At 43.4% G+C, this 51,333-nt stretch overlaps 3 long non-coding RNA genes across 3 annotated transcripts; all 3 read left to right on the top strand.

Annotated features, from left to right (window-relative positions):
• The first annotated feature begins 32,174 nt into the window (after positions 1-32,174).
• LOC140589036 (uncharacterized) lies at positions 32,175-33,393 on the top strand. The gene is made up of 3 exons (XR_011990224.1): positions 32,175-32,284; positions 32,385-32,480; positions 32,923-33,393. It is a non-coding gene; the product is annotated as an uncharacterized lncRNA (long non-coding RNA).
• Positions 33,394-36,106: 2,713 nt separating this feature from the next.
• On the top strand, positions 36,107-37,622 carry LOC140589035 (uncharacterized). Its single transcript, XR_011990223.1, has 2 exons — positions 36,107-36,412; positions 37,241-37,622. It is a non-coding gene; the product is annotated as an uncharacterized lncRNA (long non-coding RNA).
• A 1,766-nt stretch (positions 37,623-39,388) lies between these two features.
• LOC140589034 (uncharacterized) lies at positions 39,389-40,030 on the top strand. The gene is made up of 3 exons (XR_011990222.1): positions 39,389-39,591; positions 39,719-39,808; positions 40,004-40,030. It is a non-coding gene; the product is annotated as an uncharacterized lncRNA (long non-coding RNA).
• Positions 40,031-51,333: the final 11,303 nt, after the last annotated feature.

Raw genomic sequence — 51,333 nt, 5'->3', positions numbered from 1 at the left:
CTAGCGCCACCCGGTGGCGACTTGGAGACCGGGCACTTGCAGATTCTGAACCGGCACTGCCTGGGAGACGCGTGTACCAAATTCCAAGTCTCTGGAGCGGACGGTGCCTCAGAAATTAAACTGAGAATTAAAGTTGAGAACCAGAGATGCAGCAACATATGTGTGTCTGGGACTCTGATATGGGGAAAAAGGAGCTCGGCCTTGTCAAATGCTCATAACTTTTAACTGGAATGACTGACAAGCATGAAACTTGGCATACTCCCTCATACATACATCTAGTTGACGCATGCCAAATTTCAGACCCCTGGCTCGTAGGCTTCAGCCGTGACGGACCCCCCAAATCATTATGAGGCCATTAGCTCCCTTACATTAGACATTTAAAATTACACCAGACAAGTTCTCTAAGGCGTGGGCTCATGAAATTTTGCATACTCCCTCATACATACATCTAGTTGACGCATGCCAAATTTCAGACCCCTGGCTCGTAGGCTTCAGCCGTGATGGACCCCCCAAATCATTATGAGGCCATTAGCTCCCTTACATTAGACATTTAAAATTACACCAGACAAGTTCTCTAAGGTGTGGGCTCATGAAATTTTGCATACTCCCTCATACATACATCTACTTGACGCAAGCCAAATTTCAGACCCCTGGCTCGTAGGCTTCAGCCGTGACGGACCCCCCAAATCATTATGAGGCCATTAGCTCCCTTACATTAGACATTTAAAATTACACCAGACAAGTTCTCTAAGGTGTGGGCTCATGAAATTTTGCATACTCCCTAATACATACATCTAGTTGACGCATGCCAAATTTCAGACCCCTGGCTCGTAGGCTTCAGCCGTGACGGACCACCCAATTAATTAATGAGGCCTTTAGCTCCCTTACATTAGACATTTAAAATTACACCAAACAAGTTCTCTAAGGCGTGGGCTCATGAAATTTTGCATACTCCCTCATACATACATCTAGTTGACGCATGCCAAATTTCAGACCCCTGGCTCGTAGGCTTCAGCCGTGACGGACCCCCCAAATCATTATGAGGCCATTAGCTCCCTTACATTAGACATTTAAAATTACACCAGACAAGTTCTCTAAGGCGTGGGCTCATGAAATTTTGCATACTCCCTCATACATACATCTACTTGACGCATGCCAAATTTCAGACCCCTGGCTCGTAGGCTTCAGCCGTGACGGACCCCCCAAATCATTATGAGGCCATTAGCTCCCTTACATTAGACATTTAAAATTACACCAGACAAGTTCTCTAAGGCGTGGGCTCATGAAATTTTGCATACTCCCTCATACATACATCTAGTTGACGCATGCCAAATTTCAGACCCCTGGCTCGTAGGCTTCAGCCGTGACGGACCCCCCAAATCATTATGAGGCCATTAGCTCCCTTACATTAGACATTTAAAATTACACCAGACAAGTTCTCTAAGGCGTGGGCTCATGAAATTTTGCATACTCCCTCATACATACATCTACTTGACGCATGCCAAATTTCAGACCCCTGGCTCGTAGGCTTCAGCCGTGACGGACCCCCCAAATCATTATGAGGCCATTAGCTCCCTTACATTAGACATTTAAAATTACACCAGACAAGTTCTCTAAGGTGTGGGCTCATGAAATTTTGCATACTCCCTAATACATACATCTAGTTGACGCATGCCAAATTTCAGACCCCTGGCTCGTAGGCTTCAGCCGTGACGGACCCCCCAAATCATTTATGAGGCCATTAGCTCCCTTACATTAGACATTTAAAATTACACCAGACAAGTTCTCTAAGGCGTGGGCTCATGAAATTCTGCATACTCCCTCATACATACATCTAGTTGACGCATGCCAAATTTCAGACCCCTGGCTCGTAGGCTTCAGCCGTGACGGACCCCCCAAATCATTTATGAGGCCATTAGCTCCCTTACATTAGACATTTAAAATTACACCAGACAAGTTCTCTAAGGCGTGGGCTCATGAAATTTTGCATACTCCCTCATACATACATCTAGTTGACGCATGCCAAATTTCAGACCCCTGGCTCGTAGGCTTCAGCCGTGACGGACCCCCCAAGTCCTTTATGAGGCCTTTAGCTCCCTTAAACTAGACATTTAAAATTACACCAGACAAGTTCTCTAAGGCGTGGGCTCATGAAATTTTGCAGACTCCCTCATACATAGATCTAGTTGACGCATGCCAAGTTTCAGACCCCTGGCTCGTAGGCTTCAGCCGTGACGGACCCCCCAAGTCCTTTATGAGGCCTTTAGCTCCCTTAAATTAGACATTAAAAATTACACCAGACAAGTTCTCTAAGGCGTGGGCTCATGAAATTTTGCATACTCCCTCATACATAGATCTAGTTGACGCATGCCAAATTTCAGACCCCTGGCTCATAGGCTTCAGCCGTGACGGACCCCCCAATTCCTTTATGAGGCCTTTAGCTCCCTTAAACTAGACATTTAAAATTACACCAGACAAGTTCTCTAAGGCGTGGGCTCATGAAATTTTGCATACTCCCTCATACATACATCTAGTTGACGCATGCCAAATTTCAGACCCCTGGCTCGTAGGCTTCAGCCGTGACGGACCCCCCAATTCATTTATGAGGCCTTTAGCTCCCTTCGACATTTAACATTACACCAGACAAGTTCTCTAAGGCGTGGGCTCATGAAATTTTGCATACTCCCTCATACATACATCTAGTTGACGCATGCCAAATTTCAGACCCCTGGCTCGTAGGCTTCAGCCGTGACGGACCCCCCAATTCATTTATGAGGCCTTTAGCTCCCTTAGACATTTAAAATTACACCAGACAAGTTCTCTAAGGCGTGGGCTCATGAAATTTTGCATACTCCCTCATACATACATCTAGTTGACGCATGCCAAATTTCAGACCCCTGGCTCATAGGCTTCAGCCGTGACGGACCCCCCAATTCCTTTATGAGGCCTTTAGCTCCCTTAAACTAGACATTTAAAATTACACCAGACAAGTTCTCTAAGGCGTGGGCTCATGAAATTTTGCATACTCCCTCATACATACATCTAGTTGACGCATGCCAAATTTCAGACCCCTGGCTCGTAGGCTTCAGCCGTGACGGACCCCCCAATTCATTTATGAGGCCTTTAGCTCCCTTAGACATTTAACATTACACCAGACAAGTTCTCTAAGGCGTGGGCTCATGAAATTTTGCATACTCCCTCATACATACATCTAGTTGACGCATGCCAAATTTCAAACCCCTGGCTCGTAGGCTTCAGCCGTGACGGACCCCCCAATTTTTATGAGGCCTTTAGCTCCCTTAGACATTTAAAATTACACCAGACAAGTTCTCTAAGGCGTGGGCTCATGAAATTTTGCATACTCCCTCATACATACATCTAGTTGACGCATGCCAAATTTCAGACCCCTGGCTCGTAGGCTTCAGCCGTGACGGACCCCCCAATTCATTTATGAGGCCTTTAGCTCCCTTAAATTAGACATTTAACATTACACCAGACAAGTTCTCTAAGGCGTGGGCTCATGAAATTTTGCATACTCCCTCATACATACATCTAGTTGACGCATGCCAAATTTCAGACCCCTGGCTCGTAGGCTTCAGCCGTGACGGACCCCCCAAGTCATTTATGAGGCCTTTAGCTCCCTTAAATTAGACATTTAACATTACACCAGACAAGTTATCTAAGGCGTGGGCTCATGAAATTTTGCATACTCCCTCATACATAGATCTAGTTGACGCATGCCAAATTTCAGACCCCTGGCTCGTAGGCTTCAGCCGTGACGGACCCCCCAAGTCATTTATGAGGCCTTTAGCTCCCTTAAATTAGACATTTCAAATTACACCAGACAAGTTCTCTAAGGCGTGGGCTCATGAAATTTTGCATACTGCCTCATACATACATCTAGTTGACGCATGCCAAATTTCAGACCCCTGGCTCGTAGGCTTCAGCAGTGATGGACCCCCCAATTCATTTATGAAGCCTTTAGCTCCCTTAGACATTTAACATTACACCAGACAAGTTCTCTAAGGCGTGGGCTCATGAAATTTTGCATACTCCCTCATACATACATCTAGTTGACGCATGCCAAATTTCAGACCACTGGCTCGTAGGCTTCAGCCGTGACGGACCCCCCAAGTCCTTTATGAGGCATTTAGCTCCCTTAAATTAGACATTTAAAATTACACCAGACAAGTTCTCTAAGGCGTGGGCTCATGAAATTTTGCATACTCCCTCATACATACATCTCGTTGACGCATGCCAAATTTCAGACCCCTGGCTCGTAGGCTTCAGCCGTGATGGACCCCCCAATTCATTTATGAGGCCTTTAGCTCCCTTAAATTAGACATTTAAAATTACACCAGACAAGTTCTCTAAGGCGTGGGCTCATGAAATTTTGCATACTCCCTCATACATAGATCTAGTTGACGCATGCCAAATTTCAGACCCCTGGCTCGTAGGCTTCAGCCGTCACGGACCCCCCAAGTCATTTATGAGGCCTTTAGCTCACTTAGACATTTAAAATTACACCAGACAAGTTCTCTAAGGCGTGGGCTCATGAAATTTTGCACACTCCCTCATACATAGATCTAGTTGACGCATGCCAAGTTTCAGACCCCTGGCTCGTAGGCTTCAGCCGTGATGGACCCCCCAAGTCCTTTATGAGGCCTTTAGCTCCCTTAAATTAGACATTTAAAATTACACCAGACAAGTTCTCTAAGGCGTAGGCTCATGAAATTTTGCATATTTCCTCATACATACATCTAGTTGACGCATGCCAAATTTCAGACCCCTGGCTCGTAGGCTTCAGCCGTGATGGACCCCCCAAGTCATTTATGAGGCCTTTAGCTCCCTTAAATTAGACATTTAAAATTACACCAGACAAGTTCTCTAAGGCGTGGGCTCATGAAATTTTGCACACTCCCTCATACATAGATCTAGTTGACGCATGCCAAATTTCAGACCCCTGGCTCGTAGGCTTCAGCCGTGACGGACCCCCCAAGTCATTTATGAGGCCTTTAGCTCCCTTAAATTAGACATTTAAAATTACACCAGACAAGTTCTCTAAGGCGTGGGCTCATGAAATTTTGCACCCTCCCTCATACATAGATCTAGTTGACGCATGCCAAATTTCAGACCCCTGGCTCGTAGGCTTCAGCCGTGACGGACCCCCCAAGTCCTTTATGAGGCATTTAGCTCCCTTAAATTAGACATTTAAAATTACACCAGACAAGTTCTCTAAGGCGTGGGCTCATGAAATTTTGCACACTCCCTCATACATAGATCTAGTTGACGCATGCCAAGTTTCAGACCCCTGGCTCGTAGGCTTCAGCCGTGATGGACCCCCCAAGTCCTTTATGAGGCCTTTAGCTCCCTTAAATTAGACATTTAAAATTACACCAGACAAGTTCTCTAAGGCGTAGGCTCATGAAATTTTGCATATTCCCTCATACATACATCTAGTTGACGCATGCCAAATTTCAGACCCCTGGCTCGTAGGCTTCAGCCGTGATGGACCCCCCAAGTCATTTATGAGGCCTTTAGCTCCCTTAAATTAGACATTTAAAATTACACCAGACAAGTTCTCTAAGGCGTGGGCTCATGAAATTTTGCACACTCCCTCATACATACATCTAGTTGACGCATGCCAAATTTCAGACCCCTGGCTCGTAGGCTTCAGCAGTGATGGACCCCCCAATTCATTTATGAAGCCTTTAGCTCCCTTAGACATTTAACATTACACCAGACAAGTTCTCTAAGGCGTGGGCTCATGAAATTTTGCATACTCCCTCATACATACATCTAGTTGACGCATGCCAAATTTCAGACCACTGGCTCGTAGGCTTCAGCCGTGACGGACCCCCCAAGTCCTTTATGAGGCATTTAGCTCCCTTAAATTAGACATTTAAAATTACACCAGACAAGTTCTCTAAGGCGTGGGCTCATGAAATTTTGCATACTCCCTCATACATACATCTCGTTGACGCATGCCAAATTTCAGACCCCTGGCTCGTAGGCTTCAGCCGTGATGGACCCCCCAATTCATTTATGAGGCCTTTAGCTCCCTTAAATTAGACATTTAAAATTACACCAGACAAGTTCTCTAAGGCGTGGGCTCATGAAATTTTGCATACTCCCTCATACATAGATCTAGTTGACGCATGCCAAATTTCAGACCCCTGGCTCGTAGGCTTCAGCCGTGACGGACCCCCCAAGTCATTTATGAGGCCTTTAGCTCCCTTAGACATTTAAAATTACACCAGACAAGTTCTCTAAGGCGTGGGCTCATGAAATTTTGCACCCTCCCTCATACATAGATCTAGTTGACGCATGCCAAATTTCAGACCCCTGGCTCGTAGGCTTCAGCCGTGACGGACCCCCCAAGTCCTTTATGAGGCATTTAGCTCCCTTAAATTAGACATTTAAAATTACACCAGACAAGTTCTCTAAGGCGTGGGCTCATGAAATTTTGCACACTCCCTCATACATAGATCTAGTTGACGCATGCCAAGTTTCAGACCCCTGGCTCGTAGGCTTCAGCCGTGATGGACCCCCCAAGTCCTTTATGAGGCCTTTAGCTCCCTTAAATTAGACATTTAAAATTACACCAGACAAGTTCTCTAAGGCGTAGGCTCATGAAATTTTGCATATTCCCTCATACATACATCTAGTTGACGCATGCCAAATTTCAGACCCCTGGCTCGTAGGCTTCAGCCGTGATGGACCCCCCAATTCATTTATGAGGCCTTTAGCTCCCTTAAATTAGACATTTAAAATTACACCAGACAAGTTCTCTAAGGCGTGGGCTCATGAAATTTTGCATACTCCCTCATACATAGATCTAGTTGACGCATGCCAAATTTCAGACCCCTGGCTCGTAGGCTTCAGCCGTCACGGACCCCCCAAGTCATTAATGAGGCATTTAGCTCCCTTAAATTAGACATTTCAAATTACACCAGACAAGTTCTCTAAGGCGTGGGCTCATGAAATTTTGCACACTCCCTCATACATAGATCTAGTTGACGCATGCCAAGTTTCAGACCCCTGGCTCGTAGGCTTCAGCCGTGACGGACCCCCCAAGTCCTTTATGAGGCATTTAGCTCCCTTAAATTAGACATTTCAAATTACACCAGACAAGTTCTCTAAGGCGTGGGCTCATGAAATTTTGCATACTCCCTCATACATACATCTAGTTGACGCATGCCAAATTTCAGACCCCTGGCTCGTAGGCTTCAGCCGTGACGGACCCCCCAATTCATTTATGAGGCCTTTAGCTCCCTTAGACATTTAAAATTACACCAGACAAGTTCTCTAAGGCGTGGGCTCATGAAATTTTGCATACTCCCTCATACATACATCTAGTTGACGCATGCCAAATTTCAGACCCCTGGCTCGTAGGCTTCAGCCGTCACGGACCCCCCAAGTCCTTTATGAGGCCTTTAGCTCCCTTAAATTAGACATTTAAAATTACACCAGACAAGTTCTCTAAGGCGTGGGCTCATGAAATTTTGCATACTCCCTCATACATACATCTAGTTGACGCATGCCAAATTTCAGACCCCTGGCTCGTAGGCTTCAGCCGCCACGGACCCCCCAAGTCATTTATGAGGCCTTTAGCTCCCTTAAATTAGACATTTAAAATTACACCAGACAAGTTCTCTAAGGCGTGGGCTCATGAAATTTTGCACCCTCCCTCATACATAGATCTAGTTGACGCATGCCAAATTTCAGACCCCTGGCTCGTAGGCTTCAGCCGTGACGGACCCCCCAAGTCCTTTATGAGGCCTTTAGCTCCCTTAAATTAGACATTTAAAATTACACCAGACAAGTTCTCTAAGGCGTGGGCTCATGAAATTTTGCACCCTCCCTCATACATAGATCTAGTTGACGCATGCCAAATTTCAGACCCCTGGCTCGTAGGCTTCAGCCGTGATGGACCCCCCAATTCATTTATGAGGCCTTTAGCTCCCTTAAATTAGACATTTAAAATTACACCAGACAAGTTCTCTAAGGCGTGGGCTCATGAAATTTTGCATACTCCCTCATACATAGATCTAGTTGACGCATGCCAAATTTCAGACCCCTGGCTCGTAGGCTTCAGCCGTCACGGACCCCCCAAGTCATTTATGAGGCCTTTAGCTCCCTTAGACATTTCAAATTACACCAGACAAGTTCTCTAAGGCGTGGGCTCATGAAATTTTGCACACTCCCTCATACATAGATCTAGTTGACGCATGCCAAGTTTCAGACCCCTGGCTCGTAGGCTTCAGCCGTGATGGACCCCCCAAGTCCTTTATGAGGCCTTTAGCTCCCTTAAATTAGACATTTAAAATTACACCAGACAAGTTCTCTAAGGCGTAGGCTCATGAAATTTTGCATATTCCCTCATACATACATCTAGTTGACGCATGCCAAATTTCAGACCCCTGGCTCGTAGGCTTCAGCCGTGATGGACCCCCCAAGTCATTTATGAGGCCTTTAGCTCCCTTAAATTAGACATTTAAAATTACACCAGACAAGTTCTCTAAGGCGTGGGCTCATGAAATTTTGCACACTCCCTCATACATAGATCTAGTTGACGCATGCCAAATTTCAGACCCCTGGCTCGTAGGCTTCAGCCGTGACGGACCCCCCAAGTCATTTATGAGGCCTTTAGCTCCCTTAAATTAGACATTTAAAATTACACCAGACAAGTTCTCTAAGGCGTGGGCTCATGAAATTTTGCACACTCCCTCATACATAGATCTAGTTGACGCATGCCAAATTTCAGACCCCTGGCTCGTAGGCTTCAGCCGTGATGGACCCCCCAATTCATTTATGAGGCCTTTAGCTCCCTTAAATTAGACATTTAAAATTACACCAGACAAGTTCTCTAAGGCGTGGGCTCATGAAATTTTGCATACTCCCTCATACATAGATCTAGTTGACGCATGCCAAATTTCAGACCCCTGGCTCGTAGGCTTCAGCCGTCACGGACCCCCCAAGTCATTTATGAGGCCTTTAGCTCCCTTAGACATTTCAAATTACACCAGACAAGTTCTCTAAGGCGTGGGCTCATGAAATTTTGCACACTCCCTCATACATAGATCTAGTTGACGCATGCCAAGTTTCAGACCCCTGGCTCGTAGGCTTCAGCCGTGATGGACCCCCCAAGTCCTTTATGAGGCCTTTAGCTCCCTTAAATTAGACATTTAAAATTACACCAGACAAGTTCTCTAAGGCGTAGGCTCATGAAATTTTGCATATTCCCTCATACATACATCTAGTTGACGCATGCCAAATTTCAGACCCCTGGCTCGTAGGCTTCAGCCGTGATGGACCCCCCAAGTCATTTATGAGGCCTTTAGCTCCCTTAAATTAGACATTTAAAATTACACCAGACAAGTTCTCTAAGGCGTGGGCTCATGAAATTTTGCACACTCCCTCATACATAGATCTAGTTGACGCATGCCAAATTTCAGACCCCTGGCTCGTAGGCTTCAGCCGTGACGGACCCCCCAAGTCATTTATGAGGCCTTTAGCTCCCTTAAATTAGACATTTAACATTGCACCAGACAAGTTCTCTAAGGCGTGGGCTCATGAAATTTTGCATACTCCCTCATACATACATCTAGTTGACGCATGCCAAATTTCAGACCCCTGGCTCGTAGGCTTCAGCCGTGACGGACCCCCCAAGTCCTTTATGAGGCCTTTAGCTCCCTTAGACATTTAACATTACACCAGACAAGTTCTCTAAGGCGTGGGCTCATGAAATATTCCATACTCCCTCATACATACATCTAGTTGACGCATGCCAAATTTCAGACCCCTGGCTCGTAGGCTTCAGCCGTGACGGACCCCCCAATTCATTTATGAGGCCTTTAGCTCCCTTAGACATTTAAAATTACACCAGACAAGTTCTCTAAGGCATGGGCTCATGAAATTCTGCATACTCCCTCATACATACATCTAGTTGACGCATGCCAAATTTCAGACCCCTGGCTCGTAGGCTTCAGCCGTGATGGACCCCCCAAGTCATTTATGAGGCCTTTAGCTCCCTTAAATTAGACATTTAAAATTACACCAGACAAGTTCTCTAAGGCGTGGGCTCATGAAATTTTGCTTACTCCCTCATACATAGATCTAGTTGACGCATGCCAAGTTTCAGACCCCTGGCTCGTAGGCTTCAGCCGTGATGGACCCCCCAAGTCCTTTATGAGGCCTTTAGCTCCCTTAAATTAGACATTTAAAATTACACCAGACAAGTTCTCTAAGGCGTGGGCTCATGAAATTTTGCATACTGCCTCATACATACATCTAGTTGACGCATGCCAAATTTCAGACCCCTGGCTCGTAGGCTTCAGCCGTGATGGACCCCCCAATTCATTTATGAGGCCTTTAGCTCCCTTAAATTAGACATTTAAAATTACACCAGACAAGTTCTCTAAGGCGTGGGCTCATGAAATTTTGCATACTCCCTCATACATAGATCTAGTTGACGCATGCCAAATTTCAGACCCCTGGCTCGTAGGCTTCAGCCGTCACGGACCCCCCAAGTCATTTATGAGGCCTTTAGCTCCCTTAGACATTTAAAATTACACCAGACAAGTTCTCTAAGGCGTGGGCTCATGAAATTTTGCACACTCCCTCATACATAGATCTAGTTGACGCATGCCAAGTTTCAGACCCCTGGCTCGTAGGCTTCAGCCGTGATGGACCCCCCAAGTCCTTTATGAGGCCTTTAGCTCCCTTAAATTAGACATTTAAAATTACACCAGACAAGTTCTCTAAGGCGTAGGCTCATGAAATTTTGCATATTCCCTCATACATACATCTAGTTGACGCATGCCAAATTTCAGACCCCTGGCTCGTAGGCTTCAGCCGTGATGGACCCCCCCAAGTCATTTATGAGGCCTTTAGCTCCCTTAAATTAGACATTTAAAATTACACCAGACAAGTTCTCTAAGGCGTGGGCTCATGAAATTTTGCACACTCCCTCATACATAGATCTAGTTGACGCATGCCAAATTTCAGACCCCTGGCTCGTAGGCTTCAGCCGTGACGGACCCCCCAAGTCATTTATGAGGCCTTTAGCTCCCTTAAATTAGACATTTAAAATTACACCAGACAAGTTCTCTAAGGCGTGGGCTCATGAAATTTTGCACACTCCCTCATACATAGATCTAGTTGACGCATGCCAAATTTCAGACCCCTGGCTCGTAGGCTTCAGCCGTGACGGACCCCCCAAGTCATTTATGAGGCCTTTAGCTCCCTTAGACATTTAACATTACACCAGACAAGTTCTCTAAGGCGTGGGCTCATGAAATTTTGCATACTCCCTCATACATACATCTAGTTGACGCATGCCAAATTTCAGACCACTGGCTCGTAGGCTTCAGCCGTGACGGACCCCCCAAGTCGTTTATGAGGCATTTAGCTCCCTTAAATTAGACATTTAAAATTACACCAGACAAGTTCTCTAAGGCGTGGGCTCATGAAATTTTGCATACTCCCTCATACATACATCTCGTTGACGCATGCCAAATTTCAGACCCCTGGCTCGTAGGCTTCAGCCGTGATGGACCCCCCAATTCATTTATGAGGCCTTTAGCTCCCTTAAATTAGACATTTAAAATTACACCAGACAAGTTCTCTAAGGCGTGGGCTCATGAAATTTTGCATACTCCCTCATACATAGATCTAGTTGACGCATGCCAAATTTCAGACCCCTGGCTCGTAGGCTTCAGCCGTCACGGACCCCCCAAGTCATTAATGAGGCCTTTAGCTCCCTTAGATATTTAACATTACACCAGACAAGTTCTCTAAGGCGTGGGCTCATGAAATTTTGCACACTCCCTCATACATAGATCTAGTTGACGCATGCCAAGTTTCAGACCCCTGGCTCGTAGGCTTCAGCCGTGACGGACCCCCCAAGTCCTTTATGAGGCATTTAGCTCCCTTAAATTAGACATTTCAAATTACACCAGACAAGTTCTCTAAGGCGTGGGCTCATGAAATTTTGCATACTGCCTCATACATACATCTAGTTGACGCATGCCAAATTTCAGACCCCTGGCTCGTAGGCTTCAGCCGTGATGGACCCCCCAATTCATTTATGAGGCCTTTAGCTCCCTTAGACATTTAACATTACACCAGACAAGTTCTCTAAGGCGTGGGCTCATGAAATTTTGCATACTCCCTCATACATACATCTAGTTGACGCATGCCAAATTTCAGACCACTGGCTCGTAGGCTTCAGCCGTGATGGACCCCCCAAGTCCTTTATGAGGCATTTAGCTCCCTTAAATTAGACATTTAAAATTACACCAGACAAGTTCTCTAAGGCGTGGGCTCATGAAATTTTGCATACTGCCTCATACATACATCTAGTTGACGCATGCCAAATTTCAGACCCCTGGCTCGTAGGCTTCAGCCGTGATGGACCCCCCAATTCATTTATGAGGCCTTTAGCTCCCTTAAATTAGACATTTAAAATTACACCAGACAAGTTCTCTAAGGCGTGGGCTCATGAAATTTTGCATACTCCCTCATACATAGATCTAGTTGACGCATGCCAAATTTCAGACCCCTGGCTCGTAGGCTTCAGCCGTCACGGACCCCCCAAGTCATTAATGAGGCCTTTAGCTCCCTTAGATATTTAACATTACACCAGACAAGTTCTCTAAGGCGTGGGCTCATGAAATTTTGCACACTCCCTCATACATAGATCTAGTTGACGCATGCCAAGTTTCAGACCCCTGGCTCGTAGGCTTCAGCCGTGACGGACCCCCCAAGTCCTTTATGAGGCATTTAGCTCCCTTAAATTAGACATTTCAAATTACACCAGACAAGTTCTCTAAGGCGTGGGCTCATGAAATTTTGCATACTGCCTCATACATACATCTAGTTGACGCATGCCAAATTTCAGACCCCTGGCTCGTAGGCTTCAGCCGTGATGGACCCCCCAATTCATTTATGAGGCCTTTAGCTCCCTTAGACATTTAACATTACACCAGACAAGTTCTCTAAGGCGTGGGCTCATGAAATTTTGCATACTCCCTCATACATACATCTAGTTGACGCATGCCAAATTTCAGACCACTGGCTCGTAGGCTTCAGCCGTGATGGACCCCCCAAGTCCTTTATGAGGCATTTAGCTCCCTTAAATTAGACATTTAAAATTACACCAGACAAGTTCTCTAAGGCGTGGGCTCATGAAATTTTGCATACTGCCTCATACATACATCTAGTTGACGCATGCCAAATTTCAGACCCCTGGCTCGTAGGCTTCAGCCGTGATGGACCCCCCAATTCATTTATGAGGCCTTTAGCTCCCTTAAATTAGACATTTAAAATTACACCAGACAAGTTCTCTAAGGCGTGGGCTCATGAAATTTTGCATACTCCCTCATACATAGATCTAGTTGACGCATGCCAAATTTCAGACCCCTGGCTCGTAGGCTTCAGCCGTCACGGACCCCCCAAGTCATTTATGAGGCCTTTAGCTCCCTTAGACATTTAAAATTACACCAGACAAGTTCTCTAAGGCGTGGGCTCATGAAATTTTGCACACTCCCTCATACATAGATCTAGTTGACCCATGCCAAGTTTCAGACCCCTGGCTCGTAGGCTTCAGCCGTGATGGACCCCCCAAGTCCTTTATGAGGCCTTTAGCTCCCTTAGACATTTAAAATTACACCAGACAAGTTCTCTAAGGCGTGGGCTCATGAAATTTTGCACACTCCCTCATACATAGATCTAGTTGACGCATGCCAAATTTCAGACCCCTGGCTCGTAGGGTCAGGCTGGAGGTGGTGCTGAGCAAGGCATTCGCAGTAAGGGACAGCCATTACGCTTAAACCCCTTACCCCCAGCCCTAACCATAAAAAACCCTTACCTCTTCCCTAGCCATAATACCCCCTTCCCTAACACTGAAACCCGCTTCCCTAACACTGAAACCCGCTTCCCTAACCCTAAAACCCCCTTCCCTAACCCTAAAACCCCCTTCCCTAACGCTGAAACCCCCTTCCCTAATCATTAGACCCTCTTCCCTAACCATTAGACCCTCTGCCCTGACCACATACTCTAACCGAAACCCTGAAATCAGTAATTAGACCTAGCAAATCTGGCTAGGCCTTGCGTAACTATCAAATCCATAACTTGACATTAGCAAATCTGGGCAGCCTTTGCATAACTATCAAATACATCAATTAGACCTAGCAAATCTGGCTAGGCCTTGCGTAACTATCAAATCCATAACTTGACATTAGCAAATCTGGGCAGCCTTTGCATAACTATCAAATACATCAATTAGACCTAGCAAATCTGGCTAGGCCTTGCGTAACTATCAAACCGGTAATTAGACCTAGCAGATCTGGTTAGGCTTTGCGTAACCAACAAACAGCTTAGGCAGGAGTGCGGGAAAGGGACTGGGACGCACTTAGCCCCGTCGCAATCTCAAGTCAGCGTGTTAGCATTTAGCATGTCTTGGCATGCTCAGATCTGGATATATACCTTCTGCGCTTCACAGGTGCGCATACCTGCTGTCGTCTCGAGATTTAGCGTGTTAGCATGCTAGCATTTAACATGTCTTAGCATGCCCGGATCAGGCCCGAACTTTGGATCTACACGTTCTGCGCGTCCTGGGCGCGCAATCTGCTCTTATCGCAAAAGTTAGCATGTTAGCATTTTTAACATCCAAACCGGAAGTGGGCGTATCTCCGCCTGGGAACGTCGTAGACGCTCGCAACAAAGTTCCTCAGATCCCTCTCCACCAGTAGAGGCCACCTGCACCAATAAAATCAAAGCCCGCCTACATGGAAATAAAGTTACAACGTTTTTTCGCAATATCTCGCAAACGGAGCGAGATACGCCCTTCCTTCGCACGCATGGCGCCTATGCGCCAGGCCACGCCCAGCCACGCCCCCTGCGCCGGCCGGGGGGCGGGGCCAGGGTGGTGCAGCCATGCCCATTGCACCTCCCTCTCGCGATACCATAACCTTAACCATAACCTTAACCGTAACCCTAGGCTTTGACTTTAGACTGTAGTCCCTAACCCCTAATCCTTGACTGTGTAACCCTTCTGCTATAAGAACCATATATCTCCACCTATATTCCAACCCTAACCTTCAGTTTCAACTCTACTTTCATTCTTCACTATTATTTGCATCTGGTCTCACATATATGGCCCTTCTTTATCCTCTTTAAATGCAGGAAACTTAAATGCATCTCCAGTGGTCCTTGACTAACTTATTTTAGGGAAGAAAGTTAATTGGGAATGACCTGCTTTCCTTACTGTGGATGTTTGAAATTAATGAAATAAACATGAACAATAAAACAGCAAATGATTCACTTAACAACATTTTATTTTAGGTTCCCTGCTGGGTCTGCCTCTCTTGAGGGTTCCGGTATTTGGGTCACATAGGTCAGGGAAGGGATGACAGTTCAGCTGAAAAAATATGAAAGCAGACTCCGCTGACTCCGCCTTGGCCGCTGTCTCTAGTTGAGACAAATACATCCTTATCAGGGTGACCAGAATAGAAAAGGAAAGAAACAGTAGGGAAAAGCCTTGAATGTTGCCCGTGCACCCGGAATATCCATGATATGTACCTAAACTGTTCTAATCTCAAAACCTAACTCAGCCAGAGCCATTTGACTTTTTCCTCTCTCCTGAATAAACATCAGAAAGGTGTGAGGGGTGGGTACCAAGGGAGGTGGGAGGGACATGACTAAGAGGAAGAGGGGCGTGTATTTTAGGATCACATGACGAGGTCACATGACAAACGAATATATACGGTTGGGATTTCAGGTAGGCCTTACTCAGTCCTCTGAAGAAGCACTAGCCGTGCGAAACGTCAGGACACCTTAAGGATCGCATAGGCCGAAATAAAACAGTGCAGGCTTTTATAGAGATTCAACAACAATAGAATCTCTTTTTTTATCCATCCATCCATCATCTTCCGCTTGTCCGGGGTTCGGGTCGCGGGGGTAGCAGCTTCAGTAGAGGCACCCAGGCCTCCCTCTCCCCAGCTAACCCCACCAGCTCCTCGGGGGGGACACCGAGGCGTTCCCAGGCCAGCCGAGAGATATAATCCCTCCAGCGAGTCCTGGGCCTGCCTCGGGACCTCCTCCCTTTTAGGACATGCACGGAAAACCTCTCCGGGTAGCCGCCCAGGAGGCATCCGCACCAGATGTCCAAACCACCTCAACTGGCTCCTTTCGACGTGAAGAAGCAGCGGTTCTACTCCGAGGCCCTCCCGGATATCCGAACTTCTCACCCTATCCCTAAGGGAGAGCCCAGACACCCTGCGGAGAAACCTCATTTCGGCCGCTTGTATTCGCGATCTCGTTCTTTCGGTCATTACCTATAGCTCATGACCATAGGTGAGGGTAGGGACAAAGATGGACCAATAGATCGAGAGTTTGGCTTTTTGGCTCAGTTCTTTCTTAGCCACGACGGATCGGTTAAGCGCCTGCAGAACTGCAGACGCCGCTCCGATCCGTCTATCCAACTCCCGATCCCGCCTACCCTCACTCGTGAACAAGACCCCGAGATACTTAAACTCCTCCACTTGAGGCAGTACGTCTTCCCCAACCCGAAGAGGGCAAACCACCCGTTTCCGGCTGAGAACCATGGTCTCGGACTTGGAGGTGCTAATCCTCATCCCTGCCGCTTCGCACTCGGCTGCGAACCGCCCCAGTGCCTGCTGGAGATCCCCAGCAGATGAAGCCAACAGGACGACATCGTCTGCAAAAAGCAGCGAGGCAATCCTGAGGTCACCAAACTGGACACCCTCGATGCCTTGGCTGCGCCTAGAAATCCTGTCCATAAATATGATAAACAGGACCGATGACAAAGGGCAGCCCTGGCGGAGCCCAACACGCACCTGGAACACGTCCGACTTACTGTATTGCCGGCAATGCGGACCAAGCTTCTGCTCCGTTCGTACAGGGACCGGATCGCCCACAACAGTGGACCCCGGACCCCATACTCCCGAAGCACCCCCCACAGAGCACCTCGGGGAACCCGGTCGTAAGCCTTTTCCAAATCCACAAAACACATGTAGACTGGATAGGCAAACTCCCAGGCCCCCTCCAGTACCCCTGCAAGGGTATAAAGCTGGTCCAGTGTTCCACGACCAGGACGAAAACCGCATTGTTCCTCCTGAATCCGAGATTCGAATATCGATCTCACCCTCCTCTCCAGTACCCTGGAATAGACCTTCCCAGGGAGGCTGAGAAGTGTGATCCCCCTGTAGTTGGAACACACCCTCCGGTCCCCTTTCTTAAATAAGGGGACCACCACCCCGGTCTGCCAATCCAGCGGCACTGTCCCTGACCTCCACGCACTGTTGAGAAGGTGTGTCAGCCACGACAGCCCCACAACATCTAGAGCCTTCAGGTACTCCGGGCGGATCTCGTCCACCCCCGGGGCCCGGCCACCACGGAGTTGTTTAACCGCCGCGGCCACCTCAGCCTCAGTGATGGGCAAGCCCCCCCCAGCACCCTCGGGCTCTACGCCCTCAGATGTCTCAAAGGCAGTATGCGTAGATGTATCGGAGGCAGGGTTGAGGAGGTCCTCAAAGTATTCCTTCCACCTCTGGATGATGTCCCCAGATGAGGTCAACAGCCCCCCCCCACTATAAATAGTAGGAACCAGGAGCTGCTTCCCCCTCCTGATACTCCGTATGGTTTGCCAGAACCTTTTTGAGGCCGACCGAAAGTCACTTTCCATGGCCTCACCGAACTCCTCCCACACCCGGGTTTTTGCTTCTGTGACCGCCCGAGCCGCGTTCCGCCTGGCCCGCCGGTACCCGTCAGCTGCCTCCGGAGACCCCCGGGCTAATAATTCCCGGTAAGCCTCCTTCTTCAGCTTCACGGCCCCCCTCACCTCTGGTGTCCACCATCGGGTACGGGGGTTACCGCCACGACAGGCACCGACCACCCTGCAGCCACAGCTCCGTACGGCCGCTTCCACAATGGAGGTCCGGAACAGTGTCCATTCGGACTCAATGTCCCCTACCTCCCTCGGCATGCAGTCGGAATTCTGCCGGAGGCACGAGTTAAAGCTCCAGCAAACAGGAGCCTCTGCCAGACGTTCCCAGCAGACCCTCACTATACGCTTGGGCCTACCAGGTCTGACCGGCTTCCTCCCCCGCCACCTGAGCCAACTCATCACCAGGTGGTGATCAGTTGACAGCTCTACCCCTCTCTTTACCCGAGTGTCCAAGACAGAGGGCCGCAGATCAGTTGATACGATTATAAAATCAATCATCGACCTGTAGCCCCGGGCATGTTCGTACCATGTCCACTTATGGACACCCTTATGCTCGAACATGGTGTTCGTTATGGACAAACCATGCATTGCACAGAAGTCCAATAACTGAACACCACTCAGATTCAGATCAGGGAGGCCGTTCCTCCCAATCACCCCCTTCCAGGTCACACTGTCATTGCCCACGTGAGCGTTGAAGTCCCCCAGCAAAACGATGGAATCCCCCCGCGGCACACCAAATAGCATACCGCTAAGGGAATCCAAGAAGGCCGGGTACTCCGAACTGACATTCGGCGCATAAGCGCAGATGACAGTCAGAGACCTATCCCCGACCCGAAGGCGCAGGGAAACAGCCCTCTCGTTCACTGGGGTAAACTCCCATGTTAATGCACCGAGCTGTGGGGCCACCAATAGCCCTACCCCAGCCCGGCGTCGCTCACCCGCCGCAACTCCAGAGTAAAAGAGCGTCCAGCCCCTCTCCAGGAGATTGGTTCCAGAACCCAAGCTATGTGTTGAGGTGAGCCCGACTATATCTAGTCGATACCTCTCAACCTCACGCACAAGCACAGGCTCCTTCCGCACCAGAGAGGTGACATTCCATGTCCCGAAAGCCAGTTTTGTCAGCCGGGGATCGGACCGCCAGGGTCTCCCTTGGCCGCCACCCAATCCACAATGCACCGAACCCCTGACATTCCCCTTGCGGGTGGTGGGCCCACCTGGGGACAGTCCTGCGTGCCTCTTTCGGGCTGTGCCCGGCCGGGCCCCACGGGCCAAGGCCCGGCCACCAGGCGCTCGCCAACGGGCCCCTCCCCCAGGCCTGGCTCCAGGGTGGGGCCCCGGTGACCCTAGTCCGGGCGAGGGAAACGGGACTTTGATGTATAACTTTTTCATAGGGTTCTTTTGGATTGCTCTTTGTCTGGCCCCTCCCCTGGGACCTTTTTGCCTTGGGAGACCCTACCAGGGGCTATTGCCCCTGACAACCTAGCCCCCAGGTTCACGGAGGCACGCAAACCCCTCCACCACGATAAGGTGGCAATCCAAGGAGGAGTCTTTTTTTTTTAATTTTTTTATTTCTTTTATTTTATGGTCAGTAGAAAAAACTTATTTTTAACAATAAAGTTTGTAGCTTTTTAAGTTCAGCTGGGGGATAGCCGAAAAGAACTCACCTGGATAAGCTGCAGCCTTCAATCCTCGCCAGGAACTGGGTCTTTTACAAGGACAAACATAAGGACTGTCATAGCTCCATCCAGGAAATTTCTCAGTGTTCTCTAGACCATACCATAACCTAACCTTCGCCAGAGCCACTACTCCGGTCTAATTTTAAAATTACAATACGGGAATATAATGACCTGGGAAACGGGCGGGAGTGTAACTAATGGAAACCCAGCCATTACCATTGGTTACACCCAAGGTCACATGACATTGACATCATTATCACTTCAGCTGCACAGTATTTAAGGGGCTGGTTTCCACTGTTGGCTAGTTCAGTCCTCTGATGAAGCATCGGGAGACTACAATAGATTGATTTAAACCAAGGGAATGGGAGGTAGCTAAAAACTGGGCTAAAGAGGTACCAGAAGAAACTTAAAATAAAAGTTTTGGGTAAAACTAAAGGTATTATTCTGGCTAACCTAAAAGATAAATCTAATGGAAGTAATGTTACCATCCAGGATAATGCATTTTTTATGGCTAGTCCTCCCAAGCTCAGCAGTGTTTGCAATACAGGGGAAAGGGAACTACAATCCTCAGAATCACCTAAGGGTGGGACCCTGTATAATAAACCAATTATAGGCCCAAAACAGTCTACAACTGTAGTACAAATTCATTGTACCTCACACAGCTCAAGTGATGAGGTAGTTAACCAAGCTATCAACCTGAACAGCAATAACAGTTTGTCTAATGTCACTTTTGTAGGTCCCTCTACCCCAGAACCAAACACTCTGGAGGGTAGTGCTGCTGCAAAGGGAAACAAAAAAAATTATGAAGGAGCAGGTTAAGGGAATACATCTCCCACCTATAGCCCTATCTGAGTCTTCCCCTTTAAAAACAGCAGCAGGGACTGAGGGACATAACTCACAACTCTGTAACAGGAAATCCGTAGATGGTGCCTCTTCTATTACATCAGAGGAGGACTTTGTGGACCTTAGGAAGCTAAATAAGGGATAACCATACGTACATCAAAGTACTGGTTAAAAAAAGTACAGGATGGTCACTGAAGGTCCACAAACCTACGGTATTCATTGATGATGGCAATCTAAGCCAAGTTCTAACAATATCAGACCATAAAATTCAGGTTGATAGCTTCCTGGGGGCTACTTTTCAAAACATTTCACAAATTTTACAAAAATTACCTCCCCAGCCGATAGTAGACACAGTGGTGTTGGCAGTTGGCGTTAATAATCGGGATCAGCACCCGAAAAAACACAATAAAACAACTGCAGGAACTATGGAAGACAGCCAATAAGGTTTTTCCTCAGGCCACTATCCATACACCTCTAATCAATTATTCCAATCTATTACCTACACAACAGAACACACTAGGAGAAATAACTACATTATGGAACATGGGGAGCCATTATTAGGAATTCACAACTTCCTGTTTAAAGTAGACCATAGAAACCCAGTTTGTTGGACCACGGACACGGTTAACAGAATTTTTGAGTCCTGGTGTGAACAGGTGGCTCCCGTGTTCATGGATAGTATGGGCAGTCAATAGGATAATAGATGAATTATTAATGTATGATTTTATGTTTTAACAAGTGTGAAATGCATTTACAACTAATTATGCTAACATTAATTCATTAACTGTTAAGCACTTGTATATTTTATGATAGCACTTATTTTAATAAGGATGATGTATTATACTGATTTCAATATTTGCTCTCCTAGGTAGGTCAGCTTTTAGATTTATTTTAGCTTAGTTACGAATCTTAAATTTAGTTTTCATATTTTATTTATTTATTTATTTATTACAGTGAAGCCAACGTCAAGAAAAGGTTTTTAAACCAGCTGAAACATATTCTAATCCTAAAACCTAACCAGACTACTGCCACTGGTTGGTTGTGCGTTTCAAAAATTAAAATCTGGGAACCAATGAAAAAGGTACAACGGGGGTGTGGTTTGTCCAATCAAGAGCTGACAACCGGAGACTGAAGGAGGACACACTCAGATACTATATCCCAGAGGTTATAAAAAGGTGACTAAATCGTAGTAGGTTCCTATCCTCTGAAGAAGCAGTTGTACTGTGAAACGTCAGGACTAGAAAGATTTTTACAGTGATTTTTGCTTTTATGTCATTTATTGATATAGTATTTGGTTTTTAACCTCACTAGTTAAGATGCCCTTAAAAGGGATGTGCATGGTTTTAATAGAAAACTAAAACTTTGTGACTATTATAAATTACATAAGGCTAAAGATCGGGTACAATTTACATCGGGGACAAAATGGGAACCGAGAACAGAAGTACTGTCAATGCCAATACAGCAATTAATAGGACAAAATAATATAGCGGTTGCTAAATTAAAAAAGATCAAAAAGGTGCAGGACAACTTAACCAGAACACAACGGCAAGCTATTAATACGTTAAAAAATAGTGATATGGTGATCAAACCGGCAGATAAAGGGGCAAGTATAGTGATAATGGACAAACAACAATATGTACTAGAAGCTAAACGACAACTAAATAATGAAACTGATTATATTAAATTGGATCACCCTTTATACACTAACCTAAAGGATTATTAGGAACACCTGTTCAATTTCTCATTAATGCAATTATCTAATCAACCAATCACATGGCAGTTGCTTCAATGCATTTAGGGCTGTGGTCCTGGTCAAGACAATCTCCTGAACTCCAAACTGAATGTCAGAATGGGAAAGAAAGGTGATTTAAGCAATTTTGAGCGTGGCATGGTTGTTGGTGCCAGACGGGCCGGCCTGAGTATTTCACAATCTGCTGTTACTGGGATTTTCACGCACAACCATTTCTAGGGTTTACAAAAAATGGTGTGCAAAGGGAAAAACATCCAGTATGCGGCAGTCCTGTGGGCGAAAATGCCTTGTTGATGCTAGAGGTCAGAGGAGAATGGTCCGACTGATTCAAGCTGATAGAAGAGCAACTTTGACTGAAATAACCACTCGTTACAACCGAGGTATGCAGCAAAGCATTTGTGAAGCCACAACACGCACAACCTTGAGGCGGATGGGCTACAACAGCAGAAGACCCCACCGGGTACCACTCATCTCCACTACAAATACGAAAAAGAGGCTACAATTTGCACGAGCTCACCAAAATTGGACAGTTGAAGACTGGAAAAATGTTGCCTGGTCTGATGAGTCTCGATTTCTGTTGAGACATTCAAATGGTATAGTCAGAATTTGGCGTAAACAGAATGAGAACATGGATCCATCATGCCTTGTTACCACTGTGCAGGCTGCTGGTGGTGGTGTAATGGTATGGGGGATGTTTTCTTGGCACACTTTAGGCCCCTTAGTGCCAATTGGGCATCGTTTAAATGCCACGGCCTACCTGAGCATTGTTTCTGACCATGTCCATCCCTTTATGACCACCATGTACCCATCCTCTGATGGCTACTTCCAGCAGGATAATGCACCATGTCACAAAGCTCGAATCATTTCAAATTGGTTTCTTGAACATGACAATGAGTTCACTGTACTACAATGGCCCCCACAGTCACCAGATCTCAACCAAATAGAGCATCTTTGGGATGTGGTGGAACGGGAGCTTCGTGCCCTGGATGTGCACCCCACAAATCTCCATCAACTGCAAGATGCTATCCTATAAATATGGGCCAACATTTCTAAAGAATGCTTTCAGCACCTTGTTGAATCAATGCCACGTAGAATTAAGGCAGTTCTGAAGGCGAAAGGGGGTCAAACACCGTATTAGTATGGTGTTCCTAATAATCCTTTAGGTGAGTGTATAAAGAAACACAAAAACAGGTTTACCAAATCTTGCAGGAACTACATAGAATGTGATTTATTAATGCAAAGCAGAAATTTTATTTAATGGGTCCAAATCCACCGCGACCCCGTCAATTTTACTTACTCCCTAAAATACATGCAGAACCGCATACCTGGACTATTCCATATGAGGTTCCCAAAGGGAGACCAATAGTCTCAGATTGTGACAGCGAAACATACAAGATAGCGCAGTATATTGACTACTTTCTGAATCTATTGTCTCAAATACATAAAAGTTACCTGAAAGATACATATGATTTTATAGATAAAATCTCAGGGCTGCAAATCACAGAGGGGGCCTTTTTATTCACGATAGACATATAGAGCCTGTATATCAATATCAGCACAGAACTAGGTTTAAGGGCAGTGAAACGGTGTTTCCAACAATGTCCAAATGTAGATCGCCCCGGACGAATTATTGTTGCGATTGCTCAAAATTAGTCTCACCAGAAATTACTTCAAATTGACAATCAGGTTTTTTTACAGATTCAGGGGACGGCCATGGGCAAAAAGTTTGCACCAGCATATGCAAATATCTATATGGCCGATTGGGAAAGGAGCCTGTTGGAAGGCTGCACCCATGTACCACTGGTGTACCTGAGGTATCTAGACGATATCTTTGGGATTTGGCATCAGGGTATAGAAACGTTCAAAACATTTTTGGAGAAGGTCAACTCACGCCATAAACACATTAAAATCAAACAGAATGTAAATTCAGTCAGTGAACTTTCTAGACACGATACTATTTTTGAGTGACGACGGGATTGGACAGGAAATTAAAAACAAAGGTGTACTTTAAACCTACAGACACACATTGCTTACTACACAAAGGGAGTTATCATCCAAAGCATACATTTAAGTGATTAATTAAATCACAATTAATTCGATTACACCGCATTTGCTCGAAGGAGCAACATTTTCAGGAAGTGACAACCACTCTATTCTTGGCCCTTAGAGCTAGGGGCTATACAAAACGGTTTCTATGAGCAATTAAATCTAGGACACTACGGGAATTGGGAGGGGTACAAGTCCCCGTCCCTGAATCAATTAAGCTCTTTCCTCTTATCACAACATTTACTGAACAGGCAAAAGGCCTTAACATTTTAATTAGGCAAAATTTAATAAAATATAAAAAGAAATAATAATAATAATAATAATAATAATAATAATAATAATAATAATAATAATAATAATAATTAATATTATAAGAATAAGAATAATATTTATAAGTGTGGGACCCAAAGCCTCAGTGGGGGAAAACCCTGGAATAGGGAAATGGTTGTACTTACCTGTCTGTGTCGCTGCTCCTCCATATGTTCCTCCAGACCACTTACCTGATGTCTATGGACTCTCCTGGATCCTTCTTCTAGTAAGCCCTAGTAAGGGATGACGGTCATGTATGCAAACTGGTGGATACAAAGATAGACCTATGATTGTACAGTGCATTTCTGTGGCCCTGGGATGCTGGGGTCACAGGCCTGGGGTTTATAACCCATTTACTTACCCTAACCATAACCCTACCCTTATACTCCTACCCAGACTCAGCACTTAAAATTACAAAAAACTAAGGAACCTGAACAATTAAAGCTCTGCCTTTCATTAGGCCCCAACTGTCACCCTAGACAGATAAAGATCCAGGCCGAAGTACACCACATTCCACAGAATGTGAGCAGAGCTTCGATCATTAGCCCCGGACACATTTCCACTCCCCATACTTAACTCCAGGATTCTTCCTTTATAGTTCCCTGTACCCCAGAAGCTATCACTCTGGAGGATCATCTAAGGGGGGATAAAATGATGTGCGGGCAGCAGAAGGGGTATATTCCATTGCCTTGGCCCACTCTGAATTCCCCCCTCAACAATCTAAAACAGAGATAGATAATCACCTCATACAAGTTCCTAAATTGTCATCTCCTACTTCCTCCATTACCTCGGAGGAGAAATTTAAGGATCTGATGGGCGAGACAACCCATAAACCATATAGACATCCGAACACAGATAGGAATAATGTGGAGTGGTCGCTTAAGGTTCACAAACCTATTTTGTTTGTTTTAAATATTTAAGCAGAATACCTTGTATTACCAACTCACAGGTACAGGTGGATAGCTTCCCTGGGGCCAAATTTAGCCCCATTGCTACAGTTATACAAAAACTCTCTCCTCAGCCACTAGTACAAAAGAGAATTTTATCAGTTGGTCTTAATCGGGAACAGGACCCTTATAAAACGGCCATAAAGCAATTACAGGGCTTATGGAGAATCACTAATAAAGTTTTTCCTAATGCCTCCATTTATAACTCAATTATTGATTTCTCGGATCTCCTACCTTTACAACACCAAAATAACTGAAGGGAAATCAATAAGTATATTGACTACCATGGTCTAACACTACTGGAACTAAATCGATTACGTTTCAAGGTGGACCCTAGGGATCCGGTCCACTGGACCAGGCAAACAGCGGTACAAATTTTTCAATTCTGAAATGAACAGTTAAATTACTGAGGGTGGAGATGTGTCAGCCTACAGCACTACACCACAGTAGCATTTTTAAATTTATCAAAAACATTTATACTTACCTCGGATGAGAGGGACCTCCTAGAGAAAGGGCTTACATTAATTCCTACCCCTAAACAAATGGATAATGCAGAATTGGCCAGAGATGTTGATTATTACAATAGGAAATTAAAAATTAGATCACTAATTACAAACAGCAACATAGTAAAATTCCCTTTACAGCCCCCTTCAAATGGGAAACTAAAATACAACAAACAATCTAAAAATCTAAAACAATTAATCAAACTTAATACCAGGTTTAAAACATTAACACACCAATACATTAAAAAGTCTAATATTACAGTTCAACAGAGAAGGGCCATTAACACTAGAATCCCTAAAACCTACAAAAAATCTCGGACGCACCTCTGGTGGAACCCCCCCTCTCTCACCACACAAACTGCCCGCCCCCTCATCAGCACCAATCAACACCTATTGTTTTGCAAATGAAAGCGAGTTTCACGGTTTCAACCTCGGATCTGCTCAGAAATGTCTTTCTACAGTGTGGTCTGAGGAATCGTAAAATAAATGTATATTATAATCGTAATTTGAAATACAATTTAATCCCCATTTCTCTTGATTCAGCAATTGCGATTTCAGTTTCCCGACAGCATTTGAAAGAATAAATAAATGCATTTGCTTACTGTCTGTAACAATTGGTGTTAATCTCTTTTTCAGTTTTAAAGTTCGATCAGGGCTAAAAAGACAAATTAATTAAATTTATGTCGTTAAAATTACCCTGGCATGACATTAGCACGATATATGCATTATAAATGTGCCGACAGACAAAGCATTTTTATAAGTAATGAAGAAAAAAAATGGAACTTGCAACTTAGAATGTGTAAAGACCGTATGAAGTCCAAGTATCTTACAAAACACAATAAAGGTATGTGCTAAAACATACATTCAGCCTGTTAAAAAATGGCACAGTGAACCTTGCAGGGAAACTTCGTACGTTACATGTGAAACATTGCGTAGTTATGAGCACAAAAAAAGACTACTGATTACTATGTCCATCTGTTATGAGATGGCACAATGCACTTTGCAAGTATACACACTGACATCGCTCACTGTAAAAAATAAAACGGTGTTTTATTCAATAGAGTTGATATTTTTAGTATTCCAGACTGGAAAATGTGTATTATTATGAATGTATGCATAAAACCATGTTAGACCAGTGTTTTGCACATCAATGATGTGTAAACATGTTTTTTAGAATAAAGTGAACATAGAAAATGTATTAAGCACAACAGCCAATTAGAATAGAAACAATTAAGCAAATTAGGAATGTTCGGATTTGATAAAGTATCTCTTAAGACCTTATTAGGGAATATACAACTGCGCTCAATAATTAATGAGGAATTGTTTAATTTTTTTAAAAAGACTGGCAATATGGCAAGAATATGAGGTTGTAGGTTTTATTTTTTTTTCTCTCCATCGTTTCCTCTCTTTCTAAATCCATGTACACTACACACTCCTGATCAGTAGGTGGCGGTAATGCTTCTTTTACGTTGGTTTGCCAAAACCGCCAAAAAAACATCAGAAGAAGAAGCCAATTTGAATGAGAAAATTGCATGCGTATGTTGCCTGACATCCGGGGTTTCAACATGGATCTCAACGCGGGCTTTCCTCTCTCTCTAATCTGCATGTTATCCAGTTAGGACTGTCGGGATTGCAGGCGTAAAAGTAAGTATTACAAGTATTAAATTACGTTTTGAAACTACACCTTAATTGTGGAGTGATTTAGAAGAACCCGATGATTTTCAAAAAACGCATTTCATCGAAAATATTTCGTCAGAAGATGCGTTAGTTTGAATTCCACTGCCATCGTTGTAATACTAGCAAGCTAACTTAACATCCCACCATTTTTTTTTTCAGTGTAGAATGCTACCATTAAAGTGTGATGTTCAGATGTTATACCTATGTGTCTAATTGTACCACATTCTAAGTTGGTGAGGTAAACTTGATGAGGTAGCCATAACGTTACCTGTCTATCAAGAACTAGAACATATTGTCTAACTGGCAGCTAGATGCTAACAGCAGAGGTGGTTTAGAAATCATAGCACTAGACTAGCTAACTAGCACGAAATCAAGGATCTTTTGGTAACAGTTAGCCCAGCATCCAGCAATTTTGTTCGGAGTAACCAATGTTATATGGCTAGTGAAGATATTTTTTTTCAGCTAACTTGTCATTGTAATATTCTATTAGTGGTTTTACTCTTAATCTGATTTACACCTTAAAACGTGATTAATGGCCTTACATTTTGGTTATGGTATATATTCTTTTATGGAACTAAAATCACATTATTTACTTGTAAAAATGCTATGGAAACGCACTTTATTTAGCTAAAGTAAACTGGCAGTTTAATTATTTCCTTGAATGAACAATATAGCCTCCAGCTTGATATAGCCTAAGCAGTTTTTTTTGCATTGTGTGGGTGTAATATTGTGTCATAATTATATGTTTCAGGTGAGAGAATTGGCACCACATGCATTGCAAGTTTTGCGATTATTCCGCAGACCAAGACAGTCTCATCAGACATCACCAGCTTAACCACAGAAGACCAAACCATTGGCCATGTGTTCACCCCAACTGTGTGTGTGTCTTCAAAACTCAAGGTGCTTTAAGGTCACATCTTTCAAGAAATCATAGCAAAGGTGCATCTGTTCACCATCAATGTAATTATACGTTCAAATGTGAATGTTGTGATTTCCAAGAAATATGTTCTGAAAGATTTTTTTAAACATCTTGGAAATCACCTTAAAATTCAAGAAAGTGTGCCTTGCCCGTTCTTAGGTTGTGAGTTTAAGACAAACACATATTCAACATTTAACTCCCATAAATGTAGGAAACACAAACATTACACATTGAAAGATTTTAGAACTGTGATTCAGCCTGTTGTGAGTTCTGGAGATGACATTGCTGATGAAAGTGTGGGTGATGAAAGTGTGGCTTCAATGTCCTTTCAAGATGATGTGTTGAGGGAAGACAGAGTAGGTCATTGTGAGTATGAAACAGTAGAACACAAAATTGCAAGTCTTTTCCTTTGTATGCAGACTGTTTTACACGTCTCAAGAAACGCAGTTCAACGAATAGTTGAGGAAATTCGGGATATATTGACATGCATAAAATTCCATGCCTTTCGCTCCGTAGCAGAGGTTCTTGAAAAACACAATATTTCAACCGAAGGCACTCTGGTTGGGGAAATAGTTGATTCTTTATTTACATCCACCCCATTAGTAACTACAACTGCTGTGAAAGGCTGTCTATCTACTGACCACCGAAGAAACTTATATTTCAAACTAAATTTTCCTCTGATTGAGCCTGTAGAATATCTGTATAGACAGGGCAATAGGAACTCATTTGTCTATGTACCAATGGCATCAGTGCTTGAACATCTTTTGAGACGCTCTGATTTTTCAGGTGCATTAGTTTTCAGACAGGAAAGCTCACCAGGTGTTTACAGGTCTTTCCAGGATGGTCAGTACTTCAAGCAGAATAGTGCTTGCCTTGGTGAAGATGTAGAAATCAGCTTAGCTCTGTACATCGATGAGTTCGAAGTGTGCAACCCTTTAGGTACATCAAAAAAGATCCACAAAGTAGTTGCAGTGTATTGGGTCATCTTAAATTTACCAACAACGTTCAGGGCAGGTCTGACATCCATTCAGTTGGGAGTTTTAGGGAAAAGTGTTGATGTCAAGAAATTTGGGTATGACAGATTTTTAGAGCCACTGATAAAGGATCTAAAGCATGTTGAGCAAAATGGGGTGTTTGTGGAGGCTTTACAGAGGTCTGTTGGAGCAAAGCTGTTCTGTGTCTGCGCAGATAATCTTGGAGCACATGGCTTAGCAGGGTTCCAAGAAAGCTTCACAGTAGACAAGTTTTGTCGTTTCTGTTTGGTCAGTCACAGTCAAATAGCTACTATCAAACCAAGAGAATTCCCTTTGAGAACTATTGAGCAGCACAATAGGTTTGTGGATGACCTAAAGCAAAGCCAAACTCTTACGAGTGTAAATGGGGTAAAACAAGAGAGTGTGTGTTAAGTAAGCACTTGGCTTCCTTTCATCCTGTGACAGGATTTCCCCCAGATATTTTACATGATTTTTTTGAAGGGGTCATTCCAGTGGAATTGTCATTGTGCCTCAAAGATTTAATTTCTAAAAGATTTTTCACACTTGACAAAATTAATCACAGCATCAGTTCATTACCATACAAGAACACTGACCAAGTCAACAAACCGAAGATCATTACTAAAGCAGCCCTCTCAAAGGGTACTATTGGGGGCAATGGGCATGAAAATTGGGCGTTGTTGCGATTACTTCCCCTTATGGTTGGTGGTTGTGTTCCAGAGAATGAACCATCATGGGAAATATTAATGGATCTAAAGGAGATCGTTCAGATTGTTGTCTCTGACAAATTCACAGAGGAAACATTAAGCTATCTTGCATTCAAGTTATCAGATCATCACTTACTACTTACAGCCACATTTCCTAATTTTGTGTTGAAGCCAAAACATCATTTCATTGAGCACTACACACACCTCATACGCTGTTATGGTCCGTTGGTGGACCTCTGGACCATGCGGTTTGAATCAAAACAGTGTCTTCAAAAGAGTTGCACGTAATGTACATAATATGAAGAATGTGCTGATGTCTTTAGCTACGAAGCATCAGCAGTTGATGGCATACCATTTGGATGGGCAAAGTGTCTTTAAGTCAGACCTTTACATTGACAAAGTCAGAGCTGTTCAGGTGGGATCTTTGGACATTGCACAGAGATCTGCTGTGTTAAGAAAATGGCAGTGGATGTTGAAACAGTCTCTGTCACTCGTAAAGTGCAATTCTTTGGAACAGAATATGGTCAAGGCATGATTATCACAGCTGGGCAATGCTATGGTCAGCCAAAGTTTAAGATTTTGAGCATTTTAGTTGATGCTGACAAAGTGTCATTCCTATCCAAAACGCTTGTAGCATGGTACCTTGAACATTATAGGTCTTTTCAACTTGAGGACAGCAGCTATGGTGAGGTCATCGTTCTTGATATGAATGACTTGAATCATTACTATCCTTTAACAGCCTACTCTGTTGGAGGAAAGCTCTGGGTGACCCTTAGAACACATTCGCGCTGAGAGAAAATGGTGAGTTCTTAAGATTTTTTTCAATGTCAATTGATGAAGATATCAAAATTTTACTCTATTAAGCTGAAAGTCTTTGTTGTTGTTTCTTTGTATGCTTTGCTACTCCGTGTTGTGGTTTCTGCTGATAAGGCGCGGCGTGTTCATCTTTCACAAGTGCCAGAGTCAGTGGATGCCCTTATAGACGTGCTAAAAGAAAAGCTACAGCTACAGGGAGACTTTACATTACAATTTGAGGACCCTGATTTCGCAAACGCACTTTGTCAGACATATCCGAAGTACCCCGTGATCGTGCAGTTTTGCACATTAAGTGGAAAATTGCATCCCAGCTTGACAATAGTGATAGTCAGTCCCTTGGATCCATATCGTCGTTGGATACGGCAAGCTTAAATTCTCCAGTGCACACCTCAACTAACCCCTCACCAACCACTTCAAGCAATTTGCGCAGCACTTCAATTTGGCCTTCTCCATTTCCTATCCCCCCTCTGTCTCATGATGTGGAACTAAAATTAAGAAAGGCAAATGAAGCTTATGAAAAGACCAAAATAGGGATTGATGTGACAAGAGACATAAAGACGGACATTCTGGACAAAATTACTCAAGTGACTTTTGACATTACGGCTTATCCTAGGCCTCATGAAGTCTAATCCATTGCTGTCACTTTGATATCCAAGTACCCGTGCCTCAAAGAGAATGATGGCAGTGGTTATGAGGGATGGTTGACCAGCATTAGGAATAGGTTCAGTAACTTCAGAGCAAAGCTCCGAGTGGCTGGTTGCAGTGAAGTCTATCAATAGCAAATCCAAGGGAGACGGTGACATGACATACACTCTGAAAAGGGCTAAACGTGGTGAAATTAACCATTGTCCTAACCATCCAAATGAACATGATGATGCTTCACTTGAGGAACAAAGAATGCTCTTGGTGGAAGCATCAAAGAAAGCCCGAGTAGATGACTAGCTTATCAGAGTGAAGATGGACCTGACATTCTCCCTCAGGAGAAGGGAGGTAGTTGAGGAGCAACCCATGGTGATGGTGATACAAAATCGATGGCCTGCTTTATTCTTTAAAGAACAGGTATGTTTTTTACAAAGCTGACAGTAATGTTTTTACTCTTGTCATTTAAACAGCTGTAGACTTTCATTTACATTGTAATATTGGGAGCAACACTATCGCTTTACTCACTGTTCTTCTGTACATGTTAACAGATTGTTGGAGTTTTTTCGCATCACCAACAAGAACTTACTGGGGACATTTAGAGCTGCAGTGGAGAAATACACTCCGAAACTCCTTCAGCTCTACCGTTCCTGGAAAGCATCCTTTGGAAAGGACCTAGAACACATCCTGATGAAGCTTGATGATGAGGTATGAGTTATAGTAGAGAAAATACCTCTGCTCACTGAGGTGAATCTTTCTTTGTCTGATATAAAGACATTTTTCCCCTGTCTTTTGTCTTTTTTGATAGACCTCTAATATTATCCGGCACCGCCAGGATGCTGCGTTCAGAGGACTTCCCATTTTTCTCCGCGAGGAACCTGGAAAACTTTTCAAGCAATGTCTTGTAAGTGTCAATTATCATAACAGAATAACCACTCATCATTCCAGAAATACATGGAGAAAAAAAGTAACATAGAAAGATGGGATGGAAGAAGATTGCCTCAGCTACTAGTGAATACACAGAGCACACAGTGAGGTGAAGCACACACTAACCCAGGAGCCTGCCTTGCTACAGTGGCGCTCGGGGAGCAGTGAGGTTAGGCGCCTTGCTCAAGGGCACTTCAGCCATGGATGTGGGCATGGGAGAGCAGTGCACAACCACTTCCTCAGTCCACATTTTTCCTACTAGGTCGGGATCGAACCTGCAAGCCTTCAATTACAAGCCCGAACCCCTAGCCAGCAGGCCACGGCTGCCCCATTACAATTACAAGATGAAGATGATGTGTGTGTTATGTGTGTTGTGTACTTGAAAATCATCTTTGAATGTTTTGTCATCTCTATTATAGGAAACCGATCCACATGATGTGGCCGTAAAGGGAGTGGCTGTGGGGGTGCTTTATGTCCTCGAGGACTGTGCTGTGGAAACCTCCTCTCCAAAGGTGCAAAACATTTCATTGATTGTGGAGGAATCTGTAGTTCTACAGGACATCGCTGATACTCCCACTGCCGTGGCATACCTTTTTGGCCTTTTATACGCACTCAACATTTCCTACCCAGAAGATCTCAAGTACACTTTTGATACTCTACAGAGCGTCTTTATGGAAATGGGACCTAAATGCACAAAGCGTGTCCGATCACTCAAGAACAAACTTGCATTTTGAAATACTGGAAAATGAGGCTAAGGGCAATTTCTGTATAGGCCAACAGTAATATGAATGTACTATTCTTATTGAGTAGCTCATGTTAACAGAATAGTTTGCACCTTCATGTGTGGTTGATTTCAATGTTTTGTTTTTTTTGCACAAATGCAAGAGACAGTTATGGCATTCTTAAGGATATCGTTAGGATATCTTTCAAGTTTTTTTTGTTTTTGGTGTATGGTGCTTACAGTACCATACCATATCCCAGATCTCTACTGCCTTGGCCTTCTCTTCTGTGTTGCTCCTTGGCAGCTCTAATGCTGATGGACTCTTCTAATCAAATGTTCAACAAACTTCCACACATCCCAAGAGGTGTGGTTACAGTTGCTCACTAACCATCATAATACATGCATAAGATTACCACAGACAAACATTTACATTAAACACACAATCACACGCACACAGCCTCAAAAAACACCAAACTTTATTTTGTATCATGATGCTCTAACGCTAATGTGGATGGGCTCTTCTAACTAAAATGTTTTTGAACTTTTTGCATTGCCCAAACAGTACTTCTGTCTAAGTTTCAGGTTTTTGTGAGATGTATTTGATGTCAAATTTTATGTGTATTAATAGTTTTTGTGTTGGCTGCATATTTACACTTAACAATTTAATTTTAATTTGACCTGTATAGGTCCATGTTTCTGAGCCCCAGCAGTTCTGGATTGTAAACCTCCTAAGTTGGTATCCTTTCTGTGGTTTCATTTTGGAGTGATATGGTATTTATAGTTTATTTCTTGTATGTTGGTTACAATGGTAACATTTACTTTCAACATGTTTTTATGTTCAGCCACTGTGAATTAGGGCTGTTAGGGCCATGTTCTGAGTGCCAGAACACGGTGACAATGTCTACTGTGACATTTATCTTAATTAAGAACATAAGAACATAAGAAATTTACAAACGAGAGGAGGCCATTCGGCCCATCAAGCTCGTTTGGGGAGAACTTAGCTAATAGCTCAGAGTTGTTAAAATCTTATCTAGCTCTGATTTAAAGGAACCCATGGTTTTAGCTTCCACTACAATAGCAGGAAGACTATTCCATACTCTGACTACACGCTGTGTAAAGAAGTGCTTCCTCAAATTTGTTTTAAAATGTTCTCCCACTAATTTCCACTTATGGCCACGAGTTCTAGTATTTAGACTAATATTGAAATAGTCATTTGGCTGAACAGCATCCAGACCCGTTAGAATCTTATAGACCTGAATCATATCCCCCCTTAGTCTCCTCTGCTCAAGGCTGAACAGATTCAGTTCCGCTAACCTCTCCTCGTAAGACATTCCTCTAAGACCAGGAATCATTCTCGTAGCTCTTCGTTGCACCTTTTCTAAGGCAGCAATGTCCTTCTTGAGGTATGGTGACCAAACTTGCACACAGTATTCTAGGTGTGGTCTTACCAAGGAATTGTATAAGTGTAACATCACCTCCCTTGACTTAAACTCCACACATCTAGAGATATAACCCAACATTCTGTTCGCCTTTTTTATTGCTTCCCCACATTGGCGAGAGTGGGACATGGAAGCATCAACATACATACCGAGATCTTTCTCGTAATCAGCTACCTTTATTTCAGTGGAACCCATAAAATATCTGTACTGTATATTTCTGCTCCCTGCATGGATTACCTTACATTTATCTGTGTTAAATTTCATCTGCCAAGTATCAGCCCATTCGCTAATTAAATCCAGATCCCGTTGAAGCCTCTCTGCTGCTAGATTAGTATCTGCTACCCCGCCCACCTTAGTGTCGTCTGCAAATTTAACCAGTTTACTGTATGTATTCGTGTCAATATCATTAATGTAAATTAGGAACAATAGTGGTCCTAAAATTGAACCCTGCGGTACCCCACTATAAACGGAGGCCCACTGTGACATAGTGCCTCTAATAACTACTCGCTGCTTCCTATCAGTTAGCCAGTTTTTGATCCAAGCAGCCACAGTTCCTAAAATTCCTGCAGCTTTAAGCTTTAACAAGAGCCGTTTGTGGGGGACAACATCAAAGGCTTTCTGGAAATCTAATGTTGTAAACATTTACGTATCCTTTCTGTGTTTATTTTTTATTAATTTTATTTTGAAGAGGTTTAATTGCATAGTGCCACTTATTTTTTGTTTTTAATCAGTAAAATACACCCTTGGTCACAGTGAAATAAAATACTTGAAATGTATGACATTGTATGTTATGGATTTATTTTAGTTTGTGAATTTAAAAATGATGTAGGCCAAAGGAAAAATAAGTGAGTTTCCAGTATAGTGGAAAGAGAATCAATATATTCTTGATAAACATTTTCTAGTGCTGTAAGCGAGGCTATTGACTGAGCAAACATATATTCATTGGTAGAACGAGGAATTTAAAGTGCTGCTCATCAACAGAACTAAATAATATTAGTAAGGACAACATTATTGTAGTTTTGGTAATCACATGGCTAAAGCGCTGTCCCTTATCAGAACTAAATAATATTAGTAAAGACAACAACGTTATTGTAATTGGGATAATTACATTGCTAATCGTTGGGAAAACATACAAATCTGAATGCAATGTGTTGCCTTGAATTTTTCAATATTAGCAATGAATTTTTTTTTTTACAGTGTACGTGCGAAAAAGATCGCGCAGTTATGAGCATGCTGTGTGCCGTTTCCTGCGTGAGCGAGACTGGTTGCTACAGCGCGAACTTTTAAACTATAAGTATAACCCAAATAAGTTATAATTAAGCAATCGGATAAATCTTGGCAAGCTTAGTCTCCTGATAATCTTCCAAATCCACGACGGATTAATCGCCTACGCCCCTGGAGTTTTTCCCCGCTAAACGTAAGTATATCACTACAGAGGGAGCCACGTCAAATAGCCGCGGCCGTGTGAATGGCGTGCGAATGGCGTACGGCTGCCCTATGGACGGCGTAGTCCCCCCTCCCTCTCAAGCCAGATAGGCGTGTCAAGATTTCACAGTAAACACGCCTATTTATTCATTTACCTGGTGCCACCACTAGATGGAGCTTCGTTCTCAAGAACATGTTAACACAAGCCAGCAATCTAGCTGCGCTGAGTTGCAATCACGTGATTTTAACCACCCACCCCCGCCGAACTGACGCTATCAAACTGCACTACAGAAATGAAGATCGCGGCTTAATGGACTATTCGCGGTAAGTGGTGTTTTATTTTATAAAATTTGTTTGGGGTAGTTTACAGGTTACTTCCCAGTTTAGTTTTTTATTGGCCGTTTCGAAAATCACTGGCAGCAACAGCAGCGGTCAGATGTGACTTTAGATAACTTAATGATCTGTTTACCAAGTCTGGAGTTAACATTACAGCTTACTGTCAGTGTCACAAACTAACAATACAATGTCACTCCTCTTTTCCTCAAAAAGACGCTAAAGCTTCGAAAATACTATTAATGTCCCTATTACAAAAACTGCACTACTCGAGAAACATACAGTAAATGTGTTTGTGCTCTCTGAAAATGCATTTATTTATTCTTTGGGTAAGAGTTAATCTGCAGGTTATTTCTGTGACTGGAATATAATGTGATGTAGTTCATGAGGGACAGAAGATAAGGATAGCTGTACAGGAGCTAGCGAGCTAAACGCTCATAACCAGGTTTATATTTTTCCCATTTTTTGCATGGTAGTTTTGCAACGCATACTGTACAGTACAGTGTATATACTGCTCATATACAGTATGAATGTTATATCGCTAAACTTATTTGTATAAAAAGCGCATTAAGTAAATTCTCAGTTATTTTAATGCAGACGATAATACAAACAGTCAGTGGCTACTGTTAACAAAGTTCAATGGTTAACATTAGCGCAGGCAGTTTATTTACATTCCAGATTTCCCAAAACAGTATTTTACACACTCTGTGTTACATAGGTTTATTAGTATATTTTCTTTTTTTATCTTAACTAGATATTCTGTAAAGCGTATTTACAGTATCTTTTTCTTCACTAAATTCTCCTGTTCTCTTTAAGCAGAGCTCCGCTATGGAGGCTTGGGTCAGACGGGTGACGGCTGGCCTTTTGGAGCTACTGGAGGAGCCTGAACAAGCTGTTGAGGGAGCTGGAATGACATCACAGTGCAACAGATCTAGAATGATGTTTGGTCAGATCTATATTCTGAACATAGAATTGCAAAACGTCTGACAGTTTGGCGGAAACAAAGACTTAAACTGTTGCATAGTTTTTTTAAAAATAATATTTTAGTATAAAAGAACCAGATAGAGACTAATCAGCAGATGGTGTTATCCGGGTATTTTAATGACCTTTAAGCAAAATGCAACATGTACTGTATTGTATGTTTTAGACAAATTACTGTTTTAACTCTGACTATTTTTGGAAGAATAAATTTTTAAGTCATGTTTGCGTGTTTTAATTGTTGGGGATTTTGTTGGGGTATTGAAAAAAAAAAACATTTACTTGAACCAACTACTTCAATGGGCAGAAAATGGGAGACATTCTTAAATTCAGTCTGTCTGAATCGTTATAAACGCCAAATTTGGGAATCATGTTTAACACTAGCATCCCTGAAAAAATCAAGCTCTCCTCACAAGGAACCCCCCCCCCCCTCACTCCCTACACAAGCTGCTCGCAGCCTCCTCAGCGCCGATCAACACTTATTGTTTTGCAAATGAAGCGAGTTTCACGGTTTCAACCTCGAGTGAGCACAAAGACGTTTTTCTAAGAGTGTGGTCTGAGGAATCATGAAATACAGGTTGTAATATATCGTACAGTAATTTGAAATACAGTTCAATCCCCATTTCTCGTGATTCGGCAATTGCGATTTCAGTTTTCCCACCGTCAGCCAAATATATTACGGCGCAAACAGTGTAGACAGTGTTTATTTTGCTGACCGTTACAAAACTGCCATGTCCACAAAACAGTGCATCTTTAATAAGCCATGTTTACAAACATAGCTATAGTGTACAGTACAGTATGTGCGCTGGTAGGGATTACATTTCTTCATCAGTTCATTTTCCACTGTGCCCCCCATTGTTTTTCACTATCATTCTCAGTACATTATGAAGTCCGGTGATTAATGTACTGCAGAAGTCTTGTGTGACTTTTGTCTCCCAAAAAGCCTCAATGGCATGAATGAGCTCTTCTTTTGTACCCGGCTTTGCCTCCTTTCGGATGAAGTCTTTCATCGAGTGCCAGACAAGCTCGATAGGGTTCAAATCCGGTGATTCTGGCGGAGTCTTCACCCAGTTGATTCCCTCTGCCGCAATGCATGATGCAGCAGCAGTGTGCTTTGGATCGTTATCCTGGAAGAAGCGATGATGCGGTCCAAAATATTTTCTTATATATGGTCCTGCAGCTGCTTTGATTATGGAATCTTCAAAAAACTGTCTGTCCATAATTCCTTCAAAAATTACAATAGGCCCTGCTCCATATCTTGAAATCATTCCCCAGACATGGACCTTCAATGGATGTTTAGGCCGTGGTTTGCAAGCCAAATGTCCCTTTTTTCGGAAACTCTGTCGGGCATAGTGCTCCAGAGCTACTGTTGTTTCGTCTGTAAACAACACATCACCCCATATCTCCCCCGACTCCATCCACTGAAGAGCTTGGTTTAGCCGTGCCTCCTTACTGCGGTCTCATCATTGGGGTGAAACGAGTCATTCCAAACGTCCACCCAAGTTTTCTACGAGCTCGGCGAACACTGGTGATACTCAGATGAACGCCGAAGTCTTTGAAAACTTTCTGCTGCACTTGCCGGGCGGTCATCTCATCATTAGCCAGGGTCATGTCGTCAATAGCCTTCAGGATATTGCTACAGAAATCAGAGATAACCATTAGACAAAAACAAACATAACTTGTTCTATGAATAACAGTATCACACACTTGTTCAGTATTTGCTCATTCTTTTTATTACTTACTGGTGTAGTGTCTTTGGATAAGAACGTCGAGGATGTCTCTCCTTGTAGTGATATCGCACAACATGAAGCGAAACCTTAATCTCCAATCCTGCAAATTCTGCTGTGCTGATTTTCCACAGGCCCGCATTTGTCGAATTTGTTGTGAGCACAGTTGAGTGATGTGCGGCATCTTCACAACACAATACAGTCGTTAAAAGGTGAATAATCGCAGTGGTTGATCTGCGCTTAATTTAATAGCGCACAAATGGGCGCATCTCATTCTGGTTGGCTAAAATATTTACAGGTTGCTAACCAATTGGATTCTGCTGTATTTGGTCAGTATCGCAATCCAGGTAACAAATAAATAGCGCTCAAGTTTTTTGAGAGAATTACATCGACTCCATAATTCTGACAAGAATGGAAGCGGCGACATTCTACAAGACACAGAGACCACAACGTGTTTCAGCTATGGTAAGCAAGTTGTTCCCTTTTTTTGGGTGTGAGTTGAGATACTGTATGTTACCGTAAGCCCTAATATTGTGTACAGTATTATGCTTTGGTGTCATAATGTGACTGATTCATGTTTCTCTGGACACAGATGCCGTCCTCAGCAACCAAAAAGGTAAAGCAGAGGACACCTGCAACTCCCACCACGAGAGGAAAAGTAAGAATGGTGAAAAAGAGAGCGGTAAGTTGAATTAATGTACTGCATATTACAGTATATTAAAATACATTATGAAATATATAATGGGTGTGAGTTCAGATATGTTAAGCTCTAATATTGTGTACAGTATTATGCTTTGGTTTCATAATGTATAAAATATAATTCAGAAAATATTAAATATTTTTGAATAGCATAATTAAATAATATCTTTTTTTGCAGGCTAGCGTTCTCTCGTCGCCGCTAGTTCACTTGGGATCACCAAAGAATCCACTAGTTGCTGAGATCGGGGACCTCCGAAGTCGACTGGCAAAAATCGAACGACGGCTGGCCCAACCCGAGGTAGTGGGACCGTGTGAGGGGTGTGCGGCCCTAAAGACGCAGCTGGAGGATGTGACCCAGAGACTGGAACAGCTGGAAAAAGACAGAACCTCCATTCCTCCAATGCGGCGGCAGCTCACCTCTCCCTCCCCACACTCCTCTTGTGGACGTCGCCTATTTGGGTCTCCGGACTCTGACCAGGGCAACGCTGAACTGAGCATGTCACCATTGTTTTTAACCTCCACCCCAGCCCGCCATCTCAGCCTTAACCTGAAGAAAGGCACGCAGCTTCCAGATGTGCCTCTCAGGCCTCTGACTGCTGAAAGGGAGGAGACATTTTATAAAGAGTGTCTCCAGCGAGGAGAGCGTCGCCCAGATACATATGCGGCCAGTGTGTTTTTGGCGCTCTGCCCATTTGAAGCCTACCAGAGTTGGGCAAAGCAGGTAAACTGGGGTGGGACAAACGGCAACGCCAAATTGCCCAACAATTTAAAAGACAAGGTGCAGGAGACTGTCATGCGGAGATTTCCGGATCTCACAGCGGACCACTGGTTCCGGATCAGAAATAAGATCAACGAACGACTGAGAAGTCCACGTAAAGTTGACCCTGAACAGTCACGGGCTGGCTATACTAGGACTTGATGTTTGTTTTCATTTTCATTGTTTTCATTTCATTTCAGTGTAGCTATATTTTTTGAATAAAACTTCATTTTTCATACAGCGTTGGCTTAATTTGTGATTGAGACAAATGGGTTTAATTGAAATAATTTATATTGGTAGGAGTAAATCAGGCTCTAGCAACCTTGGACAAATAAACCATGTTTAACACTAGCATCCCTGAAAAAAATCAAGCTCCCTCACAAGGAGCCCCTGCCTCTCACTCCCCACACAAGCTGCTCGCAGCCTCGTCAGCGCCGATCAACACTTATTGTTTTGTAAATGAAGCGAGTTTCACGGTTTCAACCTCGAGTCAGCACAGAGACGTTTTTCTAACAGTGTGGTCTAAGGAATATCTTAATTTGAAATACAATTCAACCCCATCTCTTGTGATTCGGCAATTGCGATTTCAGTTTCCCATCAGCCAAATATATTACGCCGCAAAAAACTTACTTTCGCATGTGTGTTCATGTGTCTCCATATCACATTCATTCGATTATAATTCTAATTATAAATATTGTGTGGGGAGTGAGGGGTGGTCCACCAAAGGTTCCGAAAAATTTCGTAGACCTCAGGAATGCCAGTGTTAACACTAGCATCCCTGAAAAAATGAACCTCTCCGCACAAAGAGCCCCCCCCCTCTCACTCCCCACAGACATAAACTGTATTGATATTTATTATCATTATATAAACGAATGAATGACATACGGAAACAAACACACGCACACAAAAGTCTTTTTTGTTTGCGCCGTAATATATTTGGACCGCCGTCTTGTCTTTACAACTGAATAAGGTGACGCAGATTGTTGCAGACATAAACTGTATCTATATTTACTGTATAACTAGAAATATAACCGAATGAATGTGATATGGAGACATATGAACACACATGCGTAAGTCTTTTTTGTTTGCGCCCTAATATATATTGGCGCTAATGCGGCCAGCTTGTGTGGGGAGTTGGGGGGGCTCCACCAGAGGCTCCAAAAATTTTCGAAGCTTTCAGGGATTCTAGTGTTAATGGCGCATGCAATCTGGAACAAATGTCTGCCCATACAGATCAGTATTTCTTTTGTCATTTAACCATGCATAATGCTCCCCCATCAAAAAATCTGATGGGGCATTAATCACTTATCACAACTGTGAATAGATGTGGCAGAAGAGACAGATTAATTACCTTTGTAATGCCAATTTTTGACTATAAGTAAAAAAAAAAAAACATCAGCGAAAACATCATCAAAAATATAACGAAAACAAACCCAAGCAGAAGTTACATTTTGAGCATAACTTTGCAGCAAAATAGTATTTATCAGTATACTAAATGGAACTAGGTAAAATACACCGTATTGTAAAATACTGTACATAGCCCGCATTTGTATTCCGTACCTACAATGATCAGTATACTGTAGATAAATTACAGACGTTACCGTGTCTTTAAGGATCATTAAGCATGTCTTGAAAAATACTTCACTAACTACTGTAGTTTTATTAATTCATTATTTAATAATAAATAGCATAATCATCATGGGTTGTGTATTGAGTGATTTAACAAATCTGTTTTATTAATCAGTTTGTTGTTGTTTTTTTACAACGTCATCTATCTATGAAACTATGTTTGCAATAAAAGAACTGCCTGTACTGTACTGTATATTAAAGATACGGTGCAGTTAACTGTGCCAGTCAATGCTCCACCTGGCAGGATTATACAGCATTGCAACCATCTTTTTAGAAAGCGCATGGGGCGTTTATGGGGCGGGGCTTCGTTTACTGCGTCATCGCGGGGGATCACATTCCGTGCACGGATCGTGCATTGACCTCGCATGGTTCTGCCATGGACCCGTCACGCTCCAGGCGGCTATTTGACGTGGCTCCCTCTGTATGGCTCCTGTCGTTTGCTCCGAGTGCAGCATGTTTAGTTATTCTTCTCCCGTCATTAGCGGTACGTTTGTCTGCGATAAGTGTAAGCTAGTTGCCAGGCTGACGGAGAAGATCGCAGACTTAGAGGGACGCATCCGGACGTTACGGGAGATTCAGGAGAGTGAGAGTTTTATTGACGCAGTGTTAGCGGCTCCGGATATGTCCGCTATAGTGAGCCAGTCTCCCCCAGCTCCGGCAGCAGGGCGAGTGGGTGACGACCCGGCGGCATAGCCGTAAGTCCAAACAGCACTCACACCGGCACCATTCACCCATTCGCGTTTCCAACAGGTTCTCCCCACTCAGTGAAACACCCACTGAGCCGCCTGTTGAAAGCGCTCTGGTAATCGGCGATTCTATGCTAAGAAACGTGAGAGTAGCGACTCCAGCGGCCATAGTTAATTGTCTCCCTGGTGCCAGAGCGACCGACATCTTATCAAACTTAAAAGTGCTGGCTAAGAGTAAACGTAAGTATTCGCATATTGTTATCCACGTCGGCACAAATGATGTCCGATTGAGGAAATCGGAGATCACTAAAGCAAATTTCATAGCGGTGTGCAGCCTTGCGAAGAAGATGTCCGCGTCAGTAACATGCTCTGGCCCCATCCCTGCTAGATGTGGCGAAGAAATGTACAGCAGATTATCGTCGCTGCATCGCTGGCTGTCGGAATGGTGCCCGATAAATGGTGTGGGTTATATAGACCATTGGCGGACATTCTGGGGTAGGCCTTGGCTTTTGAAGAGGGACGGTATTCACCCCACGTGGGCTGGTGCCGATCTATCAAAAAGCATAGCTCACAGTCTTAGGGCAGATTGCTGACTAACCAGAGCAAAGCCAAGGCGGCAGGCAAAACGGCTTAACCGACCGCCTGCTAGTCGCTTAGAGTCGTCACCCAGGCTTCATATTATTGAGACTGTGTCTGTTCCCCGCGGTTTTAATCATGGGGGGTCATTCCATCGTAGTTCGTGTCTTACAAACCTTAGAGAAATTAGACCTATTTCAACTCTGGTTAGTAGGTGTAATGCAAACCTAAAACTTGGACTCCTGAACATTAGATCGCTGGCTCCTAAGACATTGCTCGTAAATGAAATCATTACTGATTCTAATCTTAGTGCCCTATGTCTTACTGAGACTTGGCTAAAACCGAATGAGTTCATGGCACTAAATGAATCCACTCCAGCTGAATATAGCTATAGGCATAATCCTCGACCCGATCGCAAAGGTGTCGGAGTTGCTGCAATATTTAAGACCAACCTAGGAGTGCGTGAAAATACTGGTTATAGCTTTAGTACGTTTGAATTTATTATTCTAAGTCTTGCTAGCACATCTAAGTGTAGTTCTACACCTCCAATCACCATTGCCATTGTGTATAGACCGCCAGGCCCCTATAGCAATTTCCTTAAGGAATTTGCAGATTTCTTAACAAGCTTGGTGGTTACTACCGACAAGGCCTTGATTGTTGGTGATTTTAATATTCATATGGAAAATGAAAGTGATCCAGTAACAAAAGCATTTACTACCATTCTTGACTCTGTCGGTGTACATCAGAATGTAACTGGGCCAACTCATGCCTGTAACCACACCCTAGACCTGATTCTTAGTCATGGTGTCCTGGTAGAACACATATCAATTATCCCTCAGAACCCTCTACTTTCAGATCATTACCTTTTAACATTTCAAATACAACACAAGTCCCCTAAGGCCCCAGGCCAGAGGTACGATACTAGACGTTCCATAGCCTCATTATCCGCTGCAACTTTTCTGGAACAGCTCCCACAGTCCTTTAACCTAACCTCTGAAGTATCATGCGTGAATGAACTTGAACAGGTAACCGTGAACATGGTAGAATCATTTCGTACCACTCTTGATCATGTAGCACCACTCAAGAAAATAAAACAGAGATAAGAAACCTGCCCCCTGGTACTCTAACCGTACACGTGAACTTAAACAAGCTTCATGAAAGCTAGAACGCAAATGGCGGTCAACAAAATTAGAAGTGTTTAGATTTGCCTGGAAAGAGAGCCTGTCTAAGTATAGACATGCACTAATGACTGCTAGGTCTATGTATCTCTCTAAACTAATAGAAAACAACAAAACCAATCCTAAATTCCTATTTGAATCTGTATCTAGGTTAACAAAGAATCATTCAATGTTAAACTCACAAGTCCCAGAAGCTCTTGGTAGTGATGCCTTTATTGCGTTTTTTAATAATAAAATAACCACGATTAGACATACCATCACGAGCACGCCCACGGTTGCACACAACCACCAATCCTCTGCTAGCGCTAGTGTTATTAGTACTAATGATAACACCTTTGAATGTTTCACTCCTGTAGTGCAGACAGAACTCCTTCAGTTAATTTCCTCTTGCAAACCCACTACTAGCCTTGTTGACCCAATACCCACCAATCTACTTAAGGAAATTGCACCACTGATTAGCACTACATTGTTAAATTTGTTAAACTCCTCTCTTAGTGTTGGATATGTTCCTAAATCTTTTAAAATGGCTGTTATTAGACCTATCTTAAAGAAACCAAATCTTGAACCTAGTGACTTAGGAAACTATAGACCCATCTCAAATCTTCCCTTCATTTCTAAAATTCTAGAGAAAGTTGTTGCTCACCAGCTGTCTTCCTTTCTCCAAGATAATAATGCTAACGAGCTATATCAGTCTGGTTTCAGACCAAATCATAGCACAGAAACGGCCTTAGTCAAAGTGATAAACGACTTGCTTATGGCTTCCGACCGTGGCTGTATATCGCTATTATTCTTACTGGATCTAACGGCAGCATTCGATACTGTAGACCATAATATTCTTTTGGACCGGTTGGAAACATTGATTGGCATTAAAGGAACAGCACTACTGTGGTTTCGTTCGTATTTAACTGATCGTTACCAGTTTGTCCATGTAAACAATGAGTCATCCATAGCCACTAAAGTAAGATATGGTGTCCCGCAGGGATCAGTGTTGGGCCCACTACTGTTCAATCTATATATGCTACTGCTTGGTAACATAATTAGAAATTAGTGTTAATTTTCATTGTTATGCTGATGATACACAATTGTATCTGTCAAACCTAGTGACGCATCCCAGCTCTCTTCTTTAGCCGACTGTCTGCTAGACATCCGTTGTTGGATGGCAAGGAATTTCCTCATGTTAAATACCAAAAAAACTGAGGTTCTTTTAATCGGTCCTAAGGAGGCCCGCAATAAGTTTGTAAACCCCAACCCTAGGGGCCTCCCTACTCAATTTAAAACAGTGGTCAGAAATCTTGGTGTCCTGGTAGACTCCGACCTCTGCTTCAGTGCTCACATAAATAGCATTACCCGTACGGCATTTTACCATCTACGGAACATAGCCAAGCTTCGGAAGATGCTTTCCTTTCAAGATGCAGAAAAACTAATACATGCCTTTATAACCTCTAGATTGGACTACTGCAATGCCCTTCTTTCGGGTTGTCCATCTGGATCCCTACATAAACTTCAGTTAGTACAAAATGCAGCTGCCAGAGTTCTCACAAAAACTAAAAAATTTGATCACATTAGCCCTATCCTGTCTTCCCTGCACTGGCTACCGGTCAAGTTTAGGATTGATTACAAATTATTGCTATTGACCTACAAAACTCTGAATGGCCTTGCACCACAATATCTTAATGATCTTCTGGTCCCTTACAACCCTTCTCGCCTGCTTCGTTCACAAGGAGCAGGATATCTATTAGTTCCTAAAGTAGACAGGGCTACGGCAGGCTGCAGAGCATTCTCCTACAGAGCGCCGCAGCTGTGGAATGGTCTCCCGGCGGATGTGCGGGATTCAGGCACACTCTCGCTTTTCAAGTCTAGATTAAAAATGCACTTGTATAGCTTAGCGTATAGGAAACCTAGTTCTGGTTCCAGCTAGTCCCTCACTCCCAGTCAGACTAACAGTATGAGGTGATGAGCTGCGTGGGGATCAGTGTCATTGGCTTTGGATAAACTGAGGCGTCAGTGCTGTCACTCTAGCTCTACACTAGAGTGCTGATGTTCAGGGAGTCCCCATGCCTGTGTTCCCGCCTGTCTCTCCCTCTCTCATGCTGCTATACCCAGATCTGCCGGAGCCTAGACGAATATTGCACTCGATCAGTTTGCTTGCACTGCCTCTAGGTTTCCTCAACTGTGACTAATACACAATTTTTTTTCTTACTTCCTCCCTCACCCCTTCTGGGGTGTGCTCCCTGGAGCACAATGTCGTTGAAGAATTTATGCCTCTGCTGCCTACAAGACAATTACCTCCACCACCGGCAACTACCCTCCAACCTACCTGCCCTTGGCTCAACACGATGCCTCGCCATCCTTCCCTGCGGCTGTGCCTCTATTAATCCTGCCATCGTGCATCAAGCACCATGTGCCTGCACCGGTCGGCCGCTGCATTGAGACTGATATTTCAACCCCTGTATTAGCTTAGTCATTTCATCTTGTTTGTTTGACTCATCTGCCGGCCCCTGGAGGATGGGCTCCCCCTTTGGGTCTGGTTCCTCCCAAGGTTTCTTCCTCTTAGGGAGTTTTTCCTTGCCACCGTTGCCTTTGGCTTACTCAATGGGGGGTCCTTACGAGGCAGAAATGTAAAGCGCATTGAGACAATAATGTTGTGATAATGCGCTATATAAATAAAATTGAATTGAATTGAAAAGACTATAAATTACTCCGGACGTGTGTGCAATCATGTATGGGATTTTGAGATGCCACAGTGAACTTCACATGGAAACAGTTCACACGTTACATGTGAAACATTGCGTAGTTACACAAAAGACTGCAAATTACTCCGGACGTGTGTGCATGAAACAGGGCATGCAATTATGAGCACACAAAAGTGCTAATTACTCAGCCTGTGGGCGTGTTCTGATGTGACAGAATAAAAGTAGACACACAGATCCAGGTGAATCAATTGATTTCTTCTTGGTACCGTGTGTAGTGAAGACACTGCAATGGAAAACAAGAAGCAGTACACCCCTTTGGAAGCTTTGGCTATCCTGAATTCAATGTATGATTGCGACTCTGATGGTGGCGAAGAACTCACTTTTGTTGTTGAAGAAGATGAAATTACGGATACAGATGGGCATTCGGCCATGTCTACAGATGACGAGGATGGTACATTGGATAAAGAGAATAGCAGCCCTCCCTGCAAGAAACGTGTGGTAACTCAAAAGGACAACGCAGCTGCACTTAGCATGAAGGCTAAAGATGGCACTGTTTGGGGAAAAAGAAGATGTTGGACATTTCCCTGCCAGTGATCCCTCTGCATGTTTTTCCTTCAGTGAGACAGCAGGGCCTACAGAGCACGTCAAGGTATCATGCAAAGTTCCTGTGATTATGCTTTTTCTTGTTCTTTATATAAAAACAATTTAGAATGACTATTGTGTATATTTACCTTTATTTATTTATCTTCCTACAGAGTAGAATCACAAGCCGACTGCAGAGTTTTCTGTGTTTGATCAACATAGGGATGCTGATGACCATCAAGGACTGCACGATCCATGAAGGCTGCAGAACAGACCCCAGCTGGACCCTTTCTCTCTGAGCTGATGGCATTCATATCAATTTTGTTCACGAAAGCAACAAGCCCAGTTGGTGCAGTGGCTGATGCCTGGTCTGAATTATTTCTGGTGCCGGCAATCAAGAATACAATGCCCCGTGACCGCTACCAAGCAATTATGAGATATTTGCAATTTGACTAAATTCGACAGATTTGCAGCAATCTCAGACATCTGGCAACGTTTCGTCTATAACTGTATTTGAAGTTACAACCCAGGACAACATCTTACTGTCGACGAGCAGCTATTTCCGACCAAGGTCTGTTGTCCTTTCTTGCAATACATCGCTACAAAGCCTGATAAATTTGGTATCAAGTTTTGGATTGCAGCTGATGGAGACCAAGTACATGTGCAACACTAGTCCTTACTTAGGAAAGGATCCCAGTCGTCCCAAAGGAGAAAGACTTTGAGAATGTCGTCACAAAGCTCATGGAACCATATCTGGACAAGGGCAGAACTGTTACAACTGACAACTTCTTCACATCTGTCTCTAGCTAATAAACTACTGAAGTGCAACAGGACTCTGCTTGGCACCATAAATAAGATATGACGGGAACTTCCACCTCAGGCTAAAGATGTCAGGACTCAAGGAATTCTCCACACAAGTGTTCAGAACAGGCCCTGTTATTCTGACAGTGTATGCACCCAAAAAGAAGAAGTCTGTCTGCATTCTGAGCACCATGCAACGAAACGTGGATCGCAAGAAAAAACCAAACGAATGTACTTAATTTTTTTAATATGTACTACAGTATACATGTCAATTGATTCAAAATGTAACACAAGTCTCTATTTTTTTAGTGTGGCGTCGACATCATGGACCAGAAGGTGCGTGCCTACACGGTGTGAACAGGAACACGCTGGTGGCCAGTTGCCGTGTTCTACAATAGTGATTCCCAACCGGGGGTACGCGTACCCCTAGTGGTACGCGAGCACATTACAGGGGGTACGTGGAAAATTTTTTAATATTTAATTTCCCTGATGATGGGTAAATATTATCAGCCATTCCATTAGCTGTGCCCTGGTATAGAAAGAAAATCTGTCTGGGATGTGTTGCTTAATGAGATCTATCAGAGCTTATCAAAGATAAGCAAGCTCAGGTGTCTCATTAAACTAAACTAAGTTGAATGATGAAAACAAAGTAAAACTGATATGGTTATTTATTTTAGTGTTTTGCTCCTGATGTTCTAAGTTTAAATGTCTGTTTAAAGGGGACTCATTCAGCTTTTGTTATAACAAAGGGAGGTTTATTTACTTTTTTTAAAATTTAGTATTTATTTTCAGATTTATCATTCACTTTCGTGGCAACATATATTTATGTTAAATTTAAACTGAAAAGAATAAAATGCCCAATAATTAAATGTTCAAGTTATGGAGATTTAATAAAATGTTTTAAATTTGATAATCAGTTGTACGTTCTACTTTTATTGAATCAACACATTTGACAAAGGGGGTACTTGTGGTATGAGAAAATCTCTCAGGGGGTACACAATTCAAAAAAGGTTGGGAAACACTGTTCTACAACATTCCGGACCTGGCAGCGATGAACGCGTACTCTCTACAAGGCGTGTACAGGATCCACAGAGAAAAGACGAGTGTTCATGGCCCACCTTGCAGAGGAACTTCGGCGTCGTTTTATGCAAGAAAAACAGATTGAAAAAAATGAAAATACAACCTCAGACAAGCTTCTGTTCCTCAGCTTGCCGCTGGAAAGAAGACAGTGTCAGGTGCTCAGTCACTGTAATAGGAACCACAGCACAGATGTGTGCAGTGAGACAGGTACACCTGTCGCAAGTGTAGGAAGGAGGGTCCTTGGCTGTGTGACAACTGTTAGTGGCTAGAAATGGTTTTGTACCTTTTGCGTATATGCTTATTTTATATAATAAATGTGTATCTTCCACTTGAATGACACTGACTCCCTCTCTCTTTCTCTTTCATACACACACACACACACATATGCTCTTTATCTTTATACCATCTGATACTTGAAATTTACACATTCTATGTCTAAATTTCTGGCAGCTTGCACTCATGACTCAATAATGCAATTTTCCCATGTACCATATGAAGTGTTTATATAAAAAATGTACATGCATGCATGCATATAAGATTGTCTGCAAAACCTAACATTTATTTCATCATAAATTTACACATAGTTCTGTAAAGAACATACATCAAGTATATGTATTTGTTATATCACATATTTGTGTAATTGACACCACGGTTACCCTAGTAGATTTGGGGGTTCCAATATATTTCAAATTATGCTGTATCAAAGCATGTATAAGAATCTCTTTAGTGAAGACCTGAGCTGAAGAAGTGACTTCAGGCTGGGGGGTGACTTTGAGTGACTGATTCATTTGCAAAACAAAAGGTGTTAATGGTGCTGGAGAGGGGGTGGGCAGCTTGTGTGGGGAGTAAGGGGGGGGGCTCCTCGTGAGGAGAGCCTCATTTTTCCAGGAATTCTAGTGTTAAAACCTTGTGTAATAAAGATATAATTAAACCAGCAGATAAGGGATCGGGTACTGTCATTATGGATACACAGCAATACAAATTAGAGGCATTAAGACAATTGGAGGACAAAAACTATTATATTGCATTAACCAACTCATTAGACCAGGAGACAGCCAAGTTGGTTAATAGTATTTTAAATGACTTGTATTGCAAACATTACATTACTTTAAAACAAAAACAATTTCTGATGGGCCCGGATAACCCCCGCCCCAGGGTATTTTATCTGCTACCAAAAATTCACATGGACCGCAGTCTATGGACCATCCCAAGTGAAATCCTTAAAGGTAGACCTATAGTCTCGGATTGTAATAGTAACACTTATCATACTGCACAGTACATTGATTATTTTCTAAATCACATCTCACATAGTCATAATAGCTATTTGCAGGACACATATGATTTTATTTACAAGTTACAACAGATTACAATACCTGAAGGGGCTTTCCTCTTCACTATTGACGTCAACAGTTTATATACAAATATATGTACATCTTTAGGACTAGCAGCAGTTAAAAAAGCATTCCTTAGGTACCCGGATCCAGCTAGACCAGATCAGCAAATCCTGGAGCTACAGATCTGGCCAT

Source organism: Paramormyrops kingsleyae, chromosome 4 (assembly GCF_048594095.1).
Source record: "Paramormyrops kingsleyae isolate MSU_618 chromosome 4, PKINGS_0.4, whole genome shotgun sequence".
Classification (NCBI taxonomy): Eukaryota; Metazoa; Chordata; class Actinopteri; order Osteoglossiformes; family Mormyridae; genus Paramormyrops; species Paramormyrops kingsleyae.
The sequence above is the reverse complement of the archived record's forward strand: the minus strand, read 5'-3'. Positions and strand labels throughout refer to the sequence as shown.